The 72,089-nt window shown below is 40.4% G+C and overlaps 3 protein-coding genes across 4 annotated transcripts in view; 2 read left to right on the plus strand and 1 right to left on the minus strand.

Annotated features, from left to right (window-relative positions):
• Window positions 1-332: 332 nt before the first annotated feature.
• znhit6 (zinc finger HIT-type containing 6) lies at window positions 333-38,440 on the plus strand. Its single transcript, XM_087830528.1, has 10 exons — window positions 333-507; window positions 941-1,006; window positions 3,842-3,948; window positions 4,058-4,143; window positions 12,440-12,543; window positions 24,877-24,945; window positions 25,132-25,212; window positions 28,720-28,800; window positions 35,621-35,745; window positions 37,491-38,440. Exons 1-10 carry the CDS (start codon window positions 392-394, stop codon window positions 37,808-37,810), a joined length of 1,155 nt encoding a protein of 384 aa, XP_087686654.1. The 5' UTR covers window positions 333-391; the 3' UTR covers window positions 37,811-38,440.
• A 13,579-nt stretch (window positions 38,441-52,019) lies between these two features.
• On the minus strand, window positions 52,020-54,914 carry ccn1 (cellular communication network factor 1). Its single transcript, XM_006803997.3, has 5 exons — window positions 54,657-54,914; window positions 54,220-54,457; window positions 53,538-53,882; window positions 53,221-53,426; window positions 52,020-53,098 (listed from the first exon to the last, which is right to left on the minus strand). The coding sequence occupies exons 1-5, from the start codon at window positions 54,702-54,704 to the stop codon at window positions 52,796-52,798; spliced, it is 1,140 nt and encodes a 379-aa protein (XP_006804060.2). The 5' UTR covers window positions 54,705-54,914; the 3' UTR covers window positions 52,020-52,795.
• A 1,220-nt stretch (window positions 54,915-56,134) lies between these two features.
• ddah1 (dimethylarginine dimethylaminohydrolase 1) overlaps window positions 56,135-72,089 on the plus strand; it is an 89,401-nt gene continuing 73,446 nt past the window's right edge. Inside the window, exons 1-2 of one of the 2 annotated variants that reach the window (XM_035913492.2) lie at window positions 56,135-56,310; window positions 63,294-63,620. In XM_035913492.2, coding sequence (XP_035769385.1) covers window positions 63,327-63,620 — 294 coding nt within the window. In that variant the 5' untranslated portion in view covers window positions 56,135-56,310; window positions 63,294-63,326. Of the gene's footprint in view, window positions 56,311-63,051; window positions 63,156-63,293; window positions 63,621-72,089 lie in introns of those variants that run through there. The other variant, XM_035913491.2, reaches the window with a different exon arrangement.

A 72,089-nucleotide genomic window follows, 5' to 3' on the forward strand; every position in this document is an offset into this window, starting at 1 on the left:
CTATATAAACACACAGAAATCTCGTGAGAAGAAACTCAAATAAGTGCTGGAGCTTGTGGGAGGGTCTGATGTAGCTACTATCCTGCCCAGCGACCCATTATTGCTCTTACTTCTTGCATATTCTATTATCCGTGTCTATTTTCAATCTATTTTAAGCTTGGATACACTGGCAGGCACAGAGACCAAAAATAACAACAAACAAACAACAACAAGAAAAACAGCGCTGGCGAGCTGATCATGGGATGCATTTCTGACGCGCAGACACCGAGAGGCGCCAATGAGCACATTTTCCAACCGGAACTTGTATCCACGTGCTGGCACCGGGGCGGAAGAGCATTTGTTTTGATCCTGGCGTGTCGTTTCGTCCGCGTGCAACTACAAATCTCCCGTTATGAGCTCAGTAATTCTTCCAACAGCACACATAATGTCATCCGCGGAGAGCAAAGTCGAAAATAGCAGCACCGAAGAGGAGGAGAGAGGGAAGAAAAGAAAGATGTCTCTTTCCAGGTAAGCGATTTAAACCGACTGCAGCTCAGCCACAAAACTAGGACAATATTTTGCGTTTGCTGTAAAGATTGTTGGCTCAGCTTCACTTCTCAGAGTCGGCATAATCCTAATATTTGTTAACCGAGTAGCAGATACATCTGCTGTCACATACCAGATGCTACTTATCGTAATATGTTTATGCTAGGCAGTTATGAAGTTAGCAGGCTATTAGTTAGCTTCAAGTGAGACCACCATCGCCAAACTCTTCACTCTGTTTCTTCTTCGTTTATTAACACTTACTTTAAAATTTTTAGGTATATCTCCTAAAGTTTGTCACACATAAAACATTTTCTTGCTTAACTACAGGTTATGTGTGCGTGTTGAGCACCGTTACTTGTTAACCTCACTCATTTGTTAAACACACTCACAGTTTGACGTGTTGTCTGTCCTGCAGTTGTGGTGTTTGCGGATCAGAGGAGGCCAAGTACAGGTGTCCAGCCTGCCTTACTCATTCCTGCAGGTGAGATGAATATCCTCTGATTAAGTGCTAAAGCCTTAGCAGCAAATACACACAAAAACGACATTATATTTAACAAAGCTGCTTATCCATAATGTGGTTAGGACTAATTGTGCTTTTGTAAACCACTGGGTGACTTCACCTCTTTAGACCTTTATAAATTCAAAATGTAGAAGTTTATTCTCTTGTTCTTTTATGACCTTCTTCCAGGATGTGGCTATTATTGATTTATTGATACTCTTTTAAAAATTATTTAATACACAAATATTTTAAGTGTAATAGAAAGTGACCTTATTGTGAAGTAATTTAAAACTGCAACACATTTTCACTTTGTAAAGTGTCCCACTGGTGTTGCATTGTTTGCTTTCACCTATCAGAGAGCACAGTGTGGTGCTATGGAATAATAATAATAATGTAATAGAGCATGAATCCATGGAAAAGGACAGATTTCGGCATCTTAAGTCATCTATGTCAATTAAGTTTTAAATACTGTCATAGAATAAACAGTACTTCTGTATGCACGGGTGTACTGGACAGCATTCATAAGTGAGGTCCAATCAAATTTTAACTCCAGCTCTCATACTCTGTTGACTGTATATAGAAATGGCACTTATTCCTCAATGGTTAATGAGGTATTTGGTGGACACTCTAAACTGTATTTGGGCTGTGATCATTTCAATTCAAATTGCACCTGTGAATGGACCCCCAATTCTGAAACCTTTGTCATTACCTCTTTTTCCCCAAGGTAGTGCAGTTGAGAAGCAGACATTTTGACAAGTTGTCCAAAGAAACTCATGACCGAGTTAGCGGGTTGTGTCTGGCAGTCCTTTGTAAACTAGTTGCCAGAGTCTGACCCATAGCCAATAACACCAGAGGTTCCCATTTTTCAGCCAAGCAGTTAATAGTGCTGTGGTAGTTTCAGCTTTTTGTCATTGGCAAAAAGCTGAAATGATTACATTCTAGATTGGCCATTGCACTGATGGAAAATGGTTCCAACATTTTTGAAGTTAACTGTTCATTTAATCACATCACACAATCTTTTTTTTTTTTTATCTATGCTATGCCCTTAATTTATTAGGTCCAAGATTTCATGCAGAAAAAAAGAGACATAACATTTACGATGTCATCACAGACAATTTTGTGTTTGTAGTGTTAAAGCTCCACTGGGATAGCATAATTCTGTCTTCCATTTGTTTTCCATTGCTATTTAAAAAACAGAGGAAAAAATACCCGGTAACCTAAGAATTACAATCTTCCACATCTTCTACCCTTACGTGCAGATAAATATTAGCGATGACTGACAGATGGCCGTGTTTTTGTTTTTACTTTCTGAACTTTCCTCTGATTCATGTCCAGCATCAGCATGCCTCAGAACAGCATGCCTCACAAAATCTCAATGGTCCGTTGCCCATTCTTGGAATTCTGTCGATGCTAAAGCATTTACAACTTCACCTTCTAATACTGCATAGTACAAAAATTATATTGCTAAACATTTCTTTAAGATTTATCTGATGGGGCTAACAAATGTGCTTTCCACTCTCATATTGTTGCCTGTTGTTTTGGGCATCATTCAGCATTCCTTTTACATAGTTTCTAGGAATATGGTCTCCGGTATGACTTGGGCCAGATATCTGTCTTTCAGCAAGAGTGCGAAAACTGGCCTAGTCATGCTCAGGTGAAATCCCAAGGTTTTTGTGTTTGGTGTGAAGGAGTGTAAGTTTTTATATTTAACCCCCTAACGCCTCGTAGATCTCCTTTTATACATGAGCTTTTAAGACTTCTGCATCATCAGTTCAATTCCCAAAAAACCCAAATAAACTGCACAATATATTTTAAAATAAATGCCAAACATGTGTAGCAAATATGATACAAATTGAAACTAATTTATACAAATTAACATTTTTTTAATTGTATTTTTTAACGTCAGAAGGTGAAATAAATACTCCTTTTTTGAAAAATTAGGATTTTCCTGGCAATTATTTCATGGTTCAAGCTTTAAAGGGTTAAGATCTTTCAAAAACAACACTTTTTTTCTAATCTGATATATTCTGATAGAGTATTAATAGCACAGGTGTATAAATATGTTTTTCCTGTAAAGAGGCTCATCCACCTCTCAAATGGCTGAAGTCATGACAGAGAGCATGTTTAGCCTGGTTATCAGCTGCAGCTGGGAACATCATCTCAAAGATGAGCCTCACTCCAGAGCATGTCCACTGCAATTGTGAATCCATGAACTGATTCATCTGTAAACTTTGGAAACTTCTTATTTTGGACTTAATATTTGTATTCATTTTACTTTTATTCTGACGGTCCTTTTGAGTTGAATTCATGTGTTCCCTGGGTCACTATTTTAATTTGCTGTTGGATGAGATAACAGGGTGATTCACAGAGTTGAGCAGGTGAGATACTGAAATAATCGTTGACTAATCAAAGAGAAAATGACAGGTTATTTGACTACCAAAATCATCTTTAATCTTGTATTATTTAAAAATGTCAAACATCCCGCATCAGGCAGTATTACCCAATGTTCCTTGGGTTATTTTAAAAAAAACAGTACAGTTTGTTTGTTTTTAACATTTTTCTTTGGTTCCCTTTCAGGCAAGGATTTATGGTACAATGCTACATTCTGTTTTTATTTACATTTCACACAGTGCCCTTTTTTTGAAACCTGTGCTTTTTGCACTATGTGAACTGGCTTAATCATTCCAACCTAAACTCTGTTTAAAAGACCCAATTTCCTTCGGGGTCAACCTTTGGGATCAATAAAGTTTTATTGAATTGAATTGAATTGAATAAGGAAATGACTGCCTACCATGACTGTCCATTTATCTTTTTTAGCTTGCCGTGTGTGAAGAAGCACAAGGAAGTTTCAGGATGCAGTGGCGTTAGAAATAAAACAGCATTTGTGACACTGTCACAATTTGATGAAATGGCACTTCTCAGTGGTGAGCAGCCTCTTTGCTGGTATAAGTCATTCTATTAATGTGTGTTATCATAGAAATGTGCTATTTTCTCGTTTTCATAATTACCATTGGCCCTTTGTCTCAACTGTAGATTACAGGTTTCTGGAGGATACTGGCCGATTTGCTGATGGTGCCACCAGAGACAACCTCGTCCAGGCTCCTCGTGTCACTGTCAAAGTAAGCCCTGTGTTGATAGATTTAGTATGTTGAATGTTGTTTTGTTTTAAATTTTTGGGCATATGCGAGCATGAGTTCAGAATAGAGTACAGATAAATTCTTGTATTGTTTTTAGTAACAAACACTAATAATTGTGGCCCATTCTAGCTTAGATTTCCACTGAATTCAACTCGTTCTGCCCCTCAGAGGTTAAGCCCAGTAATAAAATATTTGGGGGAGATGTATACCTTTATTTGTTTTATAATGTTACAAACATAAAAAAGATTTAAATATGAGTTTTAAATGTTAGTATAATAAATTAAAATAGGGTGGATTGCTTTGGTGAGGACGTGTGCTATTTAAAATAATGGTGCTTACTAGAACCATATACCTTTATTCATCTTGTCCTAATAGACTGGTTCAATAGTGTAGTGGTTTACATATTTACCTAACAAGCAAAAAAAAATTCCTGGTTTAAATCTGGGAGAAGACCCAAATCCCTTCATAAGGAAGTGCGACAGTTGCCAAAAATCTGCCAAATCAAACATGTGGAGGAGAATAACAGATAAGCACAGTTTGTTGGAGAACTGTTTATGACCCCTGGTGAAACCTTGTAGAAAAGCCAAAACCCTTTAAAAGTGTGGTGCACATACACTTAGTCGACACTTTATTAAATAGACTTTGCTAGTACCAGATTGAACAAAGGTGATGGAAGCATTCCTCCAATTCTGATTCATAATTTGTAGCATTAGGCAGCTGCTGCACATCTGTGATGAGAATCTCCTGTTCCACCACATCCCAAAGGTGTTCTACTGATTTGAGATCTGGTGCCTGTGGAGGTCATTTGAGTACAGTGAACTCATCATCATGACATTGGCGTGAGATCATTTGAGCTTTGTGACATGGCTCATTATGCTACTGGAAGCAGCCATCAGAAGCCATCAGGGAACACTTGGCTCAAAAAGGAATTCACATGGTCAGCAGCAATACACACATGTAAAGATCCTCATCCACCCATTCACACACACATTCACACACTGGTGATGGCAAGCTACATTGTAGCCACAGCCACCCTGGGGCGCACTGACAGAGGCGAGGCTGCCGGACACCGGCGCCACCGGGCCCTCTGACCACCACCAGTGGGCAACAGGTGAAGTGTCTTGCCCAAGGACACAATGACCGAGACTGTTGGAGCCGGAGCTCGAACCGGCAACCTTCCGATTACAAAACGAACTGCCAACTCTTGAGCCACGATCACCCCACAATAGAACACACATTGGACAAAACAAACAAATGGCCAACTGTACCCTCATACATACAATAATAACACTGAACCATTGAACTTACAACCACTGGCACTTTATATAACTACTGCATAATTTATCCATATCCATCTCAATGATCTCAGCTGCACTACTGTAAATGCTGGATAGACAATCCTACTGTACAATACAATAATTATAGTTTTTACAACTGTTTATTAATACTCGCAATTGTATATCTACAATCTGTATAGTTTTCATATTTTTAACCATATTTATAACCTGTTCATAGCCTGTACATAGCTTACACTACAGCTATAGTCTGTACATACTTATAGCATATTCATAACATGCCCTCATACCGGGTACATTGTAACATACCTATAATAGACCCATATTCTGTGATATATCTAAATTATTGCTAGAGCACTTCTGGATGGATGCAAACTGCATTTCGTTGCCTTGTACTTGTGACATGTACAAAGACAATAAAGTTGAATTCTAATTCTAATAATACCCCCACCAGTCCACCCATGACCCTACTTTTCAAATGCGTCAGAAGAAATGTGTGCTCTTCTGCTGCTGTAGCCCATCTGCTTCAAATTCCAATGTGTTGGGTTTTCAGAGATGCTCTTCTGCATACATTGGTGGTAAGAAATGGTTATTTGAGGTACAGTTCCCTTCCTATCAGCTTGGACCAGTATGGCCATTCTTCGTACATGTGACTTCTCACATCTACTAGGCATTTTCTCCCAGAGAACTGATGTTCACTGGATATTTTTTTCTTTTTTGGACTCTTCTCTATAAACCCTAGAGATGGTTGTGTGGGAAAGTCCTAGAAAATCATAATTTTCCTAAATACTCAGAGAAGCCCATCTGGCACCAGCAACTTTGCCATATTTAAAGTCACACTGAGTTGCTTCCATTTGCTTTACTGATTATATATTTGGGTCAATGCGCAGTTCAACAGGTGTACCTAACAAAATGGCAGATGAATGTACCGATATAATATATACATCTTAAAGTCAGCAGTGAAAATAATAATAGTATCAGATCCACATCAGACATATCCAATATCCCATAAGTGTTTTTCTCTTTGTGCTTTTATTGCTTTGCTTATGTAATTTGTGGCTGCAGTTCCACGATTTAAACATTTTTTTTCTTCAAACCACCGACATTCTTTTGTGTAATACTTCATACCAGCTATTACCTGTTCTTTTACTGCAGCCCAATTCAAGTGGCATTCGATAGCTTGAAGTAATTTGTGTTCTTTTATGGGAATCAGTCACTGCTTCAGCTGTTATAGATCAATCAAAATAATGAGGCTTATTCTCAGGGAAAGATAAAGGCTTGGCGCATGATGAGCTCTGGGATTTGGGTTTTTCTCCAGAACATTGCAAGTGCGGTAATCTGTTACTGGCCCTGTATATCCGCACCTTTTTAATAAATCTTTTTTACTGTCTGTTACTGCCAATCTGAAGTGATAAAGGAGCCAGAAAGGAAATGCTTGTCTTTTCAAATTTAGATGAGGGCAGTAGGAGTTCAGGCCATCTTTGGTTTGATTGCTAATGAAACTCACACAGCTGTAGTTATTAGTGTAAAACAGATGTTTGGTAATTGGATGTATTTGTACCGTGACAATACACCCTCGCCCCAACGACTTTTTCACAGAACTGGAAGGTCAGCCTAGGTTCCAATGTGTCTGTTATTTACTAGGAAAAGAGGCTGTCTTCAACACCATTTCCTGTTTCATTGACAGCTGTTTTGTTAGATGTATGTTGCAGAGATATTTCTTAAAGTCTACTAGCTGTTTGGTTCTACTTGCTTTGGGATCTTCATAATACCTCGTGGGACCCCTCATTGCTTTATATTTCTCTATGAAAACAGAGATCGACAGACCACGTGACTTTCGTGCATTGCATTGTAGGTTCGAGTGGCAGCAAATTCAAAACAATGCATCAAGCGCTAGCATTTCCAGCACCATACTTGCATTTTATTTGCCCCAAAAACGGTTGTGTACAAAACGGAGGAGAACACGGCAGGTCTGTACAAAGACAGACTTGACGAAAGACAAAAAAAGTGTGAGGTAAAAATCAAAGGAGTGAAAGGGTTAGACCCATAGAGCATACAGAGTTGACTAAAGACGTTACCGTGCTGCCCAGCTTTCATCACGCACATATTTATAACTATATGGTCCTAAGTGTGAGTGCATACACTCACAAAATGTTTAGTATCTTCAGATCTCTGCAACAAGCCCAGGTGCAGTTTACTTTGGTGATTTGGACTATTCCATTTCACAGCTGTTGTTAATTTTTTTTTTTTCTTTACCTCCTGTACAGGCCAACGCAATCTATTTGTCTTTTCAGGTTGTAGTATTACACAACGTTTTCAGATCCAATAGAAATAAAATAAGTGTTTCGTAATTCATTCAATTTATTGTCTTTATTTAAAACTGGCATTATTGTTTCATTCTATTATAGAATCTTACAAGAAAGAGGCAAAATTGTGTTCCATTGTGCTTTATTAGCTGCTTTGGTGAAAAACAAGTCAACTGTGCAAAAAAATAACCATATCAAAACAACATACTGGAAAACAGTTATTCATCACTTGATTGCTTCAATACAACACTTGGGCACATATATGCGGGACTTTTTGTTTTGATCTCGCTCTCCCTCTTAACCGATCAAATCTCGCTGTGGTGACAGCTTTAAACTTGGTATGACCCAGGTTGATAGAGGGTGCCCAGTCTGAATCGCATTCCAGCATTTTGTAGGCTGGTTTTCCTACAAAACACAACAAACATTAGCCCGCAAAGCCACAGTGAACAAAGCAGCATAGCGCAACAAATTCAATTCAAATCAATATAAGACTTATTTGTAACCTACATCAACAATTATGTTATGATAAATTATGTAATGACTACAACAGAGGACTTACATTTGTGGAAATGCTTGGAGCAGACTAATATGTGGGCTTGGAGTGTGCTGGAACGTTATATTTGGTCTTCGAATGGCTGCAATCCAGGCCATCCGTCAGCTCTTTGTTACTTCGGAAACATGGCTTGAACAATTTCTCTTCCACGACGGAATCCGATAAAAACCGATCTCTTTACCCGTCAGCTTCCCGTGGCTGTCATGCGACAGGCTATTGCAGTTAATAATACAACAGCTTCTTGCCATTCTTTGTGTTTCTTTTTATCGCTGTGTGATTGTTTTCTTGTGAAAGCCTGCGTGCGCTAGTACCACTTGCCATCCTTTGCGGTTTTGACGTCATATTTTCGAGATGAGATTCTAATAAGCAGTATTTGGTATGACAGTCTTTAACGAGCATGTCTGTGAAGGGGTGTAATCCACTGTGAACGACCATCTTTGAACAGAGGCGGTGGCTTACGACTCCAACTGTCTGCCATCTATAATCCAGTTTTGAGATCCCTTCCCAGAGGCCTTAATGCCCACTCACATCCTGGGCTATATGACCTCAGTAAATCACATGGCAGGGTGGGGCTAGGTGGGTTCACCCGATACCTTGGCTGATTGTGACCCACACCTCATTTCACACCTTGGGTCGTGTGATTAGGTAGAGGATCAATAGGAGGTCCATGACCCTCTTGGGGACACTCCCATAGGGTTTAAAATCTGGGACTGTCCACCAATTGCTCTTAGAACTGAAGAAGCTTCTTGAATGAAACGTCTTCAAGAAAACTTTAAAAAGTCCAGATGCTTTTCTTTCCAAGCTCCTTAAACTATGATGACCTGTATGACTGAGAACCTTCACAGACATACAGTGGGGCAAAAAAGTATTTAGTCAGCCACCGATTGTGCAAGTTCCCCCACTTAAAATGATGACAGAGGTCAGTAATTTGCACCAGAGGTACACTTCAACTGTGAGAGACAGAATGTGAAAAAAAAATCCATGAATTCACATGGTAGGATTTGTAAAGAATTTATTCGTAAATCAGGGTGGAAAATAAGTATTTGGTCAATAACAAAAATACAACTCAATACTTTGTAACATAACCTTTGTTGGCAATAACAGAGGTCAAACGTTTACTATAGGTCTTTACCAGGTTTGCACACACAGTAGCTGGTATTTTGGCCCATTCCTCCATGCAGATCTTCTCAAGAGCAGTGATGTTTTGGGGCTGTCGCCGAGCAACACGGACTTTCAACTCCCGCCACAGATTTTCTATGGGGTTGAGGTCTGGAGACTGGCTAGGCCACTCCAGGACTTTCAAATGCTTCTTACGGAGCCACTCCTTTGTTGCCCGGGCGGTGTGTTTTGGATCATTGTCATGTTGGAAGACCCAGCCTCGTTTCATCTTCAAAGTTCTCACTGATGGAAGGAGGTTTTGGCTCAAAATCTCACGATACTTGGCCCCATTCATTCTGTCCTTAACACGGATCAGTCGTCCTGTCCCCTTGGCAGAAAAACAGCCCCATAGCATGATGTTTCCACCCCCATGCTTCACAGTAGGTATGGTGTTCTTGGGATGCAACTCAGTATTCTTCTTCCTCCAAACACGACGAGTTGAGTTTATACCAAAAAGTTCTACTTTGGTTTCATCTGACCACATGACATTCTCCCAATCCTCTGCTGTATCATCCATGTGCTCTCTGGCAAACTTCAGACGGGTCTGGACATGCACTGGCTTCAGCAGCGGAACACGTCTGGCACTGCGGGATTTGATTCCCTGCCGTTGTAGTGTGTTACTGATGGTGACCTTTGTTACTTTGGTCCCAGCTCTCTGCAGGTCATTCACCAGGTCCCCCCGTGTGGTTCTGGGATCTTTGCTCACCGTTCTCATGATCATTTTGACCCCACGGGATGAGATCTTGCGTGGAGCCCCAGATCGAGGGAGATTATCAGTGGTCTTGTATGTCTTCCATTTTCTGATGATTGCTCCCACAGTTGATTTTTTCACACCAAGCTGCTTGCCTATTGTAGATTCACTCTTCCCAGTCTGGTGCAGGTCTACAATTCTTTTCCTGGTGTCCTTCGAAAGCTCTTTGGTCTTGGCCATGGCGGAGTTTGGAGTCTGACTGGTTGAGGCTGTGGACAGGTGTCTTTTATACAGATGATGAGGTCAAACAGGTGCCATTCATACAGGTAACGAGTGGGGGACAGAAAAGCTTCTTACAGAAGACGTTACAGGTCTGTGAGAGCCAGGGATTTTCCTTGTTTGAGGTGACCAAATACTTATTTTCCACCCTGATTTACGAATAAATTCTTTACAAATCCTACCATGTGAATTCATGGATTTTTTTTTCACATTCTGTCTCTCACAGTTGAAGTGTACCTCTGGTGCAAATTACTGACCTCTGTCATCATTTTAAGTGGGGGAACTTGCACAATCGGTGGCTGACTAAATACTTTTTTGCCCCACTGTATGACAATCTTTAATATTCAACATAGTCTGAATTCTCTTAGACAGGCTTTCTCATAGTTTCTTCATGATTAGTTCTCCAGGCTTTTTGAAGGACAAAGCTCTGTCAGTGCGCCCCAGGGTGGCTGTGGCTACAATGTAGCATGCCATCACCAGTGTGTGAATGTGGGTGTGAATGGGTGAATGACTGGATGTGTAAAGCGCTTTGGGGTCCTTAGGGGCTAGTAAAGCGCTATACAACTACAGGCCATTTTGGATGTTCTCTGTTCTCTTTTCAAGATGAGCAACTTCAATATTTGTTGAGGTCTTGGCTTGGGGAAGGCCAGTCCATGACAGATACTGATCATTTGTGTTTTTCTATCCAGGTATGATTTTACTGCATTGCCAAATGTGTTGGGGATCATTGTCATGCAGAAAAAAAAATGAAGCCATTGACAATTGGATGCTCTCCAGATGGCATTGCATAGTTGTGCATAATTCCATCAGTTTAGACAAGATACTCAAACCATGCCAGGGCATCCGCCGTTTACAGATGGCTGTACTCTCACTGTTGTACCCCTCCTCCTTTTGCCCTCTTCTATACATAATTACAATTTGAACCAAAAATGTCAAATTTGGATTCATCCACCCCATGAGACCTGAGTAGATGGACCAACTGAAGGACCAGATGCGTCTTTCAGGTCCGTCAGGCCCTTGTTGGATTTTTTTCCTATTTCTCCAGGACAGTTTATCATAGCTTTTTTTTAGTCCTGCCACTACTTCGTTTGTCTTTCACTTTCCTCAGTGTACGATGTGCCAAGTTTTCATCTAAGTGTTATTTGGGAATCACCTTGTTGGTGCAAAAATATTATTTTTATGCCTGCTTTACTGTGTTTTCTTTGGCATTTTTTTTAATTACACTGCAAAATGGGAACAAATCATTAGGTTTTATCATTAGGTGGCAGACCACTAGTAACAAAATGACTAAATGGAAAAAAAGGGCTAGCTTCTTGGAACCAAAATATAAAGAAATGAGGAATGGTTTAACACTTTTGCACAGTACGGTAGAACTAATGGGAATTATCAGGATACTAGAAAATACTGGCTCCCAATCTTGTTCATACAGATGTCACTCACAGGTTAGGGTCAGGTGTGTGCTTTGAAACTCATTTGTTTATCTTGACTTGATTCAGCTGTGTGGTTTTGGTTATTTAACCATTTTAACTACAGCTTATCATTTCAGTCATTCATCCATTCATTCATACTTTTTTGACAGCTATTCATTTCATGGCATGTAGTGAATCTTTTGTATGGTTTATACATTATGTTTCGGTACCAGTTTAACATAAATGTTTACCTATTGTATATTTATTGTGTTTAGCCAACCATTATCCACACTTATTAGTTGACAGTTTCAGCTGTTGGTATAGATTTGGCATATTTATTTAGTCACTGCTGTACAGGGTTGTTCTACTGATGGGACTGCAAAGACTATTTTGACTTTACATTTTGTATTCTAAATTGTAAATGTATTCAATTAATTAAAAAAGCATTCACACTGGAAAAGACCACATATAATTTTTGCTACTTGTGCTTAAAATGGCAATAAATTAATGATACAGTTATTGCTGATTGACACAATTGATTTAACTTTACAATGAAACTATATCATCTTTATTTTTCTGTCCTTCAGTCTAAGAAACTGGCCTCTAATGCCAGGAAGATGAACATCACCCTGAGATTCCTCCCCATCACCTTCTCTAAGAGCAGAGAAAACTCCACCTTCTTCCTTACAAAGTAAGCATACACCTGCTCAAATCAAAATATCATTATTGTTAATGTTATATTCTGAATTCTGTTGGATGGAGTTAAATGTCAGAGTGTATTTTGGAATATATCTAAGGTAAGTTAGTAACCACTTTCTTCATTTTGTAAAGTAAGGCCCCGTCATTATCTTGACCATAATAAAGTATGTACAGGATGAAGATTTTCCCACACACATCCTATACAGGGTCCAGAGAAAATAAAACTTACTGATACACAAACAAATGTGATATTAATAGGTAACATAAGTGTTTAGAGTTCTTTCAGGGGAATACCACAAAAAGCCTTACAAAGACATTCAGGCACTGTTGAACATACTGTCTAAGACAGCACTTTAGTGTTTTCTGGTTAAGCCCTGCTTAATCTGCTGCAAAATGAGCTTCTGATTAGTGCTGTTTTACTTTACCACAGGATGGCACTCTCGTGAAGTGTTTTATCTAGACTTGGCTTTTCACACGCTTATCTCATGGCAGTCTTGTGCATGGTGATGAATCCTGAATCTAACCATGTGTATCAAACACTCATTCCCCATGAGAGTCCTTAAATTAATAAAGGAGTTTATAATATACTAAATGGGACATGAGCTGAGATGATTACCATGATGTTAGAGCTTGCCAGACACACATGCCAGCTTGTTGCAGAGAATCAGTGGCATCATAGTCCATGCTAGTGGACACCTTGCAGTTAATTTTTTCCATTCTTGCCCAGTTTCTATTGCATGACACGGCTCAACTCGACTCAGTAATTTACATAGTACCCATTCCTGTTTAGGGGCATGGTAGGATGGTTTTAAATCCTTGTAAAGGCTGAAGGAACTGAGAAAAAAAGACTGCTAAAAGGAAAAAACTGGAAGGTTTGAGTAATTTCATGTCCCATGTTGCACATCCTATGTTGCACATATGTCGCTTCTTTCTGGCCTGTCAGCAGCCTGCAGTGTTTACATGTTACCTTTTAGTTCTGGCTTACATGGTTTAGAATCTCGACTGAAGAGGTACCAAAAAAATCTTTTGCCAGGTACGATGTGCTTTGCACAGTGGAAAACCAAAACCAAATGGCATGCAGGGAGACTTTCAGAAAAGTCTCAGCTTATTTAATATTGCAGACTTGCAGTTAGACACGAAGGTTTTATTGTTTTCTTTAGACACTGAAATAGCGTGTATTTAGTTTTTTGTTTTCTTTTATTTTGGTCAAATTTGTTCAAATGCGCTGGTTGTCTTGTCATTTTTGGCAGCTATTCCAACTCCCTGGACAACCTTGTGCCACTCATTTTGCAATTTCTTTGAGGTTTGGCCCTGGCTCTCTAATCCCACAGTGGAAGAATAAAGAAGTGGAAGAGGGGGGGGAAATTGTTATTGAACTGCACATTAAAGTTTTACGAGTCTTGAAATGCCCAGGGACAACATTAGGTGCCAATCAGGATTGCCACTAAAAGAAACCTTTGTCATTCCCTCCAGCTGGTTTTATGTTGTTACTTTCCCTTTCACCACCCTCTTTTCCATCCGTAAAGTCGACTGCTCTGTCATGTCTGTGTCTGGTGTTCTGCAGGTGCTGATTTAAGTGAGCACATCACAGGGTGAGACAACTTTGTCAGGTTCTTGTGGCTCCAGCTTCATACTCTGTGTGTTCAGTTCAACAGTTGTCAGATATTTTAGTTTTTTTTTTTGTTTGCACAAATTTTTATCTGAAGGATAAAGATATGATATATTTTTATCGTCCTGCTAGCCTAGCATCAGTAGAGGAATTACCAGCCAACTGTCTCACTAGATTTTTCAACTAACTGCAACACTGCACCGTTTACAGGCTACCAAATAGACACAAGGGTTGGGGTAAAGGTATATAATAAATAAATGGCAAAGGGCTGAGAGAGAATTTGTTTCAGAATGTACCGAGTACATAATATAAAAAGCAGATGTGTGAACAGTGTGAGTGCAGCTGGTTAGCGACATATTCATGCTACGCACTCACAGTGCCAGAGAAGGATCATTACTGGCATACAGCTGACTGGAGGGTTTTCATGCCTGGTGGTGGTGTGTGTACGTGTGAGTGTACATGTATATGCGGTGAGTGTGAGCTTGGGAGCACGTGTCTTTTTGATTAAATGTTTGTATGCAGAATAATGGCTGTGCAGCTACTTTCTTTCCACCTCTTACCCAATGACTAATTTAAAAAACAAGGCAAGAACAGTAAAGAAAAAAACTTTAGGCTGCCTCTCACTCCAGTCCTTAGAGGATAGTAGCTGGCATTTGGCAGAACATTGGGTGTAGTTGTATTAGGATAGAATTATGTGTTCTGCAGTCTCAGCCTGGCAGGTCAGAGAATTTTCCTCATAGATGACTTGAGTGGACTGGACAACACATTGCAGAAGCAGTTATTGCGTGTAATAACTGAAAATATTTCTATAATAACTTGGGATAATTAGTAATATGAGCTGCAGCAGTTTTCATGCCCTGTGTATTACTTTCCCATATATTGGGTTGGGGAGTCAGCCTTAATTAACCCAGCTTTCTGGGTGAGAGTGGTCCTATATTTGCTCCCAGTTATTGACAGGTGTTGAACAGTGAAATCCAAAATGAAGTGCTTCTTATTGACAGTAGAAGATAACATAATAGCTTTGTAGACAAAAGCAGTGGTATCCCATATGTGCTGTAGGCTCAGTTAATGTACTATAAAGGTATTTTGAATGCTTGGCATATCTTGTGTTGTTTAATTTTTTAAATTGCGTTAAAGAAAGTCAATTCAAATTACTTAGCCTTTTTATCTTCACCAAGGAGGTTGATTTTGGCAGCTCATGTGTCTGTAAACACGATAGCTCGAAAGGTTTAGAATGAATTCTGATAACATATAGAGAGTATTGTATAAATATTTCAATCTTGTGTCACATTTGACCTCTGACCTCCTCCTTCAAGGTCCATAGATTGATCTGAAGGTCAAAGTGATAACAGTGCTATATAGAGCTTTAAAAATTCCTCTTCCTGACTGCCATTGTTTGTACTGACAACATAGGGGCATGTGGAGAATGGAGGGGATCCAAATACGACTGCTTCAAGGTCAAATAACGTCAAAATTAAATGTCATATTCTCTGATTTCACTTTAACATTTAGGGTCTGCCTTTTCTTTCAAGTTGACCCCAAAATGTGTTATGCCTTTAAAGAAAGTGTTGTCAAGAAAAAAGCAAAGGAACCGGCTGGTTAGTTTTTTTTAAATAGATTATATAGTGATCAATATCCACTCTCTTCTCTATGAACTACTCCTACAAAATAAAAGCCTGAATTTTGCACTTGTTTTTATTGCATTACAACTTTTGTTATGGTTTATATGAAAAGAACAAAGAAAACAAATAAATGTATAAAAAAATAATGCTATTCTCTTAAAAGAAAATGATTCCCAGAAAGTGAGCTGTTTTGGCTGAGGTTTGCACTCTCTGGGTGCTTCTTGTCTGTTACTGCTTTTCGTACAACCAGTCCTTCGTCTTTCCTTCGTCTGTGACTCATCTCTTTGCAATAAGTCACTCAACGGAGTAGGTTGTATTCTGGTTATAATCATATATAAATGAAAAGTTGCCAAGTGCCTATGTTATTTTGCAGTTAAGTCACCATCTTGCAGCAATTACAACATTGCACACTTGCTTAAGTTTTGCTCATGCCATGGTCTCCAACCACTGTTTTCCTCAGTGTGGCTGTAGCATGATTGGAAGTTAAATTGATGGTTATAAAGTTATCTCTGGGTTTGTAAAAGAACAACAACAACATAATACTAAGTGTTATTCTACTGATGATTTGACGAGGTCCATAGACAGATCCACAGCTGTAATTTGATGGCAAAAAGAAAAGACGACCAGAGAACGAAGGCACACAAGAAGGAGATATGAGCAGCTGGTGACGTGCTATGCAGCGTAAACGAAATGCTCGACTGAGCTGGAGCACTTGCTGGTTTTACTTCATATGACAGGAAGTGGAAAGGTGGATGGAAATTACAGATTTTATTTTTAAATTTAAATGTTATTATGTGACAATAGTGTGCAGGCTCCTGAGGAGTTATAAGCTTAACTTTAGATATTGTTAAGATAGTTTTAAGCAGCTCTGGTTCCTCCACCCAACATTTCCAGGGAAAACATCCCTGCTGTTGCAGGGCTAGTAAGATGAAAGTGCACCAAAGTACAGACTGTTTTTGTTCTGGGTGGGTTAATTATGCTGCTGTCTGGGAGGTGAAGGACACGAGGGTGAGGGTCACAGTAGTCAGTTGTCTGGAACAGCAATACTTTGAAAGGTTATATGACTTAAATCTAATTATAAACCAAGTCCAGTGTAACTGACCTATCAATGATAACCTGAGTTACTGTGGAGAAAGAATGATTGGCCCGATATGCCCACCGCACTGCATGCCAGAGTTTGTTTGCAGTGCTACACTCTTTGTGATCAGTTAAGTCGAGTGGCTCGATGGCGTATCGTATTTAAAAACTCCCTGGCATTTTTATTTAATTAAAACTGAAAAAATAAACCTGTTATTAATAGATATATAGATAGATATAATAGTTCATAAAAAAAGTCTAGTTCTCTTTAGATTGAAGAGGCTTTCTCCCAACAAGCCATACCTGTTTTTATTGTTTTTGATGTAGCACTTGACTGACCTTGGGGTGAATTTGCACCTGGTAGGATTTACTGTGATAAATGTTTCACACGTAATTCTTCTCACTGTACAACGGTGGACTTTATGACCTCTCTCAGATTGATGGGCAGCACCAATTTATTCTTTAAGATCATTGATGGTGTTGTATGAACACACACCTGAATGCTCACGAGCAGCAAACTGCTTTTCATATAGGTGCTCACACTTGCTGATGATCGGTTACTCAAGTCCATTTGATTAAAATGCACCTGGATGCTGGTTTTCCTCTTAATTCTTATGGAAGCAGTAAGGGTGTACTTAGTTTTTCATGCAGTACTTCTGCATTTTGACTTTTTAAATTAATTAATGACATGGTGTTATATGTCACAATTTGTATTTCATCTGAGGTTGTATTTCTGTAATTTAACACCTGATATTGTTACTATATCCTGATACAAATAAACAAGCTTGAAGTGACTGTACTTTCTTTTTACGATGACTAACTGTCAGGCAGCAAAAAGACTTTTTTCTTGCTATGCGGGTGGATGTTCGTCTAATGATGTGACATCACGTGTAAACTATGAGTAGTGGAGGTAGTTTTTTATCCCTCAGAGGTCTAATTTACCATTGGTGGTATCCCTAACCCTATACTTGGGGAATGGCAAAAAAAAGTCCCAGTTAGAAGAATAATTTTCTTTGTTCCCGATTGCCAGCACTAAAAAAAAGCAAAATATACATATTATGATTGCCTAGGGTTAAACTCTGGTTAGTAATGCCGTCGATGACTTGGCTCTCAGCGGGATAAAGCATTTGTTTGCCGTTTATCTCGAGCACAGTGGAAAATATCACCGATCCCTTGCTGTGAAGGTGCAGTGGAAATTCACATGCAGAACATGTCGCAGCTGAAGTTTGCCACACTGAGAGTATGGAAAAGGGCTGTAATTTTAGTAACTCTATTAGACCAATTAATGCAATTTTGAAAATGCCGTAATGTGGCAGTGATATTCATCGCAGGTTAGCAGAAACCAAAGTGAGGTGTGAGCCATTGCATGTGATGAATGAGTACACAAATGGATTAAAGCAGGATTTCATGGCAGGGAACGACTATTCATCACTTCACTCTCATTTGCATTACCACTTGTGCTTTCCAAGTTCAAATGAAACAATCAGCAGCAGCTTTAGTCAGTGTTTTTTTAGACTCCAAACGACAGCTTTTTGGCTGGCTTGGCTTGATACAGAGCAGAATCTGTGCCTGCCGCCATCCGAGGCAAACCTTACATCAGAATGGCAAGCGGCATCACTGTTACAAACACTGTCATCACAGTTGGCCGCATATCCGAGGGACACACATCAGTCTCTTGACTAGGGGCAAAATTCCAAAATGCAAATTGACCACAAACTCGATTGTGCTATAGATGCAGGTGACATGAAAAACTTGCATTTGGGTAAAATGTTGAAATTGGCTAAAAAGCTTTACATGCGTTCACTCGTTATTCACATAGTTTTGTACTTTGCCAGAAGAACTCGGTTATTATTGCGAGGATTCCTGTTTATAAAGGAAACTATTAACAAACACACACGTGCACACACACTGTGTAAGGTTTTGAGCCACCTGCCATTTTGTTATATTGTGATTCCAAGGAGCTAGACCTTCTTGTAATCGTAGTCTTGAACAATACGTCACCAGACTGTCTGAAGGTCTTTAAAAATGTTTCATTTTTCAGGTCAGTCCTTGTACCTGACCCTTTTCATGCAATGCACGTTTGTTTGTTAGACCATGCAACACTGACGTCATTAAAAAACAACAAAAATAAATAAATAAAAAGGGCGCCTTTCTCGAGAGATTGTTGTCTATATATAACAGACAACTGGATAAAGATTTAGCTTTAAATTGTTTTATTTGGCATTTCTTACTAGCAGCCTATCGCAACACCAACAGGGTGATTCACATTTTGTCCTTTGTGTCAGATTTAAGATTAACATAAGCCAAAGTCACACTCAAAGTCTGGCCTGTACGTGTTAACATATTTGTGTTCATGAGTTTTCAGGAAGGTTAGTCCTGAGCAGGGTGTCAAACAGCTAGAGTGTAAGAGACTCGAATAAGAACACTTATGATGCAGCTGCATGTAATCTTTCTCTTCTTTGCCTTCTTTCCATCAGCCGCTCTGTCGCTCCACCCTTTGAGGTTGCGGACACAACTATCGCTTTGAATTCTGACTTTAGTTTTTGTGTCTTAATAGACAGTCCCCACAATCCTGTCATCTAATTTTACTAGCACCCACTTGCCACTCAAATCCTGGCATCTGCCTCTGACCATCAGAAACACAGCACACATGGTTTCACGTGTAGTGACATTTTTGTTGGATCGGTCCAGTCCTTAATCCAGCCAGATGGATTTCTGCTGCGACTGCCAGACCACCAGTCAGGGTTTCTGCTCACTGCTGTGGATAGCACACACAACACCAATCACTTACTAAACCAACAGTGTGTGCTCTGGTTAATGAATTTATCCATCTCCCCCTGATCATGCTTTTGTTCGTAGTGTCCTCCACACATCAGGACAATTGCTCAGACTCTGTATAAAGCAGTAGCCAAACCTCAAATAGCAAAGGTTCAGTATGCTTAAAACATACTAGTTTGTACAACATAAACTGTTGAAAAGTAAGCTTGCAGTCATAGGGACTATTATAGTTATGTGAAACAGGACCTTTCTTTTCAAACCTCACCAGTTAATGCATAAAGTGGACCTGATTATTGCATTGTCTGTTTCATTTGATATGCTGCTTAGTGGGTTTTCATATAAAAACAAGTTTAAAAAGTAAGTGAAAGATAAAAACACAGAATCAAACTAACCCCAGAGTGATTATAAGGCCACACATTATTATATACACACCACACACTAGGGGTGGGCGATATAAACGATATACGATAGAAACGATCTAAATTTGGCCAACGATAGAGATTTTGACTATACTGCTCTATCGCGATAGCGAATGTTGGAGATGTCACCAAGCTGCGCCTGTTTTGGTTGAAAGCATCGCAGCGGTAACAACCATTATCATCTGCAAATTATGCCGGGCGACAGTCATAGCAAAGAGATGAAGCACTTTTGAAATATGGGGAAAGCCAAAAACTGCTCTTCCTCCACTTCCATAACATTGATTCATTAATGTTGAATTCTCTCGCAGCTGCTCTATTCCCATGTTGTTGCAGTATATTAATGACTAACCTTGTAGTGTGGATGAATGATCTCAGTTGTTCTCCTGACTGAAGTTTGGCCCGTGTATAGCGTCCTGCTATGCGATTGCATTTGTCCCTGACCACCAGAAACCCTCACGTTAACTTTTATCAAGTGGAAAAAAAGTTGGCGTTCATCCTCCAGCTTCACTGTGCTAATGTTATGCTAACATAGCTGTGTCGCTAGCAATCACGTAGCACAACATTATATACCAGGTAGTCCAACTTCAGTAACCCTGCAAACGCCACTGCTGTTTAGTTTTCTGCCTTCATTTATGTTGGAAGTGGTAGCAGAGCTGTACGTTTTAATTAGTTTCAAAAATCTCAGTCAGAACATGGTATGTCATGTTTAGGTGGAAACTAGCGAGCTAACTTCCTGTTAACTTGTAACTTCGTTAAATTTAATAAATTCTGTTTTCATGGATGCCTGGATGTTAAACTTAATTGTTACACCTGGTAAAGCAGCAACGCTGATAATTTTATTAAAGATTAAAGAATTTAGGCTGTTTTTAACTTTCAGTGTTTGTTTGACTTTGGGACCTGAAGCGGATGGAGTTTTGGACCCAGATTACTCCGTGAAGCTCCTCACTACGGCAGCCGTAATGCTTTGACAATCCATCAAGCAGTGCGGCTTACCAAAGTTGTACTAAAACATTTTTTAACAGATTTCTGCACGCCAAAATCGGTTCGAGGTCAGTAAGCACAACCAGAATTCATACATAAGGCACACTCTCGATTTTTGAGAAAATTAAAGGATTTTAGGTGTGCCTTATAGTGTGGAAAATACTTATACAGAAGAAAATAATATATTGCGATATATATCATTACCGCACGTGCTTCAAATTATACCGCGATATGGATTTTAGGCCATATCACTCAGCCTTTCCACACACATTATGTATTTATGGTATTCTTCAAGGCAAAGCTTCAATTCGGTGATTAGTTGGAGTGACTGTCTGTTCACAAAAATTAATGTGAGCAAAGGAAAAAAAATCCTCCAATTATTTGCTCGCCTAAAGTGTTGTAGCTCTCTGTCTTGTCAACTGGTGCTTTCTGTTGAATGGCCATCGGGGTTTGATTCTTTCTTCTTTTTTTTCCCTCTCCCCTCCATATTTTTGTTGTGTAGCCTAGTGAGGGAAACATCTGCTATTGTACTGCAATATCCGTCTTTGCTACTTGACTGTTGAATATCATATCAGTTTTTTTTTTTTAAAAGATACTTTTTGCCAAGACGGTGAGTTTTCAGAGTGAGAATAAAGTAAGTTGAATCTGAATTGTGAGTTTGCTGTTTTACTCCCAGATTAGATCATAGGCTTTGTTGGATCATGTTAAAAACTCAGTCTTGTTCCAGTGCTATCAGTACAAACTGTTAAAGGTCTAGGTAGCGTGATTGATTTTGACTTTTATATGCAGCTCTTTCCAGTTTTCGTTTTGTGTGTGTGTGATTAATAATGATGGCACCTTTCCCAGGTATGCATTTTGGCCTGGCCTGACCCAATTGCCTGCATATTTGGGCAAGCCTCTTTTCCATTGAAAGACATGATTTCCATTTGCCATAATGACAGAGTAATGGCATCACACCTGGTGCTCCACCCTCATTTGCTTACACATGGAAACACACAGACACTTGTGCAAGTCAGTCTGACGCACTAAACAAGAAACTTGGCCCAAACTAAGCAAACACATAAATTTCTTTGAAAAATTGGGTGGATTTCTTAGATGCCTTCCAAAGTAGGAAATCACCGCCCAGTCCATTGTCTTCCTGTCTGCTGGGGCCTTCACTTTGCCCCACACCTTACAACCAAGCGAAAATTTATGCCAACCTTTTACTCAGTGTTGTGCGCCCATATAAATACACACATTTGCTCTTTTTGTTTTTTCCTTATCCTGTTTCTGTTTGCATTGGGGAGAAAAAAGCCATCTATGGTATAATGCTACCATGTGGACCCGACAACAGAACACTGCCTGGATTTTTAGTTAGCAGGACATGTCAGTGGTTTGGACATTTATCCAAATATACCGTTTATTTAAATATTTACTAATTTTCTACTAATTTATTTATTTGACTAAAACTTTGTTGTTAGGCTAGTAGCATTGTTACTATTGAAGTATGGTCAAATAAAATGTAGTGAACTTGTATTTTCCTCATTCCTACCTCTGAAAATACAAATTTAAACTGCTGATTTATTCTGTTCTGGGTTTAACTGACAGACTAGCTCAAGTTCGGCTTTACTTTCATTTAAATATTTATCCTGTTCACAGGACATCATTTCATTTACCTATGGAGAGTTTAGTCTACAATCACAATATTCTCCTGTTCTATCTGTCACTCACCTATGCGTCTTCAGCAAGTGAACTGCTCAGCTGTGAACCCATTGTGAGCTGAAGCTCTCATATTTGGACACTTTGTTCCCAGTAGAGCGCAGATGATGCATTATTCATTCTATTTTGTACAAAGGTGACAAAAGTAGAGACATTCTGTACTTGAGTAGAAGTACAGATACTACTGTTAAAAAATACTCCAGTAAAAGTTGAAGTACTTTATCAACTTCTTTAATTAATAATGTAATGGCTCAGTAGATTTTCTTAGTGTACAGGCTGGTGATCATCTGGGCTGCTGCTGAGGTTTACTGATTTTTGTGGATGTACACAATGAATTCAACCAGATGTCAGCAGATGTTTCATAAGTTTACCTGGATGACTTCCATCGTCTACACTGACAGTACACTGTTATGCTGGCTTTTTTTCTAGATGGTTTAATCTCTCTGGCTTGGCTTTAAAACTGAGCTTTCGTTGTTCTGAAATTGAGTGGACAATCTGGCCAAAAGGTCATAACATGACAGTATGCAGTAAGATGGCCTTTATTTATCCCTGAGCAGTGATAAGCTTTGTAGATAACCCTCTCTTAAACCACTGTCAATAGCTCCTGTCATCACTGCCATCCAAGAGCAACCCCTAAGCCCAGCAGTTTGGTGATTAAAACGGTTAATGTGCCTACATCTATGGCTCAAATTAACCTAACATATAAAATCCTACAATATTGAATATATAGCTAGTTACAAATAACAACAACAACAACAAACAATACAAATAAGGGCGATGGGAGCCCCAGCAAAAAGAAACAATAACAGGAATAAGACTACAAACCGTCAGATTCTTGCTTCTCCGCTAAGCTAATATCAGTAGGCTAAAGTATTAGAGTTACTTGTATAGGGCTGCTAGTAACTCCCACCTCAACTTGTTATTAATAAACAGAAACTGTAAAACCAGCAGAGGGACGATGCTGTTGGTGATGGAGATGAGGGAGGAAATAAGAGGGATCAAGGCACCACTTACCAACCTCCATGCTATAGCTTCACTGGCTTTATACGGTTGCGAGTGAGCCTTGTGCAGCCACTCAGGTAGGAATACATCAGAGGAAAGAGCAGGTTGATGAGAATGGCAGACAATAGGGGGTTGATGCATGTGCTGGTGCACTGATGGTGCTCGTAACAAAAACAAACCTCCATGATGTGCTCCAAGTCAATCTTGGTGAGTAGCAAAGCCCTAATAACAAGGTCTCCTTTGCTCTCCTTACATTTATGCTTTGGGACTTTTTGAGGGTAATGTTTCATCTTCACTCTTAAGATCTGTTAAGGCTTTAGTCCTCTGCTTTGCTGTAGAAGTGTTTGATGATTCAGCTCCACCCTACTCATGGCAAACTCTGTGGTCTTGGTTAACACAAGTCCTTGTAGTTAGGTTTAGCACTCACTATTCTGTGGCATGACTCTGGAGAGAACACATGCCGCTGCTTGTGCCATTAGGTTTTATTCTAGTCCTTTCTTCCTCTGCAGCATTATATTTATTTTATGATGATCACTTGGTGTATGGTCTGCTATAGTTTGACGAAATAGCTATGTGGAATATTAAGTGTTGTGAATCCACCAAAAGATTCAGTAAGAGATTACTAAGGAATAGATCATCATACATCATGTTATTCTTATCTCCCAAACGGTTTGATGTATTACGTTTTGTTGGCTTTATCTGACGGCAGTAGTAGAATACTGCAGCTGCTTAGGGAATGATTGTTTGGTTGTAGAGCACACCCAGCAACCCAGAAAACCCGACCACATTTCACAGTTACTGCCCAAAGCATTACCCCAGAAGAAGTGATTATTATGCGATATTGGCCAGCTGGTGTCCTAGTATTGAGTGTATATGTCACGGTTTCCATGGTTTTTTTTCTTCTTCTTTTTTTTGTTTTTTTTCATTTGCACGCAGTCACACAGATGGACAGGATCTTGGAAGCAGCCAGATGTATTGTCTTGGACAGATTAGAGCCGTGTCCATGTTGTGCTCTGAAATGAAACAAGGGCATTTGTGTTTGACTGTGAATTGAGTACAGTGAGAATAACAATAACCTTATATGAAAACACTGTTTTTCATGAGCTGCAAATAAAAATGTGCATTTCTGTCTCTTCTAGAGAAAAACTGTTTCTGTGGCACCTGAAGCTCATATTTCCTCAGAGCAGTTCAGAGTTCACTCAGAGGAGGTGAGTAATCAAGTAATAATTACATTTCTTGAATAGTGTATCACAAAAGTTTCTTCTAAACCTTTAGCGTTTAAGTGTGCCCTGAAACCAAAGTGTGTTGATATTGAATTGAAGTTGGGACCATTATTGATCCTTTATTTTCTCTTGCATTTGCCTCTCCATTAACGATGCCTATTTTTGTTGCAGGGTGTCTGACAAACAAACCTTGAAGCAGATCTTGACTGCTTATATTCACCCTACAGAGTCGGACCCTGTCACACGTCAGAAGTGAGCTTTCCCCCCCCTCACATTTGAAATCAGAACATGTGTTTTTTTTTCTTTTCGTTTTTTGGTTCAGTTTGTTTTTAGAAGCTGAGATATTTATTTGAAAAATGATGTAAAAGCTCTAAACATTTCTTCAAGAAACTGAGTCTGTAAAAAGAAACCACTTCTAAGTGAAGGTTGAGACACTAACATAGCCACACAGAAATTTGTCTGTAATTAAAGTTTCATCATTACAACAGGAAAACCACCATGTTCATGTGTACTTATTGTGTACACATTTAAAACTGTAGGATAATTAAATTCAGTTTTATTTATATAGCAACAACAATCACACCTTACAGCCAAGGCTTGTTTACCTTACAACAAGGTAAAGACCCTACAATAATATAGAGAAATCCACAGCAATCAGACCCTTTGAGCAAGCACTTGGTGCCAGTGGGAAGGAAAAACTGTTTTAACAGGAACAAACGTCTAGCAGAACCAGGCTTAGGGAGGGGGGGCAGCCATCTGTCACAACCAGTTTGGAATAATGGGGGAGAAAGACAGGACAAATACACGCTGTGCAGGAGAGCCAGAGATGAATAACGTAGAGAGGGTGTCTACCTCCCAAAGCCAAACTGGGAGCTGGTTCCACAGAAGAGGTGCATGAAGGCTGCAGGCTGTGCCTCTTCTGTTCTACTTTTAAATACCCACAAGTGCTATATAAATCCAATCCATATAAGTTCAGGACCTTGTATGTGAGGAGAAGGATTTTAAATTTGATTCTGGATTTAATGGGGAGCAATTAAGAGAAGCCAGTGTGGGAGAAATATGCTCTCTCTGTCTGGACCCTGTCAGTACTCCCTGTCAGTTGTCAAGGGACAACTTTGACAGTACTGAATTACAATGGCCCGGCCTAGTAGACAATTATTCGAGTAATCTAGTTCCCGTGAGCTGTTAGTACCTTTCCTTGCTTTGGAATGTGCTCCTAGATAAAACTTTGTCCTTGCTTTGTGGCAGTGTGGACAAGCAGCAACTGTGCATTGATTCATTTGGGAATAGTACTAGTGACTTGCCGTCAAAGTGAAAACTATTTCTGTGATCTTGGGAGTAATTTCAGGTATGTGATCCCTTGTGTTTAGCGTTATTGATTTTTATAAATCTGCTAAAATTCCAGCTTTACTTAAAACTAATCTGTTTCATTCAGCAATAGAAATTCAGCTCACACCGATTTGTTTAGTTATTTTTTTAAACCCATGAATAAAAATAGAAAACTTAACAATGTGATAATAGACCTAGAAGTTAACACCTCTTTGATGTATGGCTTGAAAGACCTCTAAGTTCGGGGATAATGACTGCTGCTCAGCCCTTTGTTTTCTCTTGAAAAGTTTTAATGAGCACTTTTTATTGTTGGCAGCGAGTTTGAAGTAGTGTTTTGTTCGTAGATTCTTCTAGTTGAGAAAGAGAGCGGAGAAAAGGAAGCCAAATGAATCATTCACAGTAATTATAGTTGAAATGTGGATGGTAGCATTCATTGTTAATGGTTTGATGTCAAGTATCCAATTTGATCTGCTTCAAAATTGTAATGCATTGTATACAGATTTTTGCATTGCCCAAAATTGTCTCGTAAACTGTCACATTAAGCGTCTGAATCAGCTACAGCAGATCAGCACAATAGAGTCTTGTGTTCAAATAGAACCATGGTTTTGACTTGTGGGTCTTAATACGCTGTAAAAGCTCTCCTGCTATAAATCCTGCTTTTAAAACTGCTTTCACTATTTTCATTATTTTTTGAACTCTGACAATACTTAATGCTTATTTTGATCTACAAAAACTATCATTACTTTTTTTGTACAATGGACCCTGGGTGGATGATATCAACTGGTTGCAGTGCAGAGCTATCATTACAAAGTTGCTATTTCTGGGCCTTTATATTAACTGTTTTAAAAAACACACACACACACACACATTACGGTTTTTGTTTGTGATTTCCAGGTGAAAGAAAACAAAGGAAATGATATTAGTCTTTAAAAAATGTCCTGATGATCAGAAAAAAAGACAAGAAATGGGCTGTAGTTTTGGTGGACATAGACAGCTTCTAAAAGTTGACTAAAGGAGCTCAAAAATGATCCTAGCAATGAGCTAAAATGAGGATGACTAAAACCAAATGGTGTGCTTACAGGTTTTGTCCCACATGGAGTCTAAACATCTTTGGGTAATGAGTGAATATCGATTTCCTTTTAGACTGCTTATGAAAAGGGAACCGGTGGTCACCACCGACATCACCCAGGTACACGAGCCTGCTACTTCAGTCAGCTCAGCAATCCGGATGTGAACAGTAGTTTCTAATTTAGACCGACTGCAGCAGAATGTGCCTCTCTTGCTGTCTTCATTTTGATGTGCAATTGAGGTTCATGTTTTACTCCTCAACAACGTTGGGGCCATTCCACCCATCTGACAACAGTGACAGCCTGGTGGTAAAATGACTTTCTTCAAATTTTAGAAAACCTTAGACACACCGTGTTTTAAATAGCAAATTTAAACTGCTGATGACAAAGTTAATATAAGCTTTACATTTTTGTGTAGTCAGGGTTCAGTTCTAGTAGTAAACCCTCATAGCCTTAATGAACTGAAAGCCTTGGGAGGCTCATGTTCAATAAAAGATTTTGATAGCTACAGTTCACCGTTCCACAGGAAGTTTCATAAATATTACTGTCTAATTAAAATGATCTGTAGAATGTGAATGAGGTGGGTTGCCTGTAACACTCTGGTGATTTCTGCTACTGTGCTTTGTCACAGCTATGCTCATGTTTCTCAGAGTGGATAGATTGGCAGCTTTTAATAAGTTGAATTTATCTCCGTGCACACAGAAGCTGTTTTTCAAGAGGTAATCTTCTGTTCTGATCTTTGCTATCGATCAGCTCAGTACAGTTCAGTAACACAGGATGTGGTCGGGGTCTCCGCACGTTGACATGCATTTGCTCTTTTTTTTCCATTTCCCAGGCTCTTGTTTCTCCCATCCTGAACAGTAGCCTTTGAACAGGGCAGCTTCTTAGATTGCACTATTTCTTATCTGAACCTCTTACAGAGCAGTGATTTGACTCCTCTGACCTAACCTTTATACTGATAACAGCGATCAGTGCCTTACTGCAAAATCCACATCAAGAGCATTGTGTAGAGGTGTACAGCTCTTTAAATAGAGACGTGACATAGTCTTTGCCAATCTTTTATACACAGGCTCTTTCTAGTTTCAAGCCAGTGAGGTTTCAACTCTGCATGTTCCATTGGCTAGCTGTTCGCAGCAGGCTCAGGTGCTGTGGTTGGCAGTACATACAGTGATTTAATTTGCATAGGAACCTCAGTGGGAGCCTATACATATGTCAGTTAGTATACCAGTGTACATTTGGATCACTGCTGTGCCACACTCAGTCAATGAGCTCTTTGTGTTTTGACCCTTTTCGTCACTACCTTAAAGCTAGTCACTGTGGCCATATGTTTAGTTCTTGGTGTTAACGTGAGTTTGTTTTTCAGGTTGAAGATGTATGTGCAAGCTCGGTTTGATCATGTCAAAGTCTTCATGAAAGTGGAGGGAAGAAAGGCTAACTCTGTCAGGTGAGATGCTCTTTCACTCCATCCCTAGCATCCCCCTCTGTACCTCCTCTCTCTCTACATCCATGATTCTTCACTGTGGCCCTTTACTTTCTTCGTCACCTCTCTTGTGCACTCTGTTGTTTTTGATTGATTGATCTAAGATATTCAGACTCCTCTATCTTCGCTATCTTTCTTTCCTGCATCTTCATCTTTGCCTCCTATGTCATTCATGCAGATGTATTCTGCTTTGCTTTTGAGGGAAGCAAGACAGAATCTCTGGGAGAAATTCAGCTGGTATCACAGAAACTCATGTCGAGGGGAGTTAACAACACAGTGATGGCACGGCAGGCATACTGAAAACAGTCCATGAGAAAACAACCTAAAGTGTCACACTGGGCACATTTAAATCTGGTCAGGGGTTTTTGATCTTTACCCCTAAGCCGTAAAAGGCTGATGGTGTAATGTTGTCACCCTGCCAGGTAAGCGAGCGGGCGCGCACAGCTAAGTTTGTGAAAGTGATACCTCGAGAACGAGACGACGTAGGAGCTTCATATTGATACCATAGGTGTATCTACTACTGTAGGACGAGGCTATGGGATAGCACTGGTGGTTGCTAGTATTTTAGAAGTTCTCAGCATCTTTTGATCACAGCTTGTTTTGTATGCGCCTTCTTTTTTTCTTTTTTTTTAACTTGTGCATTCATTTTTTGAACGGGTCAGGGAGAGGTGATTGTAGCACCCATCTGCCTCGCCTACTTTTAGGCTCTTTGGCAGCCTTCCGTTTCTACTTAGTGACAAAGTGAATGATGATCCTTGGTGCTCTCATTATATTTGCCCCCTGGCTGAGATGAGACATCATAAAACTTCCCATCCTTCATTCTTGTCTCACACACACACATCATCATCATTTTGCTTTGCAGCAGCAGGTTCAGCTGTACACTTCTTCTCAGGAGATAAATTCAATTTTATAAAGGCATATAGAGGGATAAGAGATTTACCAAGAGTGTCTTTCAAGCTCTTACCTTTTTATCCTTAATGCATAGTTTTAAATTCTTCTCATCTCTGAGGCCACAAATATGAACCTTGTACAAGCTAGTGCATTACAATAAGTTTATAAAGGCAGTAAGTTTTCAACCAATACAAATTTCCATAAAGTGTAGCACAGTATAGTATAGTTTACTAGTCACTTTGTTATATACCTATAAACCACGCTACTCGTGTCCCACCTTAATGTTATTTAAACCTAATACAGAGAGCAGGGACAGCAACAAGCATCTATAATAACAGCAAGGGAAAGCCAGTGCTCTGCAGCCATCAGAGCTCTGACTTGCTCATGCATGGACTCTGAATCCTCTATCAGCAGCTCATACTTGAAGCCTTGTAAGACGATAGTCAGGGTCCGTATGGATTGCACATGGTTTTCTAGCACATGATTCGAGAGCTTTATTAAAGTGAAAGTTTAGGAATTGGGAACTCCGTGCATCACCTTGAGCTCTTTTTTGCATTCTTTAAACCATTCCTGAAGTACTTCTGGAGTGTTGCAGGGTACATTATCAAATTCACCCTGTATGTTTTATCTGTAAGCATAAAGCATCATAGTTCTAATAAAATATTGATACACTTTTTATGAATGGCAGTGACACAGAAGATGATGGTGGAGTTTTGCCGAGAGCTTTAATAATCATGTTGACGTGTTTCTTACTTTAAAGCTGATGTGGATGTTATAAACATAAAAGTAAATTCAAAAGGAAGTTTGTAGAGAACAAATTAGAGATGGAGCTGTGCTTTCTAGAAGTGTGACTAATGTGTGCATCGTAACTTTGTTCATTTAAAACCTTTTTTTCTTTACAATGATGCTTTAAATTGTACTTGTTATGTTACAACAGCAACACATTGTAATGTTCCATTTAACATTACTTTATTACATATTTGCATAAATGTATCCAGTATCGTTGTATCAAAAGTCAACCCCCTAAGGCTGTTCTCTTTAGGTGGGCGGGGCACATCATATGAAGTGATCATGTCAAGGTGGAAATAATAGCACAGGAATTTCCTGCTGAGATTTAGTTTTTATATAAATGAGTCACTACTTTTGTCATTTTTGGCAGAAGATCATTTCTTTCAAAAGGTTTTATACGTGACTTTTAACAGCGTTTGGCCTGATACACATTTAGTAGTCGTTAGTAATGAGTAACTGAGCAGCATGAACAAATCAATCTATTTGACATTCTCTCCTCGGTATCTGCCAGAACAGTGTTTTAAGTGTCTGTTAATTCAGAGTGCAATTTTGAGTTTTGAATCTAAAAGAATTCTAAATGAATTCTATATCTTTTAGGGTAATTATCTTATTAACTATGTACAGTTTTGCATCTCAGTCTTGTGTCAGCAGGTTCTACTTTAATGAGAAGAGAGGCCCTATCTGCGCTTGTATCTTGTTTAAGAGTTTCCAAATCCGGTCGGATTATTTCAACCACAAATAAGCCACTACTTTCTAAATAATGCAGACTTGGTGGAGAACCCCTAATTTTACAGTGTTATTAATGTTATGAAGTCATGGATAGAAGTAGTCATGGCTTCTTAGTGGTCATTTGCCACGTCTAACACAAAAGGTATGACTGCGTGTTTTTTGTTGTCTACTGGAATATCAACCACCTCCAATAAAGGAGTTCTTGTGCTAGAATAAGTGGCGCTTGTATAGCCCACATCCTCTTACTGGAAAGGTGAGCATGTGCATCAAGGGAACCATTCACACATTTCTGATGTTTGTTTATGTTTTTTTTTTTTTTGTGTTTATTTTTTTTTAGTCATTCCTCCCGTGTGATCCTGGGGATGCCCTCTCCTCTTTTCCCTTACCACTGCCTTTCCTCTCAGTCTGCCAGATCCAGGGTTGCATCCTTGATGTCTAAAATGGAGATGCTCTTTTTACAAAGCGAACCGTGTTTTTCTGCTTTCTGGGTTTTTTAGTTTTGTTTTGTTTTTTTTTTAACTAGTGTTGTGCTGTTGTCTTAAGGCAGTGATGTTCCTGTCCTGTTGAAGCTTTTCTTTTCCTCACATATTTGTGGCTAGTGCTTTCCTTAGTCCCCTGGAGCTTTTCTATCTGCTCTCCCTCGGCTTGCCCTAATGCTATGCTAAGTATGTTTCTGCACAGCAGATGCTTACCTCAGGTCTCCTGCTGGTTGCTGAACAGCAAGGCATTTATAAGGTATTCATTGGGTAATAATGACATTTTTCATCTTTCAAGTGACTTCAGCTTTTACACAAACACACAGTGTGAAATAGTGTTTGTTAAAAAGCACTGTTTGACTGTCTTCAGTTGTCACTTTTGGTAAAATCTGCTGTATTTTTTGTTTGGAACAACATGGGCAGACACATGGTGCTTGAATGTCTGCACTGAAACCGTTTTGTGTTACTTTTTAAACTGAACTTCTGTAGTGCAAACTTTTCCAAACCTGGCTTAAAGAGTAGTTACACCCTGAAATTAAGGAATAAAGGTGCAATTAAGTGTATAAAGTGTGGACAGGGATGGTTGCCTAGGAGACTGGCTGACCTGTACTGAATGTGGACATCAAGGTAGAGCTATTAGTCAGAGTTAACAGCCATAAGACTTTATGCAGTTCTGACAATCTAATTATGAATGTGAATATGTAGGCAAAATATGAATTATGTTTGTCTTTTTTTTATGCCAAAGCAACATTACAAAAAAGCCATTAAAACAGCTTTTTAAAATTGTGTTATGGTGTTATAGCCCAAAAAGAAAGCCTGATTTGCACATCTTAGTTTACAGATGGAGGTCACTAACTTTTTTTTTCACTTCTTTCTCTTTTTTTACCCCACTGGTTTTGCATTTGGCTAAAGTCAATGTCACTATTGTTAGCATGAGGCAAGACCCTACAGAGGTTGTACAGGCAGTCCAAATCCTCCAGGATGGCACATTAACACGTGCCTTTGCCAGAAGATTTGCTGTCTCCCAGCACAGGTCTCGTCTCCACTCTTTTGTCCTTGAAATCCCTGGACCCATTTTCAGACCCTATGCTGGTGCGGTGGGTCCTGGGTTCTTCCTGGTGCACGATACTTCCCTATCTCATGTTGTGAGAATATGCAGGTAGTAGTGTTGTGCACATTGCTACTGAAATATTGATTCTTGCAGTGCCAGAAATGTATGTTCTAGAATCAAATGTCATATTGAAATATTGATATTTTAGTGATTTCAGGTAAACTTATAGTTCATAATTAACAGGAACACAATGGAAAGTAACTATATTATTGAAATTGTCTGAATGATTGGTAGGAACTACTTCTTCCGCCTGTCATAGTGATATAAAAAATATGACTGTATAAATGCATCAGTGGGCGCACACACAGTTGAGGATCATAGGCAGAGTCACAAACAGCCAAGATGCGGTGTGTGACAAATGTGGCAAGGCCACAAACCTTGTTACACACAAACAATTAAACAATTAAATTGTGACACAAAATATGATGATGAAGTGAACCGAAGCAGGACGAGAAGGACAGGTGCTGCACGCTGAGTCCTTTGGTGCAGGAGAAAATGTGGAGCTGTTGGCAACGTGTAGTGCTTCTGAATTTTGGAAAGTGACTGACTTCTAGGCTTATTTTTGTGTCTATGTTTAAATGATGTCATTTCACTGCTTCCTTAAAATTACAGAATCCCATTTGTATAAATTGTAGAGCACTTAAAGTGGAATATGGAGATGAGGTGTCTTAAAATATACAACGTACTTGCTATATTTTTTTTTTTTTTACTGAGTCCTATTTTTGAGTTATTTATTTTTTAGCAGTGTATTTCCGGGAAACCATTGGGGGTAAAAAATCATTCATCTCTAAGATAAGAGATTTACCATCAGAGGTGGAGTTGATGGAGTTCGGCTTGTGCTGATCTGTTGTGTGATTTCAACATAGTTTGGTTTCCATGTCTGATCTGATGACGCATTCTGTATTTTATTAAGAGTATTGATACCATTTCCATAGGTTATTTTTAGGTCAAATCAGCCATGTGGTGGAACAGCTGCAACTTTTACTTGCATTCACATTTCTGAGTGCCTACTTTTTAGCAGTTAACAAAAATGAAAGGGGACATTGTCATTGCGTGAGGAAAAATAACTGAAGTCAAAATTTTTTGGAGGAATCCCGGAAACCTTCTGCAGCCAGCCGCACCCTGTGTGTCAATATCAGTTCAAACAATAAGATTTTCTTAACAATTAACAGCAGTGTTATTCTGTACAACGCTTGTGCAATTGGACTTGTGTAATTGTATGTTTGCAATAGATTTATATCTTAATCTAATAGTTTTCAACATCACAATACAGAAATCGTTCCCATTTAAAACCTCCAGTTTCATATTGCGATGGCCGTCCATCCCCAAAACAGCTCAGTCTTGCACGTGGTCTTGCAATGCCTTGAGCTCTTTGTCATGTTCCTAAAGACTTTCTCCAGTTTATTTTGTTGTGTTGTTCTGCCAGGTAAGGCAACAACTTTTGGGTGTTCAGTGTGTTTCCCAGAGTTCAAATCCACATGAATACCAGGCCTGAAGGTTTCCAGCTGGAGATTTGCGGTGTGACGGAGTGGTCGGTGTTGCTTGACTCATCTGTTGTTGGTTTTAATGTTGTGGCTGATTGGTGTATGTATTCAATGGTCATATTTGCAGTTTCTCTATGTCCTTCCCATTTTACACGGCTGTCTCTTTGCTGATGGGTCTCGGCAGCAGATGGAAAACAATGGGAACCTCCCTGAAGAGAACATCAGTGTGTCCTCTGTTCATTCACAAGAACATTATATAGAGACCAGATGTGTGCACGCTCTTGGCTGAGGCACCTGGTCTTGATCTTCAGGAATATCCAGGATTCATAACCACAGGCAGCCACTCTCTCTGTTTGCCAGCTAACCCTCTTAAATGGTTGTTTACCAACATGTATGTTTTAATTTAGCCCCCCCCCCCTAAAAAAATGTAAAAAAACATCCGTTAAGAGTAACCTCTTTATCAGTAAGACATAAAAATGGATGACATGGAAACAGTAGATATTTGGTGTGCTCATCAAAGTGGATGCAATCATTGTAAGTTTGCTACTTTCTTGCACATTGTGGCTTTTCTCTGGATTCTCCTTTTGATCTGATATGTCACTTTGTTTTACTTCAGGAAAAAATGTGCTGTGGCTGTTAATATGTAAAATAATGTGTTATTATAATAATAATAATAATAATAATTATAATCTCCATTAATGACCTGTAAATGTCACATTATAGCAGAGTGTTTTGATTGGTGCGCGTAGTGGGTGGATACCTGGGTGGATCTAATTTTCATGTGATTTTTCCAAAACAAACAATGGCTTAAGTCAGTTACGGTTTGACAGTACACATGTGATGTCTTGTGTTTTGGTGACAGCAACCTAAGCTGGCTCTGTGTTGCAAGCCCATGTCTCCAATCCAGTCAACTATTCAGATCGGTGATTTATGACCATCTCTAATGCGCCACAGGTCTACTTTAAGACAAAGCTAGGCTGATGTCATCAAGTGCAAACAGTTAAAGGAGCGGTAAGAAAGCTGTGCTTGAGAGATGTCGTCGACTCTCAACCAAAGTCAGTTTCCATCCCACGAGACAGGCACTGAGCAGGATCTCGTTTTTCTGCCAAGCCATGACTCAAATCTCTATCAATCCTTTAATGATTGTCAGCCGTCACTGTGCCACAGGCGACAAGAGAAATAAAGAGCTGCAGTTGCCAGTTTAGGAGGTCCAACAGTAGTGATCTGACTTTATTTTTGCATTACATCTCTTTGTTATAAACACTCGTTTGGTCTCTTTTGTGCTTTCATTTGATTTAAAATAGGTATCATGAGTTGGACATTGAGAAAAACCTGAGGGATAACCTGAGCTACAAAACACTGATTGAATATCCTGTGCTGCATGTTGTACTCAAAGATCACTGGAAGGACTATCCACTGAAAGGACCAGGTAAAAAAACAAACACACCCACCCTAATCTCAGCCCTTTTTCTCATCTCATCTAACTTTCTGTTATTTTCCCCTGCATGCATGCTTTTCTGCTGATTGCCAAACAGCTTTCAGTAACTAAACAACAGGATGAATATATAATGAGTTCAAATACTTTGTAGCCCCCAAACACCAACCTCTCTCCACTCCCCCGATTCCAGCAGCATTGTATCATGTCCTGGTTTCTCCAGCTGAGGCTTTAAGACTTTGTTCCCTTATTTTTCACTATGGCAACATGCTACCCAAAAGGAAATGAGCGTGCTCTGTTCAACATCACTTACACCACCTTAACCTCAACTGCAATTGTGGCCAGAAAGAGGATCAAACATGGCTTATTGCTGAAGATTGACCTCATAAGCTGTGAAGTGAGAATAGACGAGAAAACAGGAGATGAGTCCGTGCTTTTTCTCACCCCTGCGTCACTTTCCACTACTGCTGGGTTTTCAGCGTCGAGAATCAGTCGCGTCAAAACAGGACAGCGTGTCACGAAAAGCACGCTCATCCGTTTGGTTCCTGTGAGATGTGTACAGTTCGGCCCAGCTGTGGTTATCGCAGTACTTTCGGTATGATCACAAAAGACCACACAAACACAGTATCACAGTTGCTGTCAGAGCCAGACTAGCCGAATGGCGAATGAGATCATTTTTAGTCTGAGTGTGTGCGTGTTTTTAGTGATAAGGCCTCGGTACCACGCTGTTTTCCTATAAGGTTAGCTGTAGAAACACACTGATGATTACACATGCCATGGACTGTGAAGCTAGACGGGAAATGATAACAAGCAATAGGACAGCGTGGCAGCGACTGTATCTGCTAAAGTAATGTTGGGGGTCTGGCAGGCTCCAAGCATGCACCGTGCAGCCAGACAGTTTAAACTGAATTCTATATTTTGTTCTATAAACAGACCTGAAATATGACAGAAACCATTGGTAAAGAGTTAAAGCCTTAGAAAGTACTGTCTGCAGCCCCAATGTAGCCAAAAGGTTAAAGTCAGTTATCTTTGAGTTTCTGTCACGCTGAGCTCACTGGTCACTTCACTGGAAATGTTGCAATACCACTCTTGGGTGTCAGATCTACAGGGTGGGACATTTATATGGATACACCGTAATAAAATAGGAATGAATGGTTGGTGATATTAAAGTCCTGTTTGTGGCACATTAGTATATGTGAGGGGGCAAACTCCTCAAGATGGGTGGTGACCATGGTGGCCATTTAGAAGTCGGCCATCTTGGATAAAACTTTTGTTTTTTCAATAGGAAGAGGGCCATGTGACACATCAAACTTATTGGTAATGTCACAAGAAAAACAATGGTGTGCTTGGTTTCAACATAACTTTATTCTTTCATGAGTTTGATGTGTCACATGGCCCTCTTCCTATTGAAAAAACTAAATTTGTATCCAAGATGGCCGACATCTAAATGGCCACCATGGTCACCACCCATCTTGAGGAGTTTGCCCCCTCACATATACTAATGTGCCACAAACAGGACTTTAATATCACCAACCATTCCCATGTTATTACTGTGTATCCATATAAATGTCCCACCCTGTAGTTACCGTTGCATATCGCTTTCAACATAACACAAGTTGTTCCCAATGCTTCTCTTTTTCTCTCATGACTCTCATGTACATGTTTAAACCTGTTAGAATTTTACCATAGGAAATAACTGTGTGCAGTCACCTTATAAAAATGGGATTATATTGTTTCAGCTGAACCTGCATCAGCTTGTGCTCCTTTTGCAACAAAGAATGACAAGGTGGGCCAAGAGAAGGAAACTGCGACCCAAGTTTCGTCATCGCCACAAAGATCTCCCACAACAGGAGAAACCAACATCAGCAGAACTGCCCAAGAGATGGAACCCCCACCACAGAAAAAGGCAAAGAGAGGAGATGAGGATGAGGAGCAAGAGGAGGGAGAGATCACAGACAGTAGTGATGAAGACGATAAAAATATCCCATGTGATAAAAGCTGCGACGATGCCAAAGATCCCAATAATGACACGAAAGTGACTAAAGATGAAGTGCAGTAGAAGTCGGTGGTGGACAGTGTTGTTATTAATGAACACAGTGACAGCAGCAGGGATCAGTGAATGATGAGGGGATTACTGAAGAACGTGCGGAGGTCAGCATGACTAAGTAGGGGGCTCTTAAAGAGCCAATGGCTATTCTCATATCCCTGCCTGTGGAGATGAAAATGAGTCAGCTAATGCTGCTGACAGCCGGGGGATTGGAATGACAGTATCCAGATACTGAGGCTGTGACGCTGCACACGTCACAGGAAGTCATCAGTCTTCTGTCAGTTTACTTTAGTCCTTTTTCAGTATTTGTATATAGGTCATTTTCAGTAGCGAGAATAATTGTTAATGAAATGTATTATTATTTGCACTTAGAATTATTTCAGTTTTTATTTTTATACTGACTGATTTCACAAGTGAATCACTGATAATATTTAGGATTTTGATATTACTTTAATTTCAAAGCAATATATATATATGTTAGTAAAATAAATGTGTTAATAACATCACGTTAAAAATATTGTTTTGTTATGAAATGAATTTATTTTAAAAACCATCATCTGTACAAGGATTGGTGTGTTTTTAAATTCAGTTTTTATATTTGTCTGGACTTCTGTTTTGTCAAATAAAATCAGTGTTTTGAAATGTTGGTTTTCATGATACTTATTTCCCCTTTATGTGTAATTCTCATACTGCAAAGATAAAAATATCTTTTTTATTAACATAGAAAATCTTATAAACAAAACTCTGAGGCCATCACTATGTTTGCTGATGTAGCTGTTTGACAGCTGTTTGAGGGTTTGTGATTTTTTAAAAAAAACCCACAAAATTTAATTTGCATAATGTTAAATCTTCAAATTCTAGGGGCACTTAACACTCAAAAATACAAAAGCTCAATGCAATTTATTTCGTTTCTAAGTGGAAAAATGTAAATTTGCTTCCATATGGTGGACAACAGGAAAAGCCTATGTATTTGTAATGTATTAAGTTCACTGGGCTTTTATGGGCTTTTTCACTAATTTTCAGTCTAGTCCTTGTATCTTATTATCCTCAGAGAGCCACTTAATGCTGACTTTGTCCTAAATCTCAAGGGATTCTCCAATGTTGTCTCCACATAACTGATAACATCACAAAGAACCAATTTCATATGCTCTCGTTCAGCACTTTGTTACCTGCAGCCTTTCACAGAATCCCAGAAATTCAGGAAACTGGAGAAGTGGGGGACGTAAAAAACTAGATTAGCAGTATGTGAAAGTCCTTAAGAAACGAAAAGAAAAAAAAATCCAGCAAAGAAGGTCCATCTGAAAAAAGTCTGTTTGGCAGTAGCTTAATTTTTCAGCAAGACAAACACACTGCAAGTCCAGAAAAAGTTTTCCTTCGCATCACAAATACAAGAAAATGCCATTAGTCATGGACAGGCCTCCCCACTGCCTGGACCCAACATCAGGGAAGCAGTGTGGAATCGTCTTGATAGGAAATGGAACAAAATTAACATCCAAAGAGGAGCTTTGAATATCGTTCAAGAAGCCTGGACAACTATTTCCGAAGACTGCTAAAAAAATGACAAACTGATAAACAGTTAAGGCTGTCTTTAAGAACAAACGTCGTCATACAAACTATTGACTTTTACAATTATTAGAATTGCACAAACTCTGTTGTTGCCTTATATGCTTTATTTTCATGCATGTTTGCACATGTTTCAATAATTTGGTGCAACCACCTTCCATTTTCCTAGCAAAGCGTAAAGAAATAGGGGGTGACTCAACTTTTCTTTAAGGTGAGTATCAAGCCCGGTGTCTAGCAACACTTGGTCACGTTTCGGATACAGTTAAAACGTCTCATAAAAGGACCGCAACTACTGAACAAAGGAAACGGTGCTTGTAGAGATCATGTGATATAATCGTAAACTCCAAAGCTAATTAATAGCTAAACTAACAATAACCAAAAAATGCAGAAAAGAACTCATGCCCGTTTCACTCTCGTTGAGCAGTGTCTTCCTCTGTTCATTTAAGTGAAAACTTCTGGAAACCAGAAAATTGTTCCTCAGTCACCTTTAAAGTTCAGCAGCTCTCCTTTCTGTCAAGCTTCACTAAGATCATTAGTCTCGTTTTTCCATCAACTAATAAAAATTCATGTTGACATGCTTGTTTTTCCTGACGCCTCAGGGTGTCTCCCTGTGTAAATGTACTTACGTATATGGTGCCTCCATGTTCTGTATTCTTACCTAATGTTAGTTTATTGCCACACAACAGCGTGCCAGTAATAACTAACCATGCAGCCCATTGGTGGGGCCCATGTTTATGGATGTATTTTTATGACCCCTTGCTAACCTTTTTTTGGATGTTAACCCTGATGGACGGCTACCCTTTGATGTCTGCCTTGTGATGACGCATTTTCCACCCTTTTGCAGTTAAGGGCGGTGATCTCACAAGTGATTGTGCCTTCTCGCTTCAAATGAGTAGTGCAACTTTAGCATCTGTGTTCAAATTTGGGCATACGTTTTGAACCACACGCTCATATCCAGATAAATCTAGAAACACTTTGCTATGTAAACATTATCAGCCCAAAGTATTGTTCAATGTTTTGGCTTACAACTTTTAATTTTACAGCTGCAGATCGGAAAATGCTTTCTAAAAAAACAGTTTTTAACAGCTCTCTTGGCTCTGTCTAAAAGTTTTTTTAAAAATTGCCTACATGTATCGGAAACAGTTGGATTGTCTTTTTTTTCCACCAGTTGCCTGAGTTTAATAGACAAGATATGATTCGTTAATTGTGTTTTATACTGACTGGCGCACAAAGCCTACACAACCAGTAGGGGTGTTTTGTCCTTCAACCAAAAAATAGTGGTGCTTTATTAGATCATAGAAAAATATATATATCAAGAATGAAAAGAGCAAAAAAAACAAAACAAACAAACTCTTGATTCTTTTGCTTTGATGTAGTTACTTATCTAAGGTGGAAAGTTTTTTGTTTGTTTGTTTGTTTGTTTTGTTTTATTTTTTGCTTCGAGCCCTGTGTACAGGAGCTGCATGCAAAAAGATCTTTTGTTAAAAGGGTTGGCGTAATAAGCAAATGCTTCAGCCAATACCTTTTGATTAGCCTTGTCTCATGCTTTCTTGCTTTGTGGTAATCTTTATTCTGTCTTCACTGAGATATTTGAATGCTAATCAATAAAATTAAAAATAAAAAAAAAATCAAATCATTTCATACCCCGTACACTGTTGCTGCATTGTAGCTCCTTCACTACTGTGTACAGTATACAATCTAACATTTAGAAATTGTTCAAGATCTGTTGTCTGAGCAGTACCAAAGACTACCGCTACAGTACAGTACTAAAGAGTGGCTGCTCCTGGCTCATCTGTTTCTTGTTTTTTCTCATGGCTCTTCTTGTGTTGAATTACCATCTATTTTATTTTAGCAGTTCTCTTAATTTTCTGTCCCAATAAAGTTACTCAATGTGACCACACAAAAGTTGTGCCTTTGTTGCTGCTTGCTGTTAAAATGAAATTGAGGCTGTTTTTAGTCTGCGGATAGCACAGGCACTGGAAATAATGCCTCTATATTATCTAAATTGCCTTTGAAATTTCTGAAGTCGGTTCCCACTTAATTTTTCTTAATTTGATGGGTAAGGCTCACTTGTACTGCATGCAGAGCTGTTTTTCTTTTAACAAGACCAGCTCTGGGGATATGGCTCTGCTGTGGTGACCAGGCAGGTACTGAAGCATAAAGTCATGCTTCAAGAGCCAGATGTCACATGTTTGCATGGCACATTGTGCATCCTAAGAGTTACGTTTTGCAAGCGTACTTCACATTTTATTTTATTTATTTTTTATTTGTGTTCCAAGTGAACAGAAGTACAACTAATCGAGGCCATTCGCTTTCCCCAAATATATTATGTGACATTTTGGACCATCCTACAGTAATAATTTACTGTGGTCTGTTCTTTATCAAGCTCATAGAGCTAATGGGAAATCTGAAGACCCTTATTTTGCAATACTACAAGTTTTCTCTGGTCAACAGACGTTACCTTTTCAGCATGTAGAGATGTTGTAAGATGGAATTATGTGTGAGTACTTTAGTGTCATTTTGCACGGAGCCATATTAAGCCACTTTCAAGGATACACTGTGCCTGAAGGCTCCCATTGAGAGAGTTCTGAAAGTGTGACTCCTAGTAACATTTTATGTAGCATGAGCAAAAGGATAGCATAGCTCCACACCTAATTAATTCACAGTTCTTGTCATACTGTCATGTTAGACTAAACCTTCCTACAACTGGAGACAAGATATGAGAGCCACGTCACTAATAGTTAAACAACCAAACAAGCTGAAATTGAGCATTTACCAACATAAGCTCGCATCCTCTGAACAGACACAAATACTGAAGACAGTGAGGAAATAATTATTTACCCCTTGCAGAATTTGTAAGTTTGCTCTCTTTAAAAAGAAAACAACGCTCTCTCAGGTGACACACAGATTAGAATTGATTTATCAGTCACAGATACTTGATGCATGCTCAATCATCCAGATGAACAGAATCCACCTTTTGGGAATCACAGATACTTGTTATCTATCGAGACACTCATATAAAATATATAAAGCACACCTGTCCACAGAATCAGTTTTTTCCATTACAACTTCTTCACGAACATGGGCAAAACCAAAGCGCTGTCAAAGGATGTCAGGGGAAAGATTGTAGGACGACATAAGGCTGGAAAGGGCTACAAGTCCATCAGCAAGAAGCTTGATGAGAAGTTGATGACTGCTGCGGTTACAGAGAATTGGAAGAAATGTAAAATTACCATCAGTCGTCCTCAGTCTGGAGCTCCATGCAAGATCTTACCTCATGGGATGAGGATGATCATGAGAAAAGTGGTAGATCAGCCCAAAACTACACGGACTGATGGACTGATATCTTGCAACAACTACAAGGTCGCCGTGACCCAAAGACCTATTATGGACACTAATATGTCTAATATGGACACTGGATGACTTTCGCGCATTCACGGGCCAATGGAAGGGACAATGTACCATAAAATTTTGAACAAAAACCTCCTTCCCTTCAATGTTCCTTAGGCAGAACACTGAAGATGAGTTGTGGCTGCGTCTTTCAGCATGACAATGACCCAAAAAGTCCGAGGATGCTAAAGGCGTGTGCTGCTGAACTTGGGGAGCCGCTACAACGAGTCTTCAATCTCAGTCTGCGACTGGGGAGAGTGCCCACCCTATGGAAGACATCCTGCATCGTCCCGGTCCCCAAAAGGAACCGGCCCAATGAGCTGAATGACTTCCGACCGGTGGCACTGACATCACATCTTATGAAGACTCTAGAGCGGCTCTTCCTCAACCTCCTCCGACCACAGGTACAACAGGCCCAGGACCCACTACAGTTCGCCTACAAGTCGGGTGTGGGAGTGGAGGATGCCATCTTGTACCTCCTGCATAGAGCCCACTCACACCTCGATGGGGGAAAAGGCACGGTCAGGATCCTGTTTCTTGACTTTTCCAGTGCCTTTAATACCATCCGGCCCTTTCTGCTTCAGGAGAAACTGAACAGGATGGAGGTGGACCCCTGCCTGGTGGCTTGGATCTCCGACTACCTCACCGACAGGCCACAGTACGTCAGGCTGAAGGACATCACGTCTGACACTGTGGTCAGCAGCACAGGAGCACCACAGGGAACTGTGCTGTCCCCTCTTCTCTTCACCCTGTACACCTCTGACTTCTGCTACAACTCTGAATTATGTCACATTCAGAAGTTTGCAGACGACACAGCCATCATGGGGTGTATCTGGGATGATCAGGAAGAGGAGTACAGAAGTCTGGTGAGGAACTTTGTCACATGGAGTCACACAAACCACCTGCAACTCAACACCTCAAAGACTAAGGAACTGGTTGTGGACTTTGGGAGGTCCAGAGCAGGTCCACTGCCGGTTCAGATAGAGGGGGAGGAGGTGGAGGTGGTCAACAAGTACAAGTACCTCGGGCTGTGGGTGGACAATAAACTGGACTGGTCATGCAACACAGAGCACCTGTACAAAAAAGCCCAAAGCCGACTGTACTTCCTCAGGAGGCTGAGGTCTTTTAACATCTGCAGGAAGCTCCTGAGGATGTTTTACCAGTCAGTGGTAGCTGGAGTACTTTTCTATGCTGTGGTGTGCTGGGGGAGCAGCACAGCAAAGAAGGACTCATCCAGGCTGGAAAAACTGATCAGGAAGGCTGGCTCTGTGGTTGGCATGAAGCTGGACACTCTAGTGACAGTGGCAGAGAAAAGGACACTAAAGAAGCTGCTGGATATTATGGACAATGCTGGGCATCCTCTGCACACGGCCATAAACAACCAGAAGAGTCTGTTCAGTGACAGGTTGCTTCTCCCAAAGACAAGAACCAACAGACTTAAAAACTCCTTTGTTCCACACGCCATCAAACTGTTTAACTCCTCTGTGGAGGGGAGAGGAGGGGAAACAGGAGGACAAAGGAGGGGGGAACAACTAAGCTGTAGTGTCTCTCCACTTCACTGTGTAATACCTTTGTGCAATACTTTTTGTTAACAATCATACTTGAAATGTGCAATTCACTTGTATTTTTATTTTTATTTTTATTCCTATTTATTCTATTTATCCCCTTTGTATATTTTATCTATATATGTCTTTGTATTTATATATGTGTGTGTGTGTGTGTATATATATATATATATATATATATATAATATTCTTGACTCTGTAACTTCTGTCGGTGCTGTGCTTTTTTTGGAAAACAAATTTCCCAGAGGAACCTACCCGAAGGATTAATAAAGTTCTATCTTATCTTATCTTATCTCAAAACATCTCGCCAAAGAAAAAAAGAGTGTCTACAGAAGAAGCACATTAAGGTCATAGAGTAGTTTAGCCAGTCTCAAGACCTCAGTCCCATATAAATCTGTGGAGGGAGCTAAAGCTTCGAGTTGCTAAAAGCAGTTGTAACGCAAATATGATATCTGTTACACAGTCAAAAAACCTAAAGTATTCAGAGAGTTTCTGTAAAGAGGAGTGGCCCAAACATCCCTCCGGAAACGTGTGCAAACCTGGTGGTCAGATACAAGAAACATCTCGCTGTGCGTGGCAACAAGGGTTTCTCCACCAACTAATAAATCATATTTTGCTTGGGGATAAAATACTTATTTCACCAAAAGACAAATGCAAATCAATGTATAACTTCTATGTAAAGGGTTATTTTCTAAATATTTTATTGGTATTCTGTGTCTCTCCATTACAATGAAACACTGTTCACATGAATATGAATAAAAAATAAAAATAAGGCAGAAATCTTGTCTCTGGACTCGCTCCACAGACATTCCCAGTTGTGTGCAGGAGGTGATTCACTTGTTCCCTTTGTCTGTTTTATGTCAACCTGACATTCTGAACTAACAGAGCATGCTTGATGTCTGTTATCCTTTTGGTATCAGTTCTGGGTTATCGTGGTGAAATCATCCTGAGTTTCTTTCTGATTGTACTTTCTGTTACACGTCAGTGTAGGAACTGTGCACAAGCATTATGATTTTTCCATTTTCCCAGAACTCTCATTTCCCAGCTGTAAACCTGTTCATTGCAGAGAGAATATAAAAAGGACTGTGTTTATACAGATCCAACGTGCTTTACACTTTACAATCCATTAACCTATTTGCAGAGACATGAGCATTCAATGTGCCCACCTAACCAACAGAAGCAATTAGGACTTTAGTCTTCTTTCAATGAGAATGGGCATGTGGACAGGAAAAGAACCATTAGTCCTGCATTTGGTGGGATGTAGCCTTGCAGATTTACATCTTCTTGAAATAATAATGCAAATGCATATTAAAACCATTTTTGAGACTATATTGAAGCACATGCAAAATGGCTTGTGGCTGTAATGAGCGCACTGATTTAATGTGATGGGACACATTGATGATCCAGGGACTTACACAGATGATTTTCTATTGTGGGAGTTAGAGACTAAACTGGATAAGAATAAAACTGTCTAGGTCAGGGGTGTCAAACTCAAATACACAGTGGGCCAAAATTCAAAACTGGAACAAAGTCGCGAGCTAACGTTAATATTTATTGAAATATATTTATTCCTCCAGATATAAGAATGAATCTTTTCTTATGGACTCAAACACGTTTTGCTGAAAAACTGAATATGGAACAAGCAAAGCTTAATACTAAACAATATATATATTAGCTGTATAATATCAGTAGGCCAGCTCTAATAATAATTTGGTATGGCTTTGCGGGCCAAATGTAAATAGGCTGCGGGCCAAATTTGGCCCGCAGGCCAGAGTTTGACACTTATGGTCTAGGTCAATGTCTAGATCCAGTTTCTAGACAGCGACCTATGATGGTCTCTCAAAGGTGAATACCTGGTAGACAGGCACACACCTATTGGGACATACTGTAAAAAAAATCATTGCAGAGGAAGAGCAGGAGTTAAAGGATACAAACTGGGCCGGTGGTGAAAATTTCTTTGACATCCATTAGCTGCTGGTGAAAAAGGACAGGATGCATTATTCTGCTGAAAGCCTTTCAGCAGGCGCCTTTCCTTTTCTTAGCTGACAGGAATGGCAGCCAGTGTGGTCTTCTGCTGCCGTAGCCCATCTGCTTCAAGGTTCAACAGAGATGCTCTTCTGCATACCTTGTATGTAATGAGTGGTATTTTGAATTGCTGTTGCTGTTGCCTTTTTTGTACTCTTCTCTATATACCCTAGAGATGATTCTGTGGCAAAATCCCAGGAAATGAGCAGTTCTGAAATGCTCAGACCAGCCCACCAACATCCATGCCACGTTCAAAGTCATTTAAATAAACTTTCTCCCCAGTTCTCATGCTCGATTTGAATTTCTTCAGGTCATCTTGAGTATGTCTACCGGTGTAAATGCACTGATTTGATGCCTTTTGATTGGCTGATATTTGCATAAATGAGCAATTAAACAGTTAAACCTAATGCAGCTGCTGGTGAGTTTATGTGATTACCTTGTATTGGAGTGCTAGTCTTGAAGAGATCTCTGCTTAGGCAATCTAAAGCTCTGCTGAAAGACTTGTGCTGGTCATAGACTAAATTACGAAGTGATTGTTGGCAGCTGACTGACTTTACTGGTCAGGCATGTTTAAACCTTCTTTTGGCTGTAGTGGCTGTTGTGGTTAAGTTGGAGATGCTGCTCCATGTGAAGGAATTCAAGTTTTTAAAAGCCATCAAAGGCAAGATGGAGACTGGTGCAGCACTGGCATTTGGAGTGATGCGGGCATTTTAATAATACCTATCGAGATTTCAGACCTCATTTATAGTCATGAATTCAGTGGGAGTATATAGAGTTCTCGCAGCAAGATGAAGCTCAGCGAGACTCTTGCTCCTGTGCATGTAAAGAAGCCAAGGTAGTTAGAATGTTTAAAGCACTTTGAAGCTTATTCTGTTGGAAAGAGTTCCTGTGAATGTCATTAAAAGTCCCACCTTGCCAGCAATATGAAATGGGATTGTAAGCTTTTGAATGGGAGTTTTTCGAATCTACCCGAAGTCTGTGTTTTCTATCTGAAAGAGCTGGCATTAAGAGCGCTAGTTGTAAGACAGCATTTAGTAAGCGCATACGTGTCTCTTCTCAGTTTTTTTTTTATATTTTTGTGTGTTGACCCAGTTACCAATTGTGAAAAGCAGAGAAACGCAGGAACTTTTCAGCCCACGAAGCCTAAAGTCACTGCTACCATTCATTAGCTACTTTTCCATGCTACAGCTGTGGTCAGTTCCAGAGATCAAAAGATGCAGAAAAAACATCAGAAATGGTTTTACAGGCGAAAGTAGGTGGCAATATAATGACTGAAGACTTTCAAGCCCTTATCCCTTCACAATGGTGGAAACTGAGCTGCAATTACCCAGCATGGGGGAAACAAAAGACTTGGAAAATGCATTAAGCCTTGTCACTTAGCGTTCCACAGCAACATCAGCAAACCCTGCAGCCCAATGCTGCTCGAGAGTTCAAAGCACACTTTTAAATGCTAACCGAGAAGAATTTTTATTTTATTGCATTAGATATTGTGGAGCAGATTTCAATTATCTTCATTTTCTCTGAACTTGTGTTTCACACATTGAAGTTTTTAATGTCTATTTGGAGCATATCTGCATGGATCATTAAAGTCTATAGCATCTGCTTTTGGGAAATAGTGTCCAACAGATTTCTATTTTTTTAAGAAGTTTCTGCACTAATCAGTTTCTGTTTGAGAAATCGTTCCGTTTAAATGCCTGCAGCTGGTATGACGATCTGCAATGTGGTCTAAAGATATTTGGTCGTCCAGCTGAGACACTGACTATTTTTTAAAGATTAAACAGATGGAGCACATCACAAAGTTTTAAGGACTTGAGGTGTCTCCCAAAATCATTTTTCTCAGAAGATTATTAGATAACTTGTCATATTTTCCATTTCCATGACTTTATATTAAAAGATTTATTAAACTATAATCCCAGAAATTAGGTGGTGCATTGAATAGCATGTAATAATGATTTACAGGTGATAATGAACATCAAAAAACTATGTAGGTTTAACCGTACTTACTGACTACAACCACTGTTGTGCGGATGACATGTAGATGGTTGGTGTGAGAGAACAGAATGAGATGGATGCAGATGATCTGCTCTGGTGACCCCCAAAGGGAACAGCCAAAAGATTGCTCAACACAATTTCATATAACCAAATTATGTATCTTGACTCGTCTGTGCTAAGAACCACCGGGTCCCTAATGCATGAGCCTCAGCATGTGTAACCAGTGTTTTCAGTGAGAAGAAACACAAGGAATCATGTGACAGATGATGATGGCACCATAGTCTTTTGAGAATCCCAAAATCTAGTGAGATTTAGTAATCTACCTCTAAAACATGTAGAAGTAGTGCTGTTGAAATGTGATTCATTTACTTTTCTTCTTTGCTGCACGTTGCATCCACGTTCCAATAAATTTTACAGCTGGGAGTGACGCAACATTCCCATGAATCTGGTGGACAGCAGTTTGGACTGTTGCCACAAAGCAAGAACATCCTGGGTTCAAATCCACCACCTGATCTGTGTGGGGTTTGCACGTTGTCCCTGTGTCTGCGTGGGATGTTTTCAGGTACTCCAGCTTCCTTGCACAGTCTGAATTAGTGGGGTTAGGTTAACTAGTGATTCTAAATTGTCCATACATGAGTGTGATTGGTTGCCTGTCTCTCAGTTAGCCCTGTGACAGACTGGTGATCGGTCCAGTGTGTACTAACCTCTTGCCCTATGGCCCCCAGTCCCTCGCCACCCTGAACTGGATAAGGGGAGATGGATGGATGGGGCATTAAAGGACACTAGCTTGTGAATCCCCCATCCCTTCCATCTGTAGGCTCTTCATTTCACCTGCTAGCTGAAGATCAACACCCAACAACAATGTGCTGACTTTTTTTCTGAGTCACTTTTCACATTCTTCTCTTTCTTTCTTTTTCTTACAATGGCACCTCAGCAAAAGGCAAACCCGCTTGAAAAATCAACAAAAGAATGTTTCTGCCAATAAGAGGGGCTTTCAGTACCATCAGCCTATTTATTCCTTAATGTCAAACTTGCAGTGTTGGGAGACAAACAGCTCCTGACTGTGTGACCTCATTAGCCTGTCCATGTCGAACGATAGAAAGAGGAGTAAATGCCAGTGTTAGCTCAGCTGACAGAGCTGGAGATGATTCATTGCAGAAATCCATTAGTCTGAGACTCGAGACGCCGACAATTAAGCTATGCCTCTCCCATCAATGTGCGGCTTGTTAGAGCTAATAATCACGGTAGTAGCCAGCGTCCCTCTGGGACATCCCAAACAATCCAACAGCCTGGGAGGGAACTGACTCGGATTTTCCCTTAAGCCCACTCATCATTTATTCTTATGTAATTGCCAGAGGGTATCTGGTGGGTGTGTCAAGTGATATTTACTGCCACTGTTGCGTTGTGTGAAAGGGTCCCACACCCTGTCAGGATCTGGGGGAAAAAAGGGTGCCTTTTACATCATTCTTTTTACCATGAGAGTATTATGCAAAATAGCAGCGCTACAATGATACCGATGATGTTGAGCCAGTTTTCAGACACACATTTCACAGCAACAACTCTTTAAAACGTGCAGGTCTTAACAGGTGTGTGAGTCTAGACAGAAATCACACACAGCATGCTGTTTCCTCCTTTGTCCAGCAGATGGTAGGTTATGAAACAAGTATCTGTATGCAACCCTTCTTTCTCCTTGCTCCTGGGTTGCTTACAACAGTGAGCATTAACCTGAGGTTGTAGATGGAGGGGGCAAAGGGCTGTAAAAGAGTTGACATCAGCTCTCAGCAGCATCCAGCGGGTTGTAATGGCCACTCTCAGTCCTGTTAGCTTCTGGTTGCACTGCATTACGTAGTTGCTTGATGAGGCTTTAATGCTAATGTATTTGTCATATAAACACTTTATTTTTTGCTTTAGGGAGTGAGGTAGTCACCGAGCAATTTAATTGCAGGGGCGCCTGTGTGAGAGAGAGCGATAGATTTTACAGGTTTGTGCTGTGTTTGCTCGAAGACCACAGTTATTTCACCCACACTCCACCTCTTTTTTGACATGGTAAAGGCTGAGGAATTGTAAGTCTCTACATTGACCAAAAGCACTGCTCACATAACCTACAGATGCCATTACATAACCAAGTGTGCTGCATTCGGTTATCAAAACAAATGAGTCTGATTGCAATGCAGCCTCCCAGCCATGAAAGACAGGGAGGGAAATTTTCTTTTTTTGGAAGGAGCAGAAAGGGAAAGAGTGAGAAAAAAGAAAAACACAGCACCCTGAAAGTGTTTAGACCCTTTGGCCACACATCTTTGTGATTAGGTAGACCTCAGAAGCCTTTCATGTGAGCAATGTGTAAAACTCCAGTGAGCACATCCTGTGCGGTGTGTGGCGTGTCCTGCTCGGCCTCTCATTAAATACACTCGATTGAGATTTATTTCCAGGAGCTATGTGGGAAAGTTATGCGGAAGTGGCACGTTGTGTGAGATTAGACAGGTTTTTTTCCCTACTTGCCAGGAGATAAAAATGCCTTCTGTGGACACAAACGAGAACTCGGGAGGGTTCGTGTATATTTGGAAAATTTCCTCAGCTGAAGTGAACATGTTGCACTGAAATATTTTCCAACATCTGCCACCCATCAGGACGTCTGCTTTCTGAGCCACTGCTGCATTCCTGAGCCGCTCCCTCTACCTGGATGAAAAAGAAGAAGAAGAAGAAGAAAACCCTTCCCTGTCGTTCTCCTCAGCGCGATGCTTCTAAATGGCTACCATTGTGCAAACGTCAGATCCTGTGAGAACTAGCACAAGTTTTTTTCTTTTTTTCAGGTTGTTATTCTTCAATCATACATTTCATACTTTTATGGATGGAACCTTAAGGTTATAAAACTTAAATCGGAGGCTTAAATCATACAGAATGAGTCTATTAAAGAATAAAAAAGCAGAATATGAGTCGAGAAGCGTTAATGTGATGGTAGCAAAACACTGTTTTAGTGCCCTTGAAAACCACAGTTTCTAATACCAACTGTGTTACCCCTGTTTCCTGCTCTTTGCTTGTTTCTGTCTCATAGCAGTATTCATGCCTCTTAAACCAAAACCTGGAAGGGAGAGTTAAGTCCTCCCTGCTCTGTTTGACTGTTTACAACTGTTTAGCAGACCCCTGCAATTTAAGAGCCAGCAGGGGCCAATGCATCTAATTCACTTTTTAAAGGCAGTTGCTAAAGAGTAGTCAATTTGGTAATGCTGTGTGAAAAAAAGAAAACAAAAATGAAATAAAAAGAAAAGCGTAACTGGGAATGTATTCATGATATACAATAATTTCATTGTCCTTGTTGCATGGTGTCTAATCCCAGCCCATTCAGCGCAGCACTTAAGATTCTTGGCATACTCCCATACTCATTGCTACTCATGAACTTAATCTTTTTTTTTTTCCTCTTCTCAGAATCGGTCAAGTGTGTGGCTTAGCCAGATCAAATGAAAGCAAACTAGCTCGCTGCAGAACGGCATTCCAAAAGCACAGAAAGTCAGGAGAGCGAGCCTCCAAGGTTGTGTTATATAAGAGCAGAACGAGCCGCTCGGTGTCTGTCTGAGAATCTGTTGGCTCTATTGAATGATATAACAGAGGGCTTAAATATCCCCGGTGTGCCGTTAGTTTGTCCCGTCCCGCAGTGCAGTCTGAACAGACTCGACTCTGGGCTCGTCGTGTTTCATATAAATAAATCAGTTTTATTGTAGCATATAAAATTAAATCATTTTACAATTTATTCCAGTATGACACATAATATCCAAATAAAGTAGCTACATTATTTTTTTGATAAATAATATTAATAACAATAATAATAAAAAAAAACATTCATTCATCCTTTGACATGTTTCGCTTTGTCTTTTTTTCTTTCTTTTTTTCTCATGAAGGGAGGTCAATAGCTGCCACAAAACATGAACAATAATGCCCACGTCAGGAAGGAATGAAACCGCGCGCCTGTTAAACAAGTCGAGAGGTTACATTTCATCGTCTGGTGTCTTTTTTTTTCTTTCTCTAAAAAAAAAAACCAAAGATACAACATGATAATGCTAATTGAAGTTGCGCATGTGCATATCTACATATACACACACAAGTCTACAGTTTGGGTCATGTCTGGTGTACGGGATCAAAATATACACAGTGAATCGATATCAGCGACTAAGATTATTGTACAAATATTAATTACATCTTGCTCCTTAACGAAGCTACTTCAAATGCTCCAATTAATACGAAGCAGTTCATATTAGGCATGCTGAGTCACAGCAAACAGTGCACTTCTTTAAGTCCTCATGATGTAAGCCAACAATTCCTTGGGAATCTCGTTACAACAAGAAGCTGGTAGTTGATTGGTGGTCTATTTACACCCCTGCTTTCATCTAGACTGCCATTGGCTGCCAATGATGCTGCTGCTGCTGCTGATCTCTTTCTCTCGCTGAGGGGTTTGGCTGCTCCTCACCAATTAGTCTCTGAACTTGTGGATGTCGTTGGAGAGGCGGTAGAAGGGATAGGAGGCTTCGTTGGCATGGGGACAGTTGTAGGTGCACTTGCAGGACTCGATCATCATGATGTTCTTGTAGAAGGTCTCGCCGTCCTCACAGCGGAACTTGACGCGGATGGTTCTGGTGTCGTGGGGGCTGCAGCAGCGGCTGTCCATGCAGGTTCCGCAGTACCTGGGTCTGTACTTCTTCAGGCTGGAGCAGCCGGCGTAGGTGAACTTCACCGGCTGGCTCGATCTCTTAGTTCTGCTGCACTTCTTTCCCTTCTGCAAGAAGAATGGGTACAAGAGCGACAATTGTCAGTTGTGCACCGAGACCCAGCTGTAGCATACCTTCAGCATCATGCGTGCTTCCATTGGATTGGTTCAGCTAGCTGGCTCAAGCTTACCTTCAGACTGGAGTAAGGTGACTGGGTGCATGGCCGCACTTCGCAGATTCTCGACTCTCTGACCAGCTTGCATTCACTGTTGTTGTTGGTGACTCGGGTGGAGATGCCAGTTCCACAGCTCTTGGAGCACTGGGACCAGGGTGTGGTTTGAACGATGCACTTCTGGCTCTCGAACATGTGGTGGACTTCCGGCTGTGGTCTGTATGCTACGATTAAAAAGAAGGAATGAAAACATTAGTGAAATTGAATGCAGTTTATTTTACCATCTCACTTGAACCCAGAAGAAAAACCTTCAGAATTAAAGACTGCTTTCTTACCTGGTAGGGACTTCAGCCCTCCCTTGACAATTGAAATGAGCTCATTCATGTTGGTGAGATCATCTTCCAAATCCTTCATCACTGAGTCTTTGCCAAAGATCTTCTCTAGGATGTCTGTCTCCTTGCTGTCCTCACACACCCACTCTTCACAGCACTGGCCTGCTACCTTGACCAGCCTGGGGTTGGCACAGCCCAAGTTGGGAAGAGAGAGCTCCTGCGGGCACAGCGGTACGCATCCCACTGCCCCATCAATGCATGTGCACTGGTGTTTGCAGTTGGGCTGGAAGCTCTCTCCATTCTGGTAGATCCTGCTGTTGTACTCACATGGTCTGCCCTCTGACTTGGCTGCAGCAAGCAGGGAGAAAAAGGAAAAAACAGAGGGAGAGGAATGTTATTCTTTCCTGCTTTGCTCAAAGAAGTCTGCTGAAGACATCACATGGCTGCCAGATAAGGATCAGTTAAACTGTGAAATTCTTCAGGCTGCCTGTGAGGAGTCTTTTTCCCTCCACAGTGGGCTGCCTGTGCTTTGAGGTTCAGACTAGTTTCCTCCTAGCTGCATTCCATAGTGTTGAAATCACATAGGTTCCCATATTCTTGAATAATAATCCCTCTTATTAAAAAAAAGTCTTCAGGCTAAGTCATGAGGCATGCACATCTGGAGCAGGATGATCTTTATACATACCTCGGCAGATGCCACGAGTAGTAGCAGCAGCAAAACTGGCCCCAAAGTTACACTCCAGTCCTTTAGTGTGGTCACAGGGCTCGGTCAGACTACAGTCCTCGTTCAGCTGCCTGGCGCAAACTTTGCAGCAGCCGCAGCCATCCAGGACGACACTCACGCCGGGTGCGCACTGGGGCATCTCCCGAGGGCAATCACACACGGAGGGGCAGGAGGTGGAGGAATAGGAGGAGGAGAGGACCTGTATAACCAAAAAAGAAAAGAAAAACACAAAACCATATTTTAGAAACGTTTAAATCAAGCGACATAGAATGGCTTACAACAAGATAAACTTGTCTCAAAAGAGCAGCTTCTCCTCTCTCTAACTAAATGTGGGGAATTAAAACTGCAAAACGTTTCTCTTTATATTTCAGTGAAGAGTGAGAGAGAGCGAGACTCACCAGGTTAAAGCTTCCGAGGAAGGCAACGACAACAATAAGCACCAGCATCTTGGATAAATTTCTTGTGCGCGTTCAAAAGGAATCCTGCTCTCGGTGTAAGGAAAAGTCTGTCTTCGGAGGAGTCCTTAAGTATTCCCTCTCTTAGCCGTTTGTCTCTCTTAATGTCTTTGCTGGTAGTCTCTATCGTCAGAGGCTCCTTTAGAGTAGAAGAAGCTCTCAGTGAAGCGCTTGCAGTCTGCTGAGGTCCGGCCACCTCCGTACTTTTATACTATAGTGAGAAGCTGACGTCGTCGCTGGCCTGCCTGCTGAACTGTTCCCAAACTATGCCAGGAATGTTTCTCGGCGCATTTTCCATCCAAGACCTAAGCTCCACCCTGTCTAAACCTTTCTCTTTTTTTCTCTCTCTCTCTCTTTCCCAAATGGATTTTTCCCCCCTGGATCCCATCTGAACACACTTTTCCGTCTCACATTTTTCCCTTCTTGTTTATCCCCCCTTTCATTTTCTTCCTCTGCTCGTCCCTCACGTCTATCACATCAGCTTCATTTGAGGGGGTTTTTCTGAAGTGGTGAACTTGACAGGCTTTATTGTCACTTTTGTGTGTGTGTGTGTGCGCGCGCGCGCGTGTCTGTGTGTGTGTGTCAGCCGTTGAATTTTAGAGTCACTTGTCTTCATATAAGAATGTCATGCCGCAGAATATCCCCAAAATAGCATCCCAAGACTTAAAGATCAGATCAGAAGTTTGAACAAAACTTTATTATGGATTAATTTAAGTGTCAGTTATGCAGCTGAACATGTTCGACTGTTGCTGATTACTGTGTCAGGCATGCTTTTGCCTACACAGTAATTAGGCGCAGATCAGTTGATTAAATACACTTTGACAAGACGATGAACACGTTTAAAATAACCGTACGAGCGTTTCTCTTAAAGGTGTAGGCAGAAATACGTTGAACAGTCTATTTCTGGCTCTCCGGTGCCTTTATTCAGGGGAGCTAAGCATTACCAGATGCGCACCAGAGCTCAGACGTAACAATATTGCCATATTTGGTATGGCAGTAGCTTGCATTATTAACATATTTCTCTCCCCCTTGGCCAGCATTCCTGACAGCATAAAGGCTTGTTAAATATGTTCTTCATGCAGGGAAATTCCTTTGCCTTTCATCCTTTGAAGCAGTTTTGCCCCCCTTACACACTCACACAATGTGTCCATCACGTTTCGTGGGGGGAAGAAAGAAAGTGGGTCCCGCTGTAGGTGAAGTGATCCAATTTTCCGCAAGAGATGCCGTGATGTTAGTGGTGTTTGGTGGGGGGAGACAAACACTTGGGTCTTTGTCTTAGTTTTTAACAACACGAGTCTCAATAAGTCTCTTCCACCTGAGTTTTGAAATGATTCCGAGTTATAATAGCTTTGACCAGATGGCAGCGAAATGCGTAAAGACGAGATATAAACCGTTGTTATTGTCACGACGGGATGGCAGATTCCAAACAGGATTTCTTTTTTCTTTTCTTTTTTTGCATGAGGGCAAAGAGTTTGTTTGTGTTTGTAAGGATCGGACATTTCACTTCTCCCCTCTTCCCTGTAGCCTTATGTGTAGACTTTACATAACGGTACAGTGAGACAGCAGCACTGAGCAAGACGGCTGAAGAGCCTCTCCGGTGAGTTTGGACTTCCTTTGTTTTTTTGTTCTGTTTTGATTTTTACTCTAGTGTGCCTAACATTGGTGACTAGCCTCAGAATAAAATCCCCTTTATATGATAATAGAACATAGCAGATACATTTCTTCTAAAAACATAAATAAATAAACCAGCCAATAACCATTGGTAATACTCTTCTTCTTTGTTTTCTCGCAAGAGACACTTTTTAAAAGATCTTTTAATAGCCTATAGGTTTCCCCACGTGGATTGATTGTCGTGGTTGTTATTTTTGTGGCCATATTTTTATAATTCCAATTCAAGACACTAGATGGTGATGTGTAAGGAATAACTGGTGAATGACCATTTGTTTTATTATTATAATTTAAAGACTGACCAGAATCCAAACGTCAAACCATCTTTAAATAGAGGAGGACGTATTCATGTGATAACAGTCCTTGTCCGTGAAGCCTCTTACTCACGTCTGTGTGAGTATTCAGACTGGAGATGGACGTGTGGGTGCAGCCTTTTTGGATAGGGGGTGTGTCTTTGTGAGCACACGTGTAGTGTTCCTGTGTGCATTGCAACGCTGTATTATGGAAATGGGTCTCTGTTTTTGTGGCAGTTATACATTTTTTTAAAGGGAGATTTCTATGGTGGCCCTGGGAGATCGAACGCACTGAAAATTTAGAAAACAGCTACAAAAGCACGGAAAAACACAACGGAAGTTAAATAAAGTACAATACAAATAGAAAAAAACACAGTAGAATTTGAATGAAACACAACGGAAGTTGAATAAAGTACAATAGAAATACAAAAAAACAGTAGAATTTGAATGAAACACAATGGAAGTTGAATAAAGTACAATAGAAATAAAAAAACAACACAGTAGAATTTGAATGAAACACAACGGAAGTTGAATAAACAAATGGTAATACAAAGAAATGCTGCAAAAAGCGCACAAAACGCAACAGAATTCAAATAAAACACAATAGAAATAGAAAAAAAACACACAAGTGAAGTTTAGGAAAACAATAGAAATACAATGAAAAATGCTGCAAAAGCTCAGAAAAAACTCAAAAACACAATCTAAGTGATTTTGAGGAGATAACTTGATGGACCAGCTGCAGAAGTGACAAGCAAACAGTAGGTAGCTAACATCAAACATGCACAATATCATATGAGTTGTGTGATTAAAACACATGTTACAAATCCAATAAGTCTTTAAGCGTTTTAAGGGGCAATCCTTTGCATGTTTTCCTTTCTTGTTATTCCCACAGCTGTTTGGTCACATTGTCTCCACTAAAACCTTTCACTTGTACATTTTTGTGAATTTGTTTATTTTTCTCCTTCTGTTGTGTTTTCATCAACTTCTGTTGTATTTTTTCTGTTTTCATTGTGTTTTGTATGCTTTTGTGGTCGTTTTCTTTTTAAATTTCCTGATGTTTTCTTAAGTTGCAGTGCATCTGACCTCGCCGGACAACCGTAGATATCCCACACCGAGACCCTCTAACACACGTCCAGCATGGTTAGGCTGGATAAAGACACAGTTTATAGTGTGTTAAGCAGGCTTGATGAGGAAAGTTGATTTTTTGAAGCTTAATCGTGCATTTAATTCAACAAATGTTTGTAAAAATAAACACTGAAGTGGGAGAACACTCCTTTAATGGTCATTTATATTATTGCTTTGTTTGATTGTCCGCTGCTCAGTTGTCCTTCAGTGTTGTAATGGTTTTATGCCTACCTCTGTGTGTGTATGACAGCATGTCTGCATCCGTCCCAGTGTTACAATGATGGGAAGCAGTGTTTTCATTTCACGTCAGTGGAGAATAACACGCAGCAATATTCATTCTATTATTCCCCATTCATTTTAGGAAACATTCCAAAAGCTGGATGTGCGTCTTTTGTTGTAATTGCCCTGGCCAAATAGTTTCCACTAAAGCCATCGGAGAGCCCGTCACGCAAACAGCACACATCACGGTCCTTTGACCTTCGTGACGAGGGACTCGCTCTCCTTCTTGACAGAATCGATGATTGGATTGTTGTCACTGCTCTGCATCTGAGCGACTTCAAAGCCTCTGGCTGGGAAGTCTAAGCAGTTTCAACGTTGACCAATGCTTGAGAGATTCCAAGGCTCACTGTGATGGAAGCCCATTGTCAGAACCCATCAGGACTGCATGACCTTCAGGAAGTCTAGACGGGTGGCAGCCCTCAGCTTCCTTATTTATGTTTAAGACACGGATGGACCAGGATCTACATGTTTAAACAACAGATCCCATTGTAGTATAGCCAAGATAGATGTCATAACTAGCATGCAGTTTGTACTAGCAACACTTCCTTCTTCTGTCAGCTCACGGAGAAGCAGGAAATTTGATGAGTTACAGCTTGTTCGCATATGAATGGCTGCTTAGATTAAGCAAGCAATTAAAACGCAGAGCCCAGTTCTGAAGAAATATAAATCTGACAAGTGCACAAGAAGACAAACACATGAGATCACACTTTCACACGAATTTCTGATGTAACTTTGTGATACCAGACTTCCTGATTCATTAAGAAGGAAATCAGCTTAGTGAAGGTTGACCTCAAGTGCTTAACTGTTATATCATTGTTATACTGGCACAGACAGTGTTCACTACGGTGTTGTTCAAGGATATTTTTCGAAAGATAATTTCATTTTGGGTCTGATGATCATTTGGATTGTGCTTTCCTTTTTTGTTGTTTGCTTACTAGTGCTCTGAAATATGTTCTGATTCTGTAATCTGCTGTAGTTTCACATTGCACAAACATGTAGTAAACCGAGGGTGCTAATTATCACGTAGTTGCCCATAAGAGGTCATTTCCTTTGCACATCCAAATGCATTTCTGTGTTTGGTAAAAGATGGGAGGAATCTTTCGTCTTTTGCATTCTTGTTTTTTTAGTCATCAGCGACGCATCAGTTTTGCGTGAAAGGCACACATTTTCCCCCAGTGGCTATTTTTGAATACTTACAGTAACTCCAGCTTTGCTTTCCTCCCGTTGTTGCATACTCATACTTTGCTTCCTGTTGAAATGTTATTTACTGCGTGAACCAGCAAAGCCAGAGAACATGCTAATCTTGAAATATAGTCGGACCATTTCCACAGCAGTCCTAAGAACCTTCTGGCTCTGTCAGCAAATGACAAAAGAGGAACCTCCTGTTTGTCCAAAAAATGTACTTTGGAGCTCTGATAACACGGAAACATGTCTTCCATTTCATCTTAAATTAATTATAGCTAAGACAAGTTCAAGGTAAAAAAAATTCTCTTTGACACTTGGCTCCATTAACATTTCTCTGAGGTTTAGTGCATTCCAGGAGTTGTTGCGCGATGAGGAGATTAAATGTACCGGTGTGTCTGATTTTGCTCAACCTGCCTGCTCTGATTGTAATGAACATGACGGGTAACGTTAACAGATTCCGTGCAAACAGACAAAGTGTCCAAGTCTTCTCCTACACCGGTGTAGAAGTTGTCGCTAAATTTATTGGGAACAATGTTTGGCTGTGAACTAATACACATTTGGTGTAATAGCAATTACTTATACCTGAAGGATTATCTATCTACCTCAAGGCCAATTCCCTGAATACGCTGATTGCGCTCAACTGTGGGTGTAAGTGCCTGTATATGGTCGATTAACTATAGTAAATGATGATAAATGTTACTGCAGCCTCTTCTTTCAATGAAACTTGGCTTGTTGATGCTGTTTAAAAGGTTTCATTCACAGGAAACTCGTATAGCTGCTAATGAATGATAAATTTTTATGTATGAAATTTATCCTATTACGTTATTTTTCAGCGTAATTAGGCACAGAGAGTGAAACAACCTTCGATCACCTGTGTAATCATGCATGTCTGTGTCACTTCAGACATCTACGATCTTATGACGAGTTCAATCATAACTGCTTCCGCAGCCCGCTGTGCCGCTTCAGATCCATCTCTGCTTTCACCATTTTGATTATATAGCTGCACATTGTACCAGCCAGGTGTGCCTGAAGTATGAGGGCTTTCCTTCGTCTAAAGTAAGCCAAATTCCTCAGCTTGGAGAGAGAAAAAAGAGGCTTTCTTTTGTGCCACGTCCATCTGCGATCAGGAATGATGGGGAAGGGGAAAAAAAGAAGTCTGAGTGGGGGCAGGTGTTAAAGCTGGGCAAGGGTGGTGGTGGTTGGTGATCCTGGCTGGGGTGGGGAAAAAAAAGAAGAAGGAATGCGGGGCTTCTGGAATGTACTGGAATGTTTAGAGCAGTCGAGGATAATTGAGTGAATCTGGAACAAGAAAAGACAAACCCAGGTCCCGCAGTGGAAGAATGTGCTTCTGGGACGTCTGAAGAAACATTCCATCCATTCAGACAGCTTCACCGGGCCCAGAACCTTCCTTAGATGGCACCGTAGGGAATACAACCCCACCAGCCCACCTCCACCCATGCACCATTCCTTCTATACATACATATTTAACAGTGAGCTTCCTTTCAAATCCTTCTTTCCCTACATACCATACAACAAACTTCTCTTTTTATATATTTATAGTCTTTCCCTTTGAGTTATGTGTGCAGTATTTGTTTCAAGTCTGCCAAGATGAAAGCAGATACACGTCTCAAGAATATCAAGTTCAAGAATGAAGTTGTGCACACGTTTCCTTCATTTCGAAATGTATTTTGACCCAAGTTGGAATGGTGTGGGAATCAAATAGATATCTGCTACTCATCTGTCTTTATGTTCCCAGTTTGATCAAGATCCACACGCTATCCTTTGTGTAGTGAAGGTCTTTTGTGAAATGTATTTCTCAGGGATACAGTTATTTTTTCATTACCAAACTTAGTGTTGAGGTCAAGGAGATTCCTTACTTTGTTGGCAGCTCCTCTTCTGACATTACACTGTGGAGCTGTTTCACCTAAAATGTCATATTTTTCCCCCTAAGAAGATGCGGGAATACTTATTATCAATCTGTCAATGCAATCTCATCAGTGTTGTAAAGACGCTTGTTTTTCTTCATTCAAGGCATGATGATCAACTATTTATTGCTTTTTTATTGATGACAAGTAAAGTCAAGTAAAGTTTTGTGCTTTTAATATTTCTTCCTACATTTAAATTCCAAATTAAATGCTAAATGCTCTTTTTCAGTGCAACTAACCTTCACTTTATGCTTGTTCCTTTGATAAGCACCACCAAGGGAGTCATAAAGTAGTTACTGCAGGTTTAATATAAATATCGATTTACTACAATGAGGATCATAATCAGAGGAAATAACATACAGTGGTGAACAATGACAGCATTTCCATAATTCAGTAGTTTCTAGAACCAATTTTTACGGTAATAACTTGGAGTAATTGTTTTCTGCGTCTCACGTCACTGTTACACTGTTTCTTCTATGCATTGAGGTTTATGTTTATGGACAGCTCTCTTAAGGTCCTGCCAGTCAGGTTGATGTTTGAACACTGTAAAACCTCTAGTCTTTTGTTTTTCAGCCATTCTGTTTTAGATTTGCTGCTGTTCTTGGGATCATTATCCTTTGAATGACCCAATTTCAGGCAAACTTTAGCTGTCACATAGATGGCCTCACATTTAACTCTAGAATATTTTCTTATACAGAGGAGCTCATTGTCACCTTGCTGATTACAAGTTGTCCAGGTCCAAATGAGCCATTCCTGTTCAATTTTTTTCTTATTGTACTATAATGAACTTTAACATTTCACATGCTGACTGAGTCTGAGACGTGACTGTTGGATTTAGTTTTGTTTCTTTTGTTTGTTTTCAGTTTCTCTGACCGTTGCGCTGTCTGACCTTGAAGTGCATTTTCCAGGATACCCACTTCCGAGAAAATTGCGACATTGGCCTGAATGCTCCAAGCTAGCAAGCAGCCAGAACGTCTGCTTTTGTAGAGGCAGTCACCTCTGCTGATGGTCAACAAATCAAGTGTGAATCAAGTTTGATTACCCTCATAATTACCCTGGAAGTGTGGGACATAGTTTTTCACAGGACTGCATCCTGTGAAATGTCCCCCCACATAACTGTAATGTGTTATTAACAGGATTAGAGAAGAACAAATAGATGTCACTATGGGGACACCAACAAGCTAAAATGGTCTAAGTCAGGGGTGGGCAACTCCAGGCCTCGAGGGCTGGTGTCCCTGCAGGTTTTAGATGTCCTTGAACCAACACAGCTGATTTAAATGACTAAATTAGCTCCTCAACATGTCCTGAAGTTCTCCAGAAGCCTGGTAACGAACTAATCATGTGATTCAGGTGTGTTGACCCAAGGTGAGATCTAAAACCTGCAGGACACCGGCCCTCGGGGCCTGGAATTGCCCACCCCTGGTCTAAGTATTTCATTTATTAATTTTATTGTTTATTTATATTTTTATGGATGATGCACTGATCGCAGACCACTTTTAATTTCGTTGTACCTGCGACAATGACAGTAAAGACATTCTGATTCTAATTGACCAGCCAACAGTCCACAGCATTATTTACAACCACATACGAAGGGAAATGTATATCCTATAACTGAAAAGCTACATCCGGGTAGTGTTTTGCATTTTCCTTGGCAAAAAAATCTAACAAACCCTTTTTGTTTTGTTTTCTGATTTGTCCCTACAGAGATATGGAAACTGTATTTGTTTTTCCTTAATGATTTGAATAGACTGTTAACTCGGGTTTTACTATCAGGTTTTGCTCTGTTGATCCAGTGGATAATTGATTGAGCCATAGGCTCATGGTGTCCTGTCACTCGCTGGGCTGAGCGCCTGGCTGAGGGCTGACAGACTCAGGCTACACGTGATGGTCGGTGCGCGTCACCGAAGCGCTGTCGCTCGCCTGGAGACTGGAGCAGGGCTGACTGACACTGTGTGCAGCAGGCTACTGTAAATAAAGAATAAAAGCCCAACTAACTAACAGGGAACAAATAAGCAAGCTAGGAATTATCGAGTCAGCTGACTCTAGTTTTTTTTCTCTCTCATTCATTCGCCGAGTTGTCTCTCTGGGTGTTTTTTTTTCTCCAGATTTGAACGTGCCAAGTAAAGGGAACGCAAAACATGGCTGGTTTGATGGCAGGTTTCGGTCATTACACCCACGCCGTTGTCCGGGGAATCCCTGCGTCCCTGGCCAAAGAAGCGCTCCGGAGCAGCCAGACGGAGGTGGACCTGGCCAAGGCGGTGAAGGAGCAAGAGGCATACGTCGAGGTCCTGAGGACGAGGCTCGGGCTGGAGGTGGTCGAGCTCCCCGCGGACGAGTCGCTCCCGGACTGCGTGTTCGTGGAGGACGCGGCCGTGGTGTGCGGTGACACGGCGCTCATCACCAGACCCGGGGTTGAGAACAGGAGAGGAGAGGTAGGGCAGTGTCAGCATGATTCAGTACGACGAAAATAAAGTTTGATGTGAAAGTGGAAAGGAAGGCGTCCTCCCGCCTCCTTTGTCCGCTGTGCTCACTTGACATGCAATTAAGCTGCAGGAATAAGCAGCTGGATGCACTGGCATCAAGATATACAAGTGGGTGATGAGGGTCACAGCACGTAGGTGGGTTATAAACATATATATTTTACCAGTTAATAACATCAACGAAAACGTAAGCATGTGTCAGTTTCTAATTAACTTAAATAAAATCGGATGTGTAGTATTTAATTCATCCTTAAACAAGCTTGGATTCAGATTTTGAATTTTACAGCCTGGAAAAGAGCTGCACTATTCAAAGCTATACGTAAAACCAGCTGTATGTATACTAGGCAACACATATTAACCCAGTGCACTGTGCACCAGCCTTTAAACAGGAATGATGCTCATTACTTATATGAGGCAACGCCCATATTATAGACAATGCTGCTTTTGTTTTTAACATAGCACACTACAAAAACTATAAAAAAGTGACAGTTTGAAAAGAACTGAGATGCTGAATGTTCATGCACTTTTAGTATGTATTGCCAACTTTGACATCATATTGTTTCTGTGGTATGGAGAGCATTAATGTCAGAGCATCCTAGAAGCCAAGTAGCTCAGATTCTGGCTGATTAGGAGTCTGATGAGACGTCAAGAGGAAGAGCAAGGGGGAGGTGAAGTTTAGGACTCCACGGAAATGAATCAATCAATCCATTTTTTTCTGAAACAAGACAACAGTATGAGTGCACTTGGTTGCCTAGTGAGGCTGGCTGAAATGTAGGGTGTGTGTGTTTGTGTGTGTGTGTGTGTGTGTGAATGACAATGAGGGAAATGGTAGGATGGTTTCTGTGAAAGCCCCTGTCATTTCACATCAGAGTTACTTTGCTTGGCTCACTGGTGCTAATGGTCCCCAGCCTCACTGGCGGCGGGGATATTGATTGAAAAGCTCGGCGCTGCTACCTTCAACCACCACATTTCATTTATGTTGAGCGCACTGCCCATTATATTTGCGTGAACATGTTCCAAAGCCATCAGCGCACTTCCACTGTGATCCTTTATAACCTTTAAATGTGATTTATTTTCTAGATTTCATACACAAAATTGCAGCGGTTTGGTGTTCAGCTCATGGGAAAGTTTCATTAATTTAAAAAAAAAAGCAAAAAATTTTGCAAACTTCTGAGATATAAGAACATAAATGTTTGCAAAACAGCCACAGATGGATTCTAATGAGTAAATGAGTCTTGGGTGGAATTATAAATGACTTGGCTGAACTGGATACTTATATTCGTAATGAGATATAATTTTCAGCACAAATGACACATCATTATGATTGTGCGAGTTAAAGCCCCGTGGGCCGTAGGATACGCTGTGAAAAATCAACAAATGGCTTTCCACACTAAAGGGAGCAGAGAAGCTTTTGTTCCACAGTTAATGTTATGTGGCAGCTTGGCAGTGAGTGATAAGGGAATGTTTCTGCTTGTTTATGTGTGCGTGCAGAGATGAGAGGCTTTTCTATGTAATGTCATTCTGGGACTTTATATATACATGGAGCTGAACAACCGTTCCCAGTGTAATGCTCTGTTTTTAACACAGCTATAGGGTTTTAAAAAATGGACAAAATGCTCTGCTCCGTGTATCTCCTGCACACGTATCACCAAAACATGTGTGTCGTCAGCTTTTTTTCCTGCCTTTCATTCAGACACAGTCCGGTTTTCTTTCTCTTATCAAAGTCAATGCTTACAGAGCTTGACTACAACATATTCAGGTCTCTCCTTTCCAATTATTGCTGATAATTTGCTTAGACAGACAAGGGTTTATTGATTTTTACTTATTGAAGATGTATGAAGGAAGGCTCAGTGCAGGTTTCAGGAAAAGCCTCGTCGCCGCTCGCGATTAAGAAAGTAAGCGAGCTTCTATCATTGATTCTTTTGAAATAATCAATCAATCAATCAAAGCTTTATTTGCCACATGCAGGTTGCCCTGCAGTGAAATGGGACCCCCCACCCCCACCCCCCGACCTTACAAACACAACACAGACATTACATGGGGATACAAGTTACAAGTCGTGGATCCGTAGTGTTACAGAAAAACACTGAAATGTACACTACAATGGGAAAGTACAAGAGGAAAAAAAGAGACCTCTACTCATGCTGTGCTTCCATGGTAGGACAGCATGAGAACAGGAAACAAAAACAAAAAAAATCAAAGAAACATGGATTTTGCTTTATCATTAACCAGGATAGCCGTGTTAATGATAAAACTTGTCCGCGCCCTTTGGATTGTCGAGGGAAAGCAAAACTTTGTTCTGAATGTAAAGTGTGTTGATCAAGCGCTTTAGAGAGCTCGTGTGAAATGCAACAACGGAATTAATGTGGGAATTCAAAGGTGTCACTTGCTGTGTTGTTGTTATTTTAGTCTTGGTTATTGGTTTCTGGTCCATTAGATCTGCATCAAGTTTCATTTGCTCATGTTATTGCAATCCTCTTGTCACTACATGGCAGATTAACAAGTTGGTTTGTGCTATCTGACCTTTTTTCCTCTCTGTTTTTAAAAGAGGATACTTTTTTTCTGCATTTGATCAAATGCTTTGTAGATTTTAAAATTGTTCAGCTCTGTAATTTCTCAAAGATTGCTAGAATCTTTTCCATTAGGCTTTTGCTTAAAAGCTTTGCTATGAGGAGAAATGTTTGTCTAAATTGATTGCATTATTGGGTACTACAGCCTGGAGCTCTGTATAAACCACTCCAACAAAGAGACGAAGCTATTTTCCCCCTGAATGCCGAGCATTAGTATGAATGCTTAACTGACAGAATTCACTGAAAGAGGAGCTGTGGATTGTCATATGACCTTTAATTTCTTGCTTATTATAAACCCATTTATGCGTCATAATGAAAATGGCTCTGTTTTTTGGCTTTAGTTACTCTGTGAGGAGCTGGGATGCCAAACAGTTTGCGTATAATGTCGAACATTTTCGAAAAACAGAGATGGAAAATATTTACTCAAGGTCCCCAAGAACACACGTCTGAAATACAGTTTTCAGCTTTGAATGCATTTTGTTCCCAGAAAAGTAGTAATTATAAGATTTTGCTTTGACAGCTTGCGAGCTTCCCTTTTCAGATTGCAAACAGCCACCTTGTGCTGTGTTATTACGAGGCAAATGGGTGAGCTTTTCGAGGCCAGTGACAAACAAGAGCAGAGCTTTGTATTAAGGATGACTTTATCTTTGTGACAGATGTTTTTATCAGTTATTTTTTTTGTCATTTTTTTGTCTGTTTCTGCTATTCATTGAGTCTTTTTTTTAACCATCATTCTTGTCGCTTCACCAGAGCTGTTGCATGTAAAATCCCGTGCCACCACGGCCCACTTGGCTCATGACTGGTGTTGATCGCTTGCGAGCTGAGGACTCGCACAAAGTACTGACAGCACAGCAACAACAGGAAGTCTCACTGAGCTGTGCTCTGCATGCAAAGAATGAAGAACAATAAATAAGGAAAAGGGAAATGCCCCCGTGACCCGTTGACCACATTTCAGCCTATAATTTAATGACAAGTGAATCCAGCAGAAACGAGCGTGCTGCAGATGTGCTGTGGATGAGCCTGCATGATTGTGTTGTTGCACCTCTCTTCAGAAGCTCTGACGCAGGTTTTGAACTGCTGGCGTCCTCGTGCCAATCAAACTCGCATGTTTTCGCTTGCGTAAATACTTTATTGATCCTGCTTTCAGCAGCAGCAGCTCAGGTTCATCTTTACATGGAGGACAGTTTTGCAAAGGATTTCTAAAGGGATTTTAAAGTACAAGCTTATTCAACTGAACTGAAGTTAACTTTTGGATAAAAAGGTCACAAGTTAGAAATATGTCTAGTTTGTCCCCCAAGTACAAGGTGTGATCAGTTTTCCACCCACTCAGGCTCAAGTTATTTATTTTGTTCTTGTAGGTACATTTGGGCTGGCTCACATTCCCCCCCCCCCCCCCCCCCCTCTTTTTTTTTTTTTTTTTTTTTAAAGAAACACAGACAACAAACAACAGGTAACTAATTTCCAGCATAACAAAGTGTAAATAATCATGTGGGTTTAAAAATTGTGATTTTTAAATTCGGTTGATTGATGGCTGCTGGAGCAAAGCGTGTCTTTTTCTGCATTTTGGGACTAAAGGCCGGCATCCAGAAAGCAGAAACTGACTGCGTAAAAGGTGTGAGTCAAACCAGCCAGCCACTCAATGTGATAGAGTGAGTTTGTGTTTCTTAGAGATAAGTAACGGTGATAACAAAACTAGGTGAAAGAGAAGTCAAAAGTGCAATAAAATCAGGTCGATGTGGAAATAAGAAAAGTTCTTTAACAGTTCAATAAAGAAATACCTGATGCAAAATGTTCCTCTTTGGTGGTTCTGTCTTGTGTGTGCACATATGTGATTTCACAGAGGATACCAAAGAAAGTGTATATGTGTACCAACTTTTGTGCTGTGACCCAGACCGAACAGCAGCTGAAGAGTCAGTAGCTGGAAGGCGAGGGACATGAGGGCCTTTGTTTTTCTCTTAAACTTCCCATTCATGTTACAGATGTGCCCCCAGGGGGCAAACTGTCAATGAGGAGCTCTGCTGTAACATCCTGAGTTGTCCAAGTGAGACGTTCCCACTGGAATTGAGTAGCACACAGTGGACTGCTCTTTTAACTCTCTGGGGTGATCCAGGACGCATCACGGACACAAAAGTACAAACATTAAAAATGAGACCTGAGGCTAAAAAAAAAAAAAAAAAAAAAAAAAGAGGGGAAAAAAGGCTCCCCAGATCAATATAATATAAAAATGTTTCTATGATTTTTATGCTCGTTCTCATTATTGCCAGTTTTTTCTTTTACATTTATCCCAAACATGTTGGTCTTCATTTGACCCTTGCTGTGAGAAAACCACACTACCAAACAGAATCTTATCATTTAGTCTCCACTCTCACTGTGGCCACAGCCTCGCGTTGGCCACTGAAACAGGCAGGTGTTAGACATGGCAGAACAAAATTAGTTTTCCTCCAGAGAATAACTGGGTTCATTCTCTGTGACAGAGTGCAGAGCAGAGTAATCACAGTCAACCTGCTGCTCTTCACATTCAGTCCAGGCACTTAAGTAGCCCGTTAGTGCACATTAGAAAAAATGGTTCCTTTGCCCTTGGTGATCTGCTGTCTGGCCACAAAGATGCCAAAGTTGAACATGTGACATGGATTGTGTGTAAAAATGTTGTTTTGAGTCATGATATGTTTTTTTTCCCCCTTTTTTTTTTTTTTTTTTTTTTAGATTTAAATATTGCTTTTTGTCTGTTTTCAAGCTGGAGATGAAAGTGCAATTTCATGGCAGAATAGTTCTAAAATTACACTGTAACCTCTAATCTGCTTGAACCATAACCTCCGTTTCATCACTTTGCCTGCTGCTGAGCGAGCAGGTTGTTCAGACTTTCATAATTGCGGCACAAGCACGGAAATGTGTCATTTCTGCCTGTGAGAACCCAAAGGTAGATAAAATTTGGGTTGTAACTTTTGCTCGAGAATTAGCCAGCCGTAACAGTGTTGCTTCAGCAGACTCGTGGTTTTCAAGCGTCTCACTCTGGGATTGCTTCCTCTCGTAGGGTGGATGGAGATGCTCTTCAATCCTTGGGAGTGACGCCTTGGTGGATAGAAGGTGTTTTCACAGTAGTGATTTCTGCTGAACTTTTAAACTGCGCCGTATAATTGTCGCCCCAGTAACTACAGACGGCTGACTTTTTTTTTTTTTTTTTTTTTTTTCCGTATTCTTACCTGGAACATCAGGTTGTGCTGGCAGCCTCTGAGTCTGACAGCAAAGTCGAGTTTAATTGCCTAGAAAGAAAATCCTCTCTCTGATCCTCGACCCTCACTTTTTATGTTTTTGCTCAGGCAAAAAAAAGACCTTAACTTGCAGCAGCTAAGCAGACAGGCGTGCGGGATTTAGTTTTATCAAGTAGACTTTAAATCTTCAGTGAGGTGATTACTGAACTCCTCCTCTGACACCGATGTTTTAAATGTAGCCCCTAAATATTTAGAGTGTGCTACTTGAGACCTACTGTATCTTGTAATAGCACACGGCTTAAAGGGCGACTGCAAGTTGCCTGGAAAATAGCAATCATTTAAAAAGTGCTAAAAATCTGTCATAGCTGAGTGTAAAAGACTTGGATGTCTCCGGGTGTGGAGACAGGATGGAAAATCCTGCTCCACAGACACAATATTTAGGTCATGTTTTTATAGACGTAATATTTAGGTTCAGTCCATGTACTTTATGCTTCCGCGTGAGCCCCCTTTTCCGGTCATGCTTCGTGTAGCTACCCCCCCAACCGAACACCAGACAGCACATGGGCCTTGTTTTGACTAGACGGCCTTTTGCAGATGCCGATTCCTCGCTGCCCTCCCCTGCTCTTATACGACTTCCCTAACAGAACCAAACTGGCTTCCTTTGCGGAGACTTAACATCCGAGTGCGAACGGCGGAGAAGGGCGAGACATCTGAAATCCGCCAGCAGCGTGTGGGACGGGGTCTACGCGCATTCCCCAACTGTCTGTAACATTCCTACCGCATTTAACTTGCCCTTCCTCTCGCTGTTTGCCTGTCTGATTTCCTCGTCTGGATCTTTCATTCGTAACATCTTGGTGCCGCTGCTTTCTCCCAAGCATTAGCTGTACAGTCTCGCTCACATAATTGCCTACATTTATATTAATGGACTAACTGTTGTGTTAAATCACCCACTTAGTAATGTAGCTTGTTCGCCACTCAAAAACTATAAGTCTCCTTTTGACTGACTTGTATAGGATGTGTGGAAAGTGCTATAAATGTTTCCCTTGCTGACTTGAAATGAAAATATACACATTTTACTAGATAAAATAAGTTAATTTGTAAAGGTGGAGTAAATCAAATCAAACCACACTGAACGTTAAGTGATCCACCTCTTTAGTTTTCTGCATGGGTCAGCCAGCACGTGCCGGGGCTTTGCCTCTCATGTGGGTTGTGCAAAGACGGAAGTGGGTGAACAACCTTGACAACCCTCCCCAATAATCTTGGACCACGCCCACTTTTGGCCCCAGGTTCACCCACCGCAACCCCTCCAACTCAGCATCAGCGCGGCAGCCTGGGAGACAGATGTGAGAGACTCGTGAACAGGAACTCCTCTCAGCCTCGCAGGATGACCCGGTCACACTCAGCCGTCACCGTGGGTGTGCGAATGTCTGGTTTGGTATGTGAGACCAAGCAGTGGAAGACATAGGAAGTAGGCCAGGCATAGACGGCCTTGCTGAGGTCAGAAAGGGTGCAGAATAAGTAAAGAAAAAAGTTGTCCTTTTTTTCACTTGAAGTTTTGGTCATGTGAGAAAGGCCCATTTAGTTTAGAAAAATTATGTGCTGTGTAGTTTTCTCCTTGCTTTTGAACATTTTTCTACTTTTGTCTACTTTCTGATCTCTGATCCATCAGACTACAAATTCAGAGTAAAGTAATACCAAGTGGAGTTGATACATATTTTCACTTTTCAGTGGAAAAAGAATTTTTCATTCTAATTTAATAATTTAAATTTCCTTTAAAAATGTCCTTGCCCTTGTAATCTTAGTAATGTTTCTCTTTCGCTTTGAGCTGGAGCATTGCCGTTTTTACCACATCTAAAGGGAAGTTTCACTGACCTTTTGATTCCAGGAGTGGCAATGAAAGTAAATATGTAAGCCCACAATCCCTCTTAGCACCTGTACTTCAAGACTTTACCATTTATAAATGGAGCAATGCTGGCTTTTGGGGATTTGTACTCTGAGGCATGTATTAATATTGAAAAAGTGTTAAAGTGATGTGAATTCACTGGCCATGTATTAGTTACGCATTGCTAATATTGGGTTAGATGCCATTTTTGCTTTCTGAACTGTCTTAATTCATCAGTGCATCAACTACAAAGGTGCTGGAAACACTGAGAGATGATGTGACTCTCTTGTTCTACCACATCCCAAAGGTGCTCTGTCCAAGTGAGATATGGAGACTGTGGAGGCCATTTAGGTACACAGAACAATTTGGCATGTTCAAGAAATGTCATGCCGAATTCTGACCCTGCTGTCCGAATGTCACCGAAATCGAGACTCATGAGACCAGGCTATGTTTTTCCAGTCATCTATTGTCTCATTTTAGTGAGCCTGTGCAAGTTCTGTGTTCTCAGCTGATAGGGGTGACACCCAGTGTGATGTTCTGCTGCTGCAGCACACCTCCTTTAAGGTTTGACATGCTGTCCATTTAGAGATGCTCTGTGTGCTTTGGTTGTAGTGGGTGGTTATTTGAGGTTCTCTTGTCTTCTTATCAGCTTGAAGCCGTCTGGCTATTTTCCTCTGATCTCTGGCATCAATGAGGCATTTTTAACCTGAGATCTGCTGTTCGCCGGATATTTTGTCCTTTTTTTTTTTTTTTTTTTTTT

Source organism: Neolamprologus brichardi, chromosome 17 (genome assembly GCF_056152115.1).
Source record: "Neolamprologus brichardi isolate AB-2024 chromosome 17, ASM5615211v1, whole genome shotgun sequence".
In the NCBI taxonomy this organism is placed as follows: domain Eukaryota; kingdom Metazoa; phylum Chordata; class Actinopteri; order Cichliformes; family Cichlidae; genus Neolamprologus; species Neolamprologus brichardi.

What these genes read in the sequence shown, in the direction of transcription:
- ccn1 (XM_006803997.3), bottom strand. Translation starts at nt 54,704, where the DNA reads ATGCTGGTGCTTATTGTTGTCGTTGCCTTCCTCGGAAGCTTTAACCTG. An exon ending in AGGGCTGAAGTCCCTACCAG is followed by an intron (nt 53,427 to 53,537) that starts GTAAGAAAGCAG and finishes TTTTAATCGTAG; the next exon opens with CATACAGACCACAGCCGGAA. An exon ending in CACCTTACTCCAGTCTGAAG is followed by an intron (nt 53,099 to 53,220) that starts GTAAGCTTGAGC and finishes TTCTTCTTGCAG; the next exon opens with AAGGGAAAGAAGTGCAGCAG.
- znhit6 (XM_087830528.1), top strand. Translation starts at nt 392, where the DNA reads ATGAGCTCAGTAATTCTTCCAACAGCACACATAATGTCATCCGCGGAG. An exon ending in TCCACCTTCTTCCTTACAAA is followed by an intron (nt 12,544 to 24,876) that starts GTAAGCATACAC and finishes TGTCTCTTCTAG; the next exon opens with AGAAAAACTGTTTCTGTGGC. An exon ending in GACCCTGTCACACGTCAGAA is followed by an intron (nt 25,213 to 28,719) that starts GTGAGCTTTCCC and finishes TTTGTTTTTCAG; the next exon opens with GTTGAAGATGTATGTGCAAG.